Genomic DNA, 72,089 nt, shown 5'->3' on the forward strand with positions numbered 1-72,089 from the left:
TTTGGGTTTTAAGAAAAGAACATGGCTGTATTACTTATAGTTATTTGTATTTGATGTCCAATCTTTTAATTCATCTTGTTTTCCTGTAATACCTGTTAGGTTTTGGAGCACAGCACAGCCTGATAATTTTGACGAAGAGGACTGTGTAGAAATACGGAGTATTGATCACTCCCAAAGCTGGAACGACAGGCCCTGTGAGATCGATCGGCATTGGATCTGTGAGAAAGAAGAATAACATTGGTGTCTGTTTGGATACTAAACCTGCAATCATGCTTTTACAATTGAGTTTAAATCGAGTTATTTAAAACTATTCAAAATGCCTCATTTCATGAATAAGAATTACATTTCATGACTCGATAAATCACAATTTTTTTTTCCTGATTAATATCAGCAATAAATAAATAGTAATTTAATTTGTTTTTGCCAACTTTTATTTGCCTCAATTAAATTAGTATTTGTATTAATCCTTTTACCCATCAACATAAAAACAGCTTCTTAAAAACATCTGCTGATAAGCCCACAGTTCCTGAAAGTGATAATATTGAAGGTGCCTTATTGAGTAGAATATGATAAAAATAAGAAGAATAAAAACTGTCAAACATTATTGAATAAATCAGAAATATACAACAATACTGTAGTCTCAGCATTGGTCTAACTTGTTCAAATATGTAAAATAGCCTGTGTGTTTATACAGTATGTTTCCTAACAATGAGCTCTTGTGGCCATGTGACTACAAATCTATTGCAGGTATTTAACATGCATAGGTACCAGCCACTTTGTACATACTGTAAGAACTAGTGCTGTCAATGAATACAAAAATGTATGTATGTTTATCACAATAATAATCTGGGACTTTAACTGCAGGATTTGCTCATGTTTCATTTAAAAAGTAAACTGCCTTTTATTTGAAGTTAATTACAGTACTTTAGTAAATGGGCAAATTAGATATAGCTAGATCAGGAAATGGCAACTTTCGTTGAGCATGCATACAAAGATAAAAACCGTAAAAATATATTGTGGGTGTATTACATGTTCTCTGACAAGATAAAGCTCTTCCACTTCAACAAACTGCTGTTATCAGATAAAAAGCAGCTTTACCACTTCACCTTTTTTTCTCAAAGTGAACAACTCCTCCCTGAAAGTTATCTTTGAAATTATGTGCACTTTTTATATTTATGATCAGCGGCAGACAGAGTACTTCAGAGGAAAGACATTTGTGTTTATCAGCATTTAAAATTAAGATCCCTGCTTTCACAACAGTGTCATGCTATTCTCTTTTTATTAACCAGTAAAACAGATCTATACAGCATCAATACATTTAGAATATTATTCATCTGTATGGCTTTGTAGGATGATATGTCTCTATTTAACACAATGGACTTGATTATCTCACTTGTTTCAGTCTTAAATCTGTATTGTCAATGTGCTTTGGCAATAGTATGTTTTAAATGTGGGCATGTCAATAAAGCTTATTTGAATTCGTCTTGACTCTCAGCGTGAGAAAAAAACAAACATTTCCTTATATTTTTGAGATAGATATATAGATAATTATCTGGTACAGTTGCTAGGACTACCTTTAGCACTTAAGAGGTGTGACGTATTGATGGTGTTTTGTTTTGTTTCATCCTTTATGCTATTGCCATTTTCCCAGACATCAGGCATCATATTTCAAACTATCTAGATGAAAATATTTTATAGGGCTGTTTTTAAGACCTTGCAGCTCTGGGTCTTAGCAGACCCTAGGATCCATGCTCAATTCCATGCATGGAAAATGTTGGACAGCAACATTGTGTCAAATATAAGCATCTCAGGTGAACATATTAATATTGTGCCTCAGGTTAAGTACCTTGGAATCATTATTGACTCTAATTTAACATTCAAAACACAAGTCAAAAAAGTGACCCAAAGAGTAAAGTTTAGCCTGGCAAATTTTAAATACATAAGAAACACAATGACATTGAATTCTGCCAAGTTATTCATGAATGCCATGATCATGTCACATCTAACATACTGTCTCACAAGCTGGGGGCAAACTAACAGCTCCACACTGAAGCCACTAGCAACCCTGTACAAACAAACCCTCAAAGTACTGGACCAGAAACCTAACCGCTCCCATCACTGTACCATCCTCAACAAGCATGACATCCTGAGTTGGGAAGATTTAATAAAGTATAGGAACATCGTTCTGGTGTACAAAATCCTGCACAATACAGCCCCTCCACCTCTTAACTCATTGGTTACTCAACGTAACAACACCAGACTGACCACTAGAAGCTCCACACGTGGCGACCTATCAGTCCCATTCAGGAAGAGTACTTTTGGTCAGTCATCATTCTCGGTCAGAGCAATACAAAACTGGAACTCTCTACCCACTCAAATCAAAGACATACATACACATACCACCTTCACAGCTCACTTAAAATCATGGTTCACTGAGAACTACACCTGCACACACTAGTCTGTGTTGAGTATGGCGTGAGTGTTACATGTTGTGTTACATGTTGTGTTACATGTTGTGATCATGGATGCTGCCCCTCATTTCTGTTATGTGATTGTGATGTGCTATATGTACTGTATGTAGTAACGCGTGTTGTTTATTGTTCTCTTTTATCCTCTCTTATCCTTTCGCCTGTATCTACTTGTCTTTCAACCTTTTTATTTTATTTTATATTTTTTTATAACTAATGCTGTTGATATATTGTGATTTTAAAGGTGTCTATTACCATCTGGCCGTGGACAACAGCTGGAAATTAGCCATGTCGGCTAAAGCTGCTCCATTTACTGTTTTTGTGACAGTTCATCGATGGGGACTGTCCACGACACTATAAATAAATAAACTAAACTAAACTACCTTAGGTGCTTGGTAACACAAATGAAAGTTGCACTCTTTTTTCTCTTTTTCCTCTTGTCACATGTGTTATTATTATTTTGAGTTTACCCGTGCAAGGTTGAGTATGGATACACTGTTGGAAAATACAAGAAAGGTGATACAAATTATGTACACAGGTTTAGAAGCTCTAAAAGGTTCATTTTTGAGAAGTGATTGGAGAACTATGTGTAAAGGAGAGTTGTTACAACACAGAAAACACCAGAATTTAAACTATGAACATTAATATAATTTCACTAACAGTTAATAGCCTGAACAACCCAATTAAAAAAGTGCTTACACAAATAAAACATCAAGGTGGAGATATTGTATTTATGCAAGAACACATCTGTCAAAAGTACTGTGTGTGTGTGTGTGTGTGTGTGTGTGTGTGTGTGTGTGTGTGTGTGTGTGTGTGTGTGTGTGTGTGTGTGTGTGTGTGTGTGTGCGTGTGTGCGTGTGATTGTTTGAATGCGTTTATTATAATCGATATTCCTTCCCCTATTTACTTTTTTGAACACCACCAAGTTTTTACCAAGTTGTCATAAAAAGTCTGACTTCAATCTCAGAGTTATGAGATTCTAAGGGTCATCTAATTAACACAAGATGTAACATATTCAATCAATACATATAGTTTTGATCATAAACAGCTGAACAAATTAGTCTTTCTCAGGCAACATTCTTCATGTATGTTGAGATATGTAAACCACATATATTTGGGGTAATAGCTAAAGTTCTTCTTTAACAGATACTTATGTGTTGGTTTACCAAGTCAAATGCATGGATTGGTTTGAGTGACAGAGAGGAAGCGACCTGGAAATGGGTGGATGGATCTCCACTGATTCTGAAGTAAGGCTTTACTTTGGTTTAAATACAGACACTGGTTTATGTTGTGACTTTTCTAACTTAATTTACACTGTGAGGGCATAAAAGTCACATGTTTCTGTAATGGGAGTCAACACAACACACATGATGCATTTAATTAAAGTAAATGTTCAAATTTAATATAACTAGATCACGCAATGGCAACTTTTTTTTGACACGCATACCAAGATAAACACCTAAAAAAAATACTGTGGGTGTACTGAATGTGATTTGGCAAGATAAAGCTCTTGCATTTCAACCAATTGGTGTTATCAGATAAAAAAGTGACTCTACCACCTCCTATTTTTTGTTTCAATGTGAATAACTCTAAATGTTGTATGTACATGATCAGCAGCAGACAGAATGCTTCAGAGGAAAGAAATTACAATAAGTGAAATGCACACAACTGTTTTGGACTCTTTCGTTATTGGCTTTATAAAGTTTCAATTGTATTTTGTTAATTTATAGTTTTTTCAAGATTCAAGATTCAAGGCTTTTATTGTCATTCGTACATAGCTACAGTGTAGTTATGACAATGAAAATATTAGGTCCCAGGCTCCTCCTACAGTGCAACACAATACAGCAGATAAAATAGTGCAAGTAAATACAATCAAATAGAATAGAAGTAGTGCCATAAGAGTCTATATAAAGTGATACATAATTTGTGAGTTGATAACTGGTGAATGGATGTTCTTAGTTCAGGTGTTTAACAGTCTTATGGCCTGTGGGATGAAACTGTCCCTGAGTCTGGTGGTTTTAGTCCGGATGCTGCGGTACCGCCTGCCAGACGGCAGCAGACAGAACAGTTGAACCGTCAAACACCCTCCACATCTCAACTGAGAACCCCTGATACGATTCCAAAAGTGGGAACCTACTTCCCCGAAAGGCTGACACCTACTCCAAAGTGCTTCCCAGAGGAGACCCATGACGAAAGCAATCTTAGCCTTATCTGAGGCATATGACTGCTGTCTGGCAAACAAAAGTTCACACTGCATAAGAAAAGACTGACACAATCCCACATCACCGTCATACCGTTCAAGAGCGTGGACCCATGGCTCCCTGACAGGTTGTGAAATCATGGCTTCCTGTACCGGAGTTACCGGAGGGGAACAGACAGACTGTCTTTAATGACTCTGAGGGCTGGTAAGCTGGGCTGAAAGATCCCACAGACTTTCACATTACATTTCCAACCTGGTCTCACCAGAATGCGTGACTCCACCACGACTCCTTAACACCGCAGTGCGTGGTGGAGTCACAAACTTTGCTCCATTTACGTGTCTGCACCACGCAAACAACCCCAATGTAAAGTGATTGAGGCTCCTTTGTCGTGGTGCACACACGCATTTCTACAACGTCCAGCAGTGAGCTTTTATTCTATAAAACGTTTTTAAAATCTACTTTATAGCTTGTAGTAACTCACGGGAGGCTTCTTTTATTGTATTTGTATTCATAATAATTTTTATTTTTCGTCAGAATGTATTATGGTGCATTATTTACCAATTTTTGTTCTCAAAAAACAGTGCATTGTGTGTAATACAACTGTGATTTTTATTAAATTAGTTTTTAAGGAAGGCCAGAGCTTCAGCTGTGTCAAATAGATTGTTCCCTTTAGTTAACGTTATTTAAAAGATAATTATATTCCCATTTGATCATGTCCCCTTTATTGTATTACGGACGCAGAGAGCAATGTGAGCGTCCATTCCCATTGGATAACGGAGGATTTTACACCCGGAAGTAAGTATTCTCCTTACTGTCGTGTGTGTGTGTGTGTGTGTGTGTGTGTGTGTGTGTGTGTGTGTGTGTGTGTGTGTGTGTGTGTGTGTGTGTGTGTAACCTGCATCGCTTTAGACATCTAGTCCCAGCTCCAGGTGTTAAACTGGACCTGTTTTGTTTCAGGGAAAGAAAGCGGAGCTGAAGCGCTTCATCATCGAGTTAAGCAAAGAGTTCTCCATCCTGTCTCAGTTCACCAGCTTTGTGGCCATCGAGGAAAGGGTTTGTTAAATGAAAAACATTATTTATAGAAAAATAAAGCAATTGTTTGTACATTTAAGCATGTAAACATGTGACAGGAGAGGCACAAAACACAAATATGAACCTGAAAATGAGGATAATATGTCCTCTTTAATAAATAACACTTCAATGAGTTGCATTTGTCTCCCTTTGTGCTTTGTATGATAGGGGACTTATTCCCGTAAAATGTTCAGCAACAAATTGCTGCTTCACATTTGCTATTTCAAAGCGACAATAAATGCATCGCTTTCAGATACTGTAGAGCTGTTATTTGTAATGCATTGACTGTTAAAACTAAACAAAAACATACCAATTGGCAGGTTAACAAATCCTTAATGAGTGTCCTCGTGTGGCATCACTCACATGTTATTAGAGAGGCAGGACAATGCAATACTGCTCCATTCATTTTAGTTTGAAAAAAATTCAATGTGTCCAGTTATAATTTGTAAGAAAAAGGTTTTGACTTTTTTGTTGTTTCTGTGTTTTTTAGCATGGGCCCTCTCCCTTAAAACTGAAAAGAAGAAGAAGAGGGGACGTGAACACATGGGCACCTCCAGCATCCCTGTGTGGCATTGAAGTAACACTAGATTCTTTTGAAACGCCTCTAATGGATGAAGAAATGCATTCGGATTCATCAATTCAAATCAAATCAAAGTTTATTTATAAAGCACATTTAAAAGCGATTTTTGGTCGGGCCAAAGTGCTGTACATGAAATAAATACTACAATCATAAAAACACATTACTACAATCACAATAAAAGACAATAAATTACAACAGATATGACTAAAAGGCCAGGGAGAACAGGTGTGTTTTAAGAGTAGATTTAAAAACCCCTAGGGTCGGGCCGACCTCACATGGAGGGGCAGAGTGTTCCAGAGCCTAGGGCCAGCTGCTGCGAAGGCTCGGTGCCCTCTGGTTTTGAGCCTGGTCTTGGGCACTATCAGCCGCAGCTGGTCAGCAGACCTTAAAGCTCTGGCTGGGGTGTAGCGCTGGAGGAGTTCAGCTATATAGGCCGGAGCCAGCCCATTTAGTGCTTTAAAAACAAATAAAAGGAGTTTAAAATCAATTCGGAACCGAATTGGAAGCCAGTGTAGTGAGGCCAGAATTGGGGTGATGTGGTCACGCTTTTTGTGGCCAGTCAGAAGACGTGCAGCTGCGTTCTGCACTAGCTGCAGGCGTTTAATTGACGCCTGGTCCATACCCACGTACAGAGCGTTGCAGTAGTCCAACCTCGAGGTAACAAAGGCGTTAATAACCCTTTCCAGGTATTTAAAAGATAAAAACGACTTGGTCTTGGCCAATAGTCGTATTTAAAAAAAGCAGGTTTTCACTACGCTGCTGACCTGCTTATCGAATTTAAAAGCGCTATTGAAGGTCACTCCAAGGTTCGTGACAGAGGGGGGGATATTATTTTTGAGGGATCCCAGAATATCAACCTGGGAGGCTAGAGGTTGGGGTCCAAAAAAGATAACCTCAGTCTTGCTCTCATTGAGGTTGAGGACATTTTGGCTCAGCCAGGATTTGATCTCTGCTAAGCAGTCCATCAATAGCTGTAATGAGTTTACATTTGAATTGAGTGGCAGATAGATCTGTACATCATCGGCGTAGCAGTGGAAGGGGATGTTGTGTTTTGTGATAATTGAACCTAGGGGCAGTATGTACAGTAGAAAAAGGATGTGGCCCAAAATCGAGCCTTGGGGAACCCCACAGGTAAGAGGGGCTTTGGCAGAGGAGAAGGCACCTAGCTGCACTGAGAAGCTACGGTCTGTCAGGTAGGACCTGAACCATGCAAGGGCAGAGCCTGTGATGCCAGCGGACTGTTCAAGCCGTGACAACAGGATGCTATGGTCCACAGTGTCGAAGGCAGCTGTCAGGTCTAACAGCACCAAGACAGCTGGGCTACCTGAGTCGGCGGCTAGGAGCAGATCATTAAAAACTCTTAAAAGGGCTGTTTCAGTGCTGTGCATGGGTTTGAAGCCAGACTGAAACTTTTCATGGATGCCATGCATGGTTAAAAAAGACTGCAGCTGGGCGTAGACTACTCGCTCCAGGGCTTTAGATAAAAAAGGTAGCTGGGAGATGGGCCTAAAATTTGCGAGAATGGAAGGGTCGAGATTTTTCTTTTAAGTAGTGGCTTGACCACGGCATGTTTGAAGGCAGCTGGGATACATCCTGAGCTAAGAGAGGTATTTATAAGTAATAAAATACTTGCTCCAACTGATTCGAAGACATCTCTGAGAAGTCGAGAGGGAATGCTGTCTGAGGTGCAGTTTGTCGGCCGCAGGTGCATGACTACATCCGAGAGAGAAGAGAGGGATACAGGCTCAAAGTGGTCGAGGACAGCAGGGCACAGAAAAGGAGCAGGATCTGGGGTAGCACTAGTGTGGGCTAGCCTAAGAGCAGATACTTTTTCAATAAAAAATGTAAGAAACTTATCACAGAGAGTAGTCGATGGCACAATTGGAGAAACATCACAGGGATTAATGAACGAGTTGAGGACATTCAAAAGAACTTGAGGTTTATGGCTGTTTTTGGAGATTAATAGAGAAATGTGCTCTGTTTTGGCTGCTTTGACTGCCGTCTGGTAGTCAGAAAGGCAAGCACGAAGGATTTCTAAGGAGACATGGAGTTTATCCTTTTTCCATTTTCTCTCTGCACGCCTGCAAGCGCGTCTGAGAGCACGAGTACAGTCATTTAGCCACGGCTCTGAGAGAACTTTGGTGCGTCTAAGCGTAAAAGGAGCAACAGAATCCAGTATTAGGGTACATGTCGAGTCAAACTTGGAGATAAGCTCATCAGCACTAAAAACACAGTTCACCTCTAATTTACAGATCGGAGAAGCATTAAAATCATCAGAGAACTGTGAGGCAGTCAAGGGGTTAATCGAACGCAGACGACGCGCAGGGGCACGTGATTCGACTCCTGCGGAAGGGATCGAGGTTGTAAACAGTTGTAAATGGTCTGAGATACACGTTGCTGCACATATTTCATCCACAGATACAGACAGTCCAAACGATAATACTAAGTCCAAAGTGTGTCCTTTTTCGTGTGTTGGGCCAGCCACGGACTGAACGAGACCAAAAGAATCAAGGAGATTTAAAAAGTCCCTAACCAGAGGTTTGGACTCGCAACACACATGGACATTGAAGTCTCCGGAGATCAAAACACGATCATATTTCACCATGATCCCGGACAGAAAGTCAGAAAAGTCATTTATGAAATCCTTATTGCACTTTGGCGGACGATACACGACTGCGCAGAGTATAGGCGAGGCCGGGTTCAGTTCAAAAAGCTGCAACTCAAAGCTAGCATAGCTAGTTACAGGGTGAAGCAATCGGCATTGGAGGCTAGCTCTAAACACTGATGCTATGCCCCCACCATGGCCGGTGGCACGGGGGGAGCTGAAGAATGTACAGTCAGGAGGAAGAAGTTCAGAGAACGGTGTATACTCGCCAGCGTGGACCCAGGTCTCCGTCAGAAACATAAAATCCAGTTCACGAGAGGTGAAGAAGTCGTTTAGCAGGAACGTTTTGTTTGCTATCGACGTAGCATTTAGCAAAGCTATGCAAAGTTTTCGCTCCGGGCTTGCCGAAGGTGTAGTGCGTCTCAGCGGACGAAGATGTGCGTGTTGAACGCCGCGCGGGCCGGGAGCAGTCAGTCGGGCAGGAGGAGCTGCCAGCGGGCCCAGCAGAGGCCGCAGCTCCGGAAAAACAGGGCGAATCCACCGATCCCTCACATGGCATGCAGCGGGAGGGCCATGACATCCGAGGCGTGGATAATTCACAGAAGAAGCCGTCAGGTATGCCTTCAGATGGACCAGTGCACCACCACGCTTTCCCCGTCGTCGAAAGCGCTTTCGGCGAGGCAGGATGCAGTGTGACCGGCGTAGGTAAGTGGGGATATCCGACAGTAGAGGGGGGGGGGGCGATTTATGGTTGCCAGATGTAGGTTTGGGCAGCAATATCAACTCCAGTGAGGGTCTGAGGTGGAGGAGAGCTTGGCGATCATAAACGAGCAGAGCAGAGACATTCTGACAAACATAAAACAAAAACAGGACAGCTAAAGGTAGAGAGCTTAGCGAGCGGCGAGCCGACACAGGCGCCATCTTGAATCACGTCACTTGAATCACACTGTTTTAGAGAAACAGTCTTTACGAAAAAATCTAATCAGACAATGTACTTCATTTTCTAGTTTTAAGGTTTTGCATACCTCAAAGTGTGTCTAAAAGTATCTTGGCAAGAGAAAAAAGCAATAATCTGCCTTGTGTCAGTGAATAAGTGTTAAAATCACAAATGTATAGATAAGCTAGAGGCTATTTTAGATTTGTCAATTAGAGTTAAAGGGTTAAATAACATTTTCAAACTGCTGTTCATAGTTACTGGATACATAACGAACCTCATCATTATCTCGATTTTCTACTTCCATTTTTATTTAACAGTGAAACGTCTTATTTTAGTACAGTCTAGTCAGAGGAGTTAATACTATTACTATATATGAAAGCAAAAATAAAACACATTTTCATTTGTTATGGTTGTTTAATTGAAAAACACACCATTCGCCACATCTTCAGAAAGACATATTACATTTGACCAAGTTAATGTCGTAGTGCATACAAGGTAATAGACTTAACGATTTGCACTGCTGCTTCTCTCCGCATTTCATTTACAGTGATCGGTTTATCGTTCAATTCACATTGCCCAAGTAGATGTTTAGGGGTCTCTTGGAAGTAAATGAATGCATTTTTTATATCAGATAAGTGCATTAACATCACTTGCAAATTCTCTATCCTTTCACCCGCAACGATTATAATCTGCTTTGCTTCTTCTTCGGTTTCACCATTATTAGCTCTGAATGTAATCCTTTCTGGGGCTTCTTGTGCTTCTTGTGGTCTGTTGAATACCTGGCATAGGATTTGTTTAGCTGTAAGGACGGGTACCATATAATTGTCTTCAAAAGCTTTGTCTATGTCGTCACACGTTTTGGCATATCCTTCACTGTAATGACAACCGATACTAGAATAGAGATCCTCCAACAGTCTTTTAATACATGTTCTGGCACTGTCGCCAATTTGGGCAATTCCATAGTATCGTGCTTTTTCTCTCATTATATTGAAGCAAAGCTCTGCCATTGCTTTTGGTATTTGTTCAACACATTCGCAGCAGTCGGTTAGCGGTAGATGATATATATATAAGATTATTATGATCCGGTAATGGCTCTACAACACTATCAGCATCCTCTATAGTTAGTTGAAATTTCTTCACTTTGTTCCTTTTTCTTTTCACCTTCCTTCTTTTTGTCTTTTTCCGTCCTATTGTCCCTTTTCTTTTCATTCGCATTCTGCGTTTGCTTTTCATTTTTCTTCTCCTTTTCATTTTTCTTTTTCTTTTTCTTCGGTTTTCTTTACTTTTGCTTTTCTTTTCTGCTAATTGTCGTTTGCGATCTTGGCGAGTTGTATGAGCTATATTGTTTCTATAAAGGTTATCTATAATACCATCTTTTAAAGAAAGATATTCTTCATATGTCATTTTATCATAGTCCTCTTTTGTCCTAAAGACCTTACATGGATATGATATAGAGGAAAGCTCTTCTTCGGGAACATCCTCTCCCTTACTTTGTAACATCCAGTCATTAAGCCCATATCCGTTATCCTGGTGATAATAAGGGTAGGCTACAGCAGACTTGGTTTTTCTCAGATCCATGGCTAGTTTTCAACGGTCGTCTTAGCGGGGTCCTTAGTTTTGGATGATTTGCTGAGTGGGGTGGGACTTATTGCGTTGGGTGGGGGGAGTCATCTGTAGAAATGAGAGTTTCTTTCACCCGTATAATGTCCCTCGCTGTTTGACTCTTTTTAAAAAGTTATTTTTCATCTATCATTTTCAACCAAGCAGCAAGAGGTCAAATTTAAGAATAAGTAATAGTTTGTCATGATTTTACGGGGAAAAAGTCATAGCGCAATGTCACATCTTAAAGACAGCTTGAACTGGATAGATGGTTAGTCTTTTTTCAAACATACCATATGTTCTGCATGTTAGTATATTTGGCCAATCGGGTTAGGCCCTACTGCCCCACTCCCTCAATAGGGAAGTCACGCTTTGGGAAGAGGTGTTTAATTTCACAGATCTGACTTAATTGTTGTTGTGATGGCTGCAGGAAGAGGGACGGGGGAGGAAAATTCAGAGGGTGAAGAAGCAGAAAGATAACTTGTTTGTAAAACGGACAGCACGTCAGTTTCAGGAAAGATGACACCGGTTTTATGCATGACATGCCAAATATCCTGAAGCCCTACAAAAAAGTATATTGTGTTGAAAATATCGCAAAAAGTCGTAATATTGTATAATGTAATAGTTGCATGTTGTATTTTGATAAAAATCACTGTATATTCAAAAATATAATGGAGAGAAAAAAAAAATATATATCACAGTATGTTGAAGAAAAATTCAATTCATTACAAATGAATGAATATTTTACCAAGTTATAAAGTTTTCCATACATAAACGTGTATCTTACTGTTCCTTTGTGAGAGAATTACGCACAAATTGCAGTATTTTATCTGTTTTATGTGCACTGTTGGAGGAGCCTGTGACCTATGTTTTTCATTGACATATCTACACTGTAGCTAATGGGCATATGCCATAAAGCCTTGAAACTTGAAACTTAAAATGATCAGAAACTGCATTGTCTCACTGAAAACAGCTCTAAAGAAAACCCAATTCCATACAAAGTACTTAACTTTCTACCAGTTGTAAAGTGTTGCTCACTTCAAAAGTGTATCTAAAAAGTATCTTAGTAACAAAAACAAAAGCACTCCAGTAGATGTAGCCTCATGTAACTTCATATAGGGATTCTTTAATAGTTGTGTGAAGTAATTAAACAATAAGGGGGTATTATTTTATTAATGGGGTGATGTAATTAAACATCAAAAAAGACAGTACCAGGGGGTCATTAAGATCTTTAAATTATTATTAACCTCTTCAGAGAGACTTCGTTGCAGTTAATACTAGATTACCCCTCCTTTCAATAAGAGAGTCCCTTATAGTTAGTAAAGTAATTAAATATTAGTTCACAATCCATACAGTTTAAGAGAGCATCCTTAGTTATTAGCACAACTCATATTTAAAAAAAAAAAACGGTCTGGGGAGGAGGGGAGTATGTGTATGTGTGTGTGTGTGTGTGTGTGTGTGCATGTGTGGGGGTGGGAGGTAATGTCTGGAGCCATTTTGGATCACACCCCGAAGTCTGTGCATTCTTAAGTGTTTTTTGCAGCTAACCTCTGTGCTGAGCAGCCCCTATGGAGCCATCCCAGAACCCTGAGTGAATAGCAGAACATTTAAAAAAATCTTCTCTTTTCTCCATACCTGCAGCTATTTCTAATATTACCCCCACCCCGCCTCATATAACTTCATATAGGGATTCATTTCATTTCATTTCAAACCTTTATTTATTCAGGTTGTATCCCATTGAGATCATTGACCTCTTTTTCAAGGGAGACCTGCTCAAGTAGGTTCCACATGAAACATTAAAAACATAAACAGAACAACAAAAGGACATCATACAGTAGCATTACAGGGATTACAAATTACATACTATCCACATGCACAGGTACCAACAGCTTCCGATTCAGTAGCATCCAACCGAGGATTATTTTATTAATGGGGTGATGTAATTAAACATCAGAAGACAAGAATAGTCAATTATAATGTCTACACATAATGTGTAGCAAGAGATGTCCTGTATGGGTTGATTGCGCGTTGATCTGTTGGTAATGCCTCGGGGTTCCGGTGGGCATGTAAACAAAATGCATAATGCTGTGCTATACTTTGTGGCCTCACCCCATTGCATAGTGACGCTTATTGTTTAGGTGTCTTTTAATAAGCAGGTAGTCATATCATTAGCTAGAACTAGCTAGATCTGATCGATATGGACATAAACGCTAGTAAAGTCTAATCTGACGGGAGAGACCCGGTGCTGCGGACTATTCGACATGCATCTCTGCATGCGGTGAGCGGAACAAAACACACTCTTCAGGTTATAATATCACACGTAGCTATTTTAATTACCTCTCAAACTACCTAAACTATTTATAGATATGTTTAGTTTTACTGTCGGGTCACTCATTATTGGATCCGCAAGCTGCATGATACTGGCGTGTTGTCAGGAGAGGGGGAGAGCGCTCCGTTTATTATTCCCGTTTTATTGTAAATTACTGTACACGTTTGAATAGTTAATTGTCTTCTATAATTAGTTGGTTTAATATCGAATCATATCAATTTGTTTCAAAGCTCAATAAATAACATAGAATACCTTTGACCGGCACTATTCTAATTTTGTCCGGAAGATTTAAACTGTAACGGACATGTTGACCGGACAGGAGGGGGGAGGAGGAGGGGGGTGGGTTGAGAAGGGTGGGGGCTGAGAGGGGTGGGGGCTGATAGGGGGGTGGGGGGGGGGGGGGGGGGGGGGGGGGGCTACGGGGAGGATGTAACACCTGTATGTGAGGGGGAGGGGGGTGGGCTGAGAGGGGTGGGGGGCTACCGGGAGGATGTGACACCTGTACGCGATAACACCTCGAACAAAGGGCCTCATTAGCATATCAAAGGGGGCTCATTAGCATAATTAGGGGGCGGGACTTAGAAGGTGTGACCTGTCACTTTTTTATGCATACTAATGAGACGAGATGAGCATGTGTTATACTACTCATGTGGAAAAAAAAGAAAGTCAGTATATGTGAGTATTTATGTTTACATTCTTTGATTTATGTGTGTGTTTTTTAGTACACAACTTCCAGTGTTCTCTAAGAGTGTCCTGTTGTGATCATGTCGTTTCAGGAGGAAGTCAGCAGACCCTGAAGCGCTGAAGCTCAGATGGACAGAGATCTTCCAAATGCAGCATTCGGTAAGAAATATTCAAAATGAACGTATGCGGCTGTTCTCGAGTGCATACATGGACCTTTTCTTTTCCTGCTGACAGGATAAAATGACAGCCCTTTGAATGGTTTATCAATTCTGATCTTTTGATAATTTCTTTGTGAAACCCATTTGGGATGATTAGCTGTCAGAAGGCTGCTTTGCACTTCTTGTTAAAGGAGAGGTGTCATGCTTTTCCGGTTATTACCCGTCCCCTTGTGTGTTATGAAGGTTTTTATGCATGTAAACGGTGTGCAGAGTCAAAACCCTCAAAGTACACCCTGTAGCGAGTAAAACTCTAGCACAGAAAATACCTCCCCAAAACGCCAATACGTCATTGTCCATTTGATTCTTCCGGGTACGGCTTGACATCATGCCGTACCCGGAACGAAATGGACCAATCCGCGGAGCCGTTATGTTAAGCCAACGCTTATTGGTCCATATTGACCAATCCATGGACTTCCTCACACACACATCTGTGTGCAGGGAGCAGGCAACTCAGCTAATTTCTCCTCCCTGGCTGCAGGCTGATAACAGACAGTTGGTATTGCGGCGAAATTCTCTCTGCAGACCCATTCTCACAGCGTTTATCTACCTTTTTCTTACTCAATATCAAGCCACACTTATTGTTTTTACTTCGGCTGTGAGTTTGTGTGTGCTCAGGATGAGTTTGGCTGTGTTTCGCTATGTATCCTAAACAAGGAAACAACACCTCCACGGAGTTCAGCGCGATTCACAACGTCCCGACCAATCAGAGCACACTGTGCTCAGAGGGAGGGTGGGGGCTGGAGCTTTGGGAGCTACAACGAGCCGTTAAAGGCAGAGAGTGAAATTCAGTGAATACAAGTAGTTTACAGAGATGCTGTATGAGAAACCAATGTGAGTTTGGAAAAATGCACAGTATAAATCTATTCTAGTATACCTCAACAATGGAATTATGATCAGTGGAAATGGCCATGACACCTCTCCTTTAAAACACTGTAACTATAGCGATACAGCAGTTAGAGATAGGTTTACTGACAGCGGGGCAATTTTGGGTTTCAAAAGCAGTCTTATGCAACTTGGCGATGTACAGTATTATCGTACAAGCATTTTGGAAAAATACTTTAGATGCTTTTAAAAGTACTAATACCTAACTGTGGAAATACTCCACTCCTAATCATGCATTCAAAAGCTTACTGAAGTAAAAGTATGTAAACATTATCAGTTAATTGCATTAATTAATCTGGTGGGAGGGAGAGGAGGAAGAATCAGAAACGGGTTTATCACCAGGTAGGTTGACACGTAAAGTAAAAGGTTGTAATAACTTATATCATCAGTGAGTGTTTTACTATTAAATGGTGTTTTTTGGATGTATTTACTGCTGCAGTAATGCTTATGTTAATGTGTATTTTTTTTAGCTGGCACTTTAACCATGGGGGCGTAATTAATTACCACTTTATGAAGGCAATAAACATTTTATTTTTTTCTTTGTGTTGCAGGAGGGTTACTGGCAGTTCACCGCAGAGCTGGGTGAGCTGATTAATTTGGATGTGGACCTCTTCGCCAACGTGTTCCTGAAAAACAAAGGCATCCAGTCTCTGGGTGAGGACTCTCAGAAACTGATGCAGCCTTTAGAGTGGGAATATATTTGTCATTTCAGATCATTTCCACATCTTTCTGTGGCCAAAAGATTGGATTTACACGTGGAGATAGAAGTATCATTCGCCGAATAGTGCCAACATGTTCTTTAAAGTTTAATATAACCTTCCAAGCAATATAATATTAACCAATCAGACGAGAATGTCCTATTTGTATTTATGAGTTTTTAGTTTTTAAATCATTAAGATGAGTTTAAAAATGACCTGTTAATGACTAAGTCTCTTTCTTTGATTCAAGTCAAACGTATATTAAAAGGTTTTTAGTGAAAAGTTGAATATTGAATGTAAAATCAGTATTCAAAGTAAGTAAGTTGCTAGAGCCATTACCAGTGTTAATACTCAAGAGAAGAAGAGAAGAATAACCTCAAAACTGCCACATTTTATACATTTTAGTGTGTGAAAATATACAGTCTAGGGTCAAATTGCAAACAGTTATCATGCCACGTCTCTGCTTTTTAGAGACTTATATCAAAACCCAACTTTTCGCCACAAGTATATTTCATGATAGTTTGGATTTTATTTGTCCAGGGTTTGAGATTAACATCTGCTTCACAATGGAGATGTACGAGTGGGGGCTCCAAGTGGAAAAATACACTTACAAAAATGCGTCTGTGACATCTCTGTCCACAAAAAATAGCCTGTCTTTCAGTTTTCATTGAGGACTCTCGCATAGTTGCACTGCTTTTTCTTTTTTAAGTCTTACAGATATCTCAGCCATGATGATGAGTTTGTTTCCCACGGATGTTAAAAGCATGTACTGTACTTGTCTGTGTGTGTGTGTAGGTGTGAAGGCCCATGCAGACATCCTGAAGCTGGTGGCGACTCTGCTGGTTCTGCAGCTGATGAGAGAGGAGAAGATAGAGGAGGGCAAACTGCTCCGCACCCTGTTCTGCCTGGACGACTCCCCTCTGCCCAGGTCTGTCCAAAACTTAATCGAACAACATGAAGATCCTAAATAAAAACACCTAAACTGATTCCAAGCTTGAAGGCTTACACTGCAACCAAAGTACAAAGGTGTGAAAAGAGGAAATGAAACAGGAAGAGAAACACATCACAACACAACAAAGCATTTATCTCTCAATTCATAACCTTGAGATGCCCATTGACTTTTAAAACACTCAAATATGTTGTTCTCATTTGCAAAAGATCCAATATGTATTGCAATGTTCTTCTCTGGGTGATTTTTTGAGACTAGCTGTCACTATGTCCAGCGTGGCAACCTGTTTTCATATCGACTTTCTTCTTCTTCTTCCAGGCCTGAGCGTTGGGAGGAGGTGAAGAGGGCGGTGGACTGGGTCTGCTGGGCGGACCGGCAGTACCCGTGTGTCTACAGTCGGCTGGAGTTTGGATTCAGCTGGGAGTCCTCCACCCGCCAGCTGCTTGGCTTGCAGAAGACCGTCCCCCAGGTCCTGGTCCACTGAGCAGGATAGTGAGAGGGAGGTTCATACCCCTTTGCCTTTTTATGGGGATTACATAATCTATTGGATGTATTTGTAGCCCTTTTATTCAGTCAGTGTGTTTACATGTTCTCAAATAGGTAGATACAATTGGCTTACTGCAGACCTGATTTATTAAACTTAAACTGCTTTGGGTCTACATATCGCCTTTTCTGCACGTCAGCATCTTTTTTCAAATGTATTCCAATAAGGCGATAGCTTATACTGTTTTACACCGTGGTCTTCAGAGAAAGAGTTGCACCCCTCGTCTTTCTTCTGACCGTTCCACCTTTTTGGTCAAGTTGAAAATATTTAAACTTTCCAGAAAAACGCTGTTGACGTCACTGAAGGAAATGACTGTCTCACTGTCAGACAGTAACCATCATAACAAAGACCAAAGAGCCTGTTTGTTGGAGCAGATCTGCCAGTGAGTGTGTGGCTTTTATCGTACCGTACACATATCATCCTCCTCACTCTAAGGCTGTCAGACTAAAGCTGTGAGGCTCAATCACACAAAATGTGAGAACAAGCATCCTCCTGTTTGTTCTCATAGACACAATGTCAAACAAATACATAGCACAAATCGATAATAAAATCCAAGGGGTGAGGCTAGTCTGTAATACAACAATGGTGATACAGTGTCAAGATATTGCTGTCATAGAAACAACAAAACAACCCTTGGAGCGTTATGTGGACATGCCCTTATTCGGGGAAAGAGGATTTAAAGGCTAGATTACATTTCATGGCCTGATACTTATCATCTTGTTCACATGCATGCAAGTCCACAACAATGCCTTCAGACAGAGATAGCATCATTGTGACCAGTGATAAAAGGGAAGGTCACGATGAGTAGCAGTCTATTTGCATGTTTGTAATCCTCTCATCAAAAATTAGTCAAAACCAAAACTAATTCCGCAGCTACTACTTTCTCTAAATATTTTACTGGTAAATGTAGTCACAGCTGTCTTCCCACAGTTGAACACACAGTCACATGTTATTATAAAATAAGGAAGCAGTGCCTTTGTGCCCAAAAAGGGTCAGTTTCTTGGGAACATCTTGGACTGACCTGCTGAAGGTGTGTGTTGCTTCTCTGAGTAACCTTGTACATGTGAATCTTTTTTTGTCTAGTGTTTCATTTATAACTGCCTTTTAAGCACCTTTGATTATTTTAGTGTAGGATATAGGATTTTCTTTCACAGTATATGCAGTTATATATCATGGTAGCGGTATAAATCAGGGTACAGTATAGTATTGTTCTGTAAATTCAATAAGAAGTGGATTAAAACAACCAGTTTTTGGATTGTTTTCCTCTTTTATTTGGAACTACAATATTAACAAAATCAACCGACTCACGAGAGACAAAGCAAAAGACTTAAAACCTTTAAAATTCTGAATGTGAAACACGTTTTAAGGTTAAACGGTGCAAATAACTTTGACTTTGAAATAAATATCAGTGTGACCTCAGTCAATGCAATATGAAGCACCATAAACATCCCACAAGTTTTAATTTCAATATATACCAAAAGAAACAAGACTTTAACTGCAGGATTTGCTCATGTTTCATTCAAAAAAGTAAAATCAAACTCCCTTTTATTTGAAGTACATTACAGTACTCGAGTAAATGTGTAGCTAAATCAGGAAATGGCAACTTTTTTTATACAAGATAACACTTATTATACAAATATGGTGGGTGTATTACATGTTCTCGGACAAGATAAAGCTCTTGCACTCAACAACTTGCTGTTATCAGATAAAAAGCAGCTTTACCACTTCCCATTTTTTCTTAAAGGTCCCCGATCATGCAAAATGCACCTTTGTCTTTTATACACACATATGTGTCCCCGGTGTGTAAGGAGACACACAAAGTGTCTGAAAATACAACCCTCTCTCTTTTTCTCCGTACTCAAATCTCTAAAAACGGGGGTACAACGGAGCTGATCCAGATGTGCTGCGGTCATGACGACATTACTAAAATCAGGGCTGGCTTTACACCCACGGCACTATCAGAAACGTCGCTATCAGAAACAATGCCCAACTATTTTGGAAGTAATATGGTCAGTGTTTACATTAGCAAGCATCGCTAACACTCAGAGCTAACGCTGTACTGGAGAGAATATGTGTGAAGAAGCAGGATATAAAAAGGTACTCACCACTATATGTGTTTATGTAATCATGAACAAAAATAAAGTCTTTCAAAAGGTTCCCCAGTTGTCTTCATTTGTTTTCTTGTGTTTATCAGCATTCATTTAAGATCCCTGCTTTCACAACAATGTCAGCTAATACTCTTTTAAACTTGTCAAAGAGAGGTTTACGGGTGTGTTTTAATTTAATTATATTTTAATTTAATTATGGTCATATCAATAAAGCTTATTTGAATTTGTCTTGACTCAGCGCTAGAAAAATATAGCATTTCCTTATATTTGTATTGTTTTTTTTAGATAGATAATTATCTGACACAGCAATGAAACTACTCTTAACACTTGAGAGTTGTGACTTCCTCAAAGACACATTTTTTAGAAATTGAAACCAACCAACACACTTTCCTCAGTCACATACTTCAATGCTTGACATTCCCATGAGCGATGGACGAAATCTATGTCAACCTTGACGATGTCAAACCCCTAAGCTCAAGATCATCAACAATACAAGAAGGTAAGGGTCAGTCAGACAGAGTGAGCTGTGGATTTTGGATTTATTAAACTCCCTGGTCTTCTCTGTGTCCCAGGAGATTTCTCCCAGCGTCTGTTCTCGGTCTGGGGCTGCTGGTTGTTTTCCTGCTGGCTGGACTCATCGGCCTCGCTGTCCACCGTGAGTCTTATTTTTAATATATATATTATATTCGTTTCATAAGTCATTTTGAACGTGTGATTTTAAGGAGCAATATTCTGCTCTGAAAGATGCACATTTGATCAAAACATCTATTGGTTTTCTATTTTTCTCCTTGGGCGAAATTAGATAACATTGACTTTGGTTTGTGTCAGTATGATTGCATCAGGTAATTTAAGAAACATCTATTTTTATTCCAGACCATAACTCAGTAGGTGGTGCAGCTGCAGATCTCTCTGCTGTCAAAGCAAACCTGACTGAGCGTCTCCAGGCCAGAGATCAGCTGCTCTACTCAGTGACTGAAGAGAGAGACGGACTGAAGGCCAACCTCACTGAAAAGACCAGAGAGGTGGACAGGCTTCAGAGTTTGTCCAAACAGAGTGAGTGCTTTTCTGTGACGGTTTTGCACAGGGCTGGGCTATATGGATTATATCAATTGTCATGATATTTTTGAGCAAATACCTCAATATTGCATCGATATTCTAAGGTTGGCAATTGCTGCTTTGATAAAATAACATGAGCGTACCAGAGAATGGCATTGGAAATGTTATAATGTGATTGAACAAAGATATAATGTAAATTTAAAAAGGTCGAAGACAAAAGTGGTGTTTTTTTGGTGTCGAACCCTGGGCCCTTAAACTTAAAACCAATGCTTAGACCTCTAAGCTGCCCAGGCATTTTTTTAAAGTCATGTTATGACCGGCTTGTAGGCCACAACAAAGGAGAGGGAATTCAGCGAGAACAAACTCACATTTATTAAAGTAAATAAAAAAGTCACTGCAGTGGAGTTCGATGAACAATATATTAACTTAAAATGAGCCAGGCTGGGCGAGGGGAAGGGGATCCAGGAGAGAGTCGGAGAGTGGACAGGCAGCCGGGCTTAAGTGCGTTCTGAGGCACTGGCCTACCTATAATGAACACATGAACAAATGTCCTTTCCTGGGTGGGTATCACGGGCACAGCTCTACAATGATGTCTTCATACTAGAATCATAAAAATGTGAAAAGACAACATGCCAACTTACTATATGAGGAAATCCAAAGTCTAACAACTTATCTATTCTTGTTTGACAATATCAATATATTGCCAAACCCTTCTGCATAAAAGTGTAGAACACCAGACTTATTTTAATCTCAGTGCTTTTTTTTTCACATACATTTTTGATGTGTACAGCCCTTTAAAAAAATCGTTGTAACATCGTTTTAAAAGCTAAAAAGCTTCAGTCCCATCACTTCACATAATTATAAGATTGTGAATAACTAAATATCTCTTTATAAGGATGTTTTAAAAATGTTGACACCTTGTATTCTGCACATTTTTAACTGCTCTCTTTTTACAGGTTCTGTCCCTGAAACTGCGCTGGTTCAGCCATTTCTTAAAAAGCCCAACATTTTTAGACATATTTCCAAGCTCCCATTTTTAGATAAAGTTTTAGAAAAAACTGTAGCAGAATAATTGTTAGCTTTTATCAATGACAACAATATTTTAGAGAAATTCTAATCTGGCTTTAGAAAAATCATAGTACTGAAACGGCTCTTCTTCAAGTTTGTAATGACTTGTGTGATTTTATTTTTAAGCTTATTATATTTATTTTCTATGTGTTTTTATGTTTACATGCTGTTGCTTAATTATCTTGCTCACCGTGTATTTTTATGTTATAGCACTTTGTAACTACATTTTGAAAGGTGCTATATAAATAAAGTGTATTATCATTATTATTATTATTTATATGGTGATCTAGAAGATACATTTCCCAGGAATGTTTTTTATATCATCTTCCTTTTTTGATGTCATGTCGGTCAAAATTACCGCCTTTATTGCAGTATTTTTTTATTTTATTTATTAAGCAATTGGACTTATAATACCGTGGAAGGAATATAACAGACTCTTAAAATGATGCAGAGTGAGAGAAGTTTTACCCTTTGTCCCATGCAATGATACCGATCTATCAGAATAGATCTTGGTTATCATCAACAATGCTTATTGAATATGTCTTTTTTAAAATCACACAAGGGACAAGAATGCTCTCAAGAGTTCAATATTTCAGCAAGGAGTCAACTAAATCTTACAACTCAAAAGAAGGTAATAAGGCATGTCTTGTATTTTTTTGCAGAGAAAACTTGTCCTGCAGGATGGAGGATGGTCGGTTGTGTCTGTTATCTCCTCTCTACGGAGAAAGCTTCTTGGGAACAAAGCAGACAAAACTGCAGAGCCAGAGGAACAGATCTGGTGATCGTAGACAACACACTCTCACTCCCTAAGCGTCCAGGAGCGACGCTTGGTCAGGGTCCCGTGGCGTCCAGTTGTGACGCGCCGAGGCTCCTTCAGCTTCATAAACGGACGCAAAGAGCTTTCAACTGATTGCAATGTATTCCCATCGGCGGCAGTATTTGACGCTTAGGGAAGCACGGCATTCGTTTGTGTCGGAGGCTGTTAAAGGCAATGTGAGCGTCCATTCCCATTGGATAATGGAGAATTGTACACCCGGAAGTAAGTATTCCCCTTACTGTCGATTGATTTGAAAGTGATATCTCCACTACTCATCAACTCAAAAACACCATATTACTGTATCCTTGTTAATTAAACGACATTGATAGGTTTTAGTGTGTGTACAATGCTTTTTCCCCTTCAATTCTGAGAAACAAGTCGTTTTCTATGAGTTTTGGATGGCCGAAGACATGACATTACCCACAATCCTCTGTAGCAACCATAGACTGTATAAAACAATTAAATAATACATTATTCCGAGTGTGCTTGCTTTTCTCTTTGAAAGTCATCACATAACGGCATTGTAATACACGTTTCGGCTGCATTAAATATGACATATCTGCCGTAGTTAACTCTATGTATAGAGCCCTGATGACAAGACTTCGAGACAAACAGGAACTGCAGCCAAAACTGAAAACTTGACGTGGATCTTAAATATATAAGCAATTAAACAACATCTTACATTTCTTTTCACACAATACGTCTCCTTGCAGTACTGTATCAACACTAATTCGGCTGACTTTTATATTTGATCCAATTGGTAGATAGGCTGTATTTACGCCATAACGGTGCACAGCTGATAGAAAGGGACACCTAGTGGTTAAAGCACGTTATTGCATTTTATAATTTTATTATTAGATATTAATAGGAGGATGTGCAAAACAGACAAACTAATAAGGCTTTATTTAAACATTAAAGAATACTTTAGGTTAAGGTCTTCTTTTGAATAAGAAAAAAGCTTTGGGGGTATAGAAGATGAATATGGAGGGATGAAATCCTCTTTGATGGTCACACATGCAGAGCACACAGCACACACAGTGAAATTTGTATCTACAGATAAATATTAAGCCTGACAAAGTACTTAACATCTAATATATTGCTTTCCTGCAATGTTAACTATGTTTAAGCACTTATTTTAACTTAACATTATACATATGTATTATACTCTTATAAGATGTATGTAGATAGTATAAGAAATGTGCAGAATATGACAATGTAATGGTGGAGGTACACACATATTGATAGATGTCTTGTAATGCACTATTGAGGAACCTGCGACCCAAGTTTTTCATTCATTGCATAACTACACCGTAGTTGTGTATAATATGATATGCCAATAAACCTTAGAAAATCTTGAAATCTTGAAAGGGATGTGCAAAATAGTCATTATATACAGTCTTTAATTAACTATTAGTAGAGAATAACGACGAGTAAAGAATATACTTTATAGGGATCCTATTAATATCTAATAATAAAATTATAAAATGCAATAACGTGCTTTAACCAGTAGGTGTCCCTTTCTATCAGCTGTGCACCGTTATGGCGTAAATACAGCCTATCTACCAATTGGATCAAATATAAAAGTCAGCCGAATTAGTGTTGATACTGCAAGGAGACGTATTGTGTGAAAAGAAATGTAAGATGTTGTTTAATTGCTTATATATTTAAGATCCACGTCAAGTTTTCAGCTTTGGCGGCAGTTCCTGTTTGTCTAGAAGTCTTGTCATCAGGGCTCTATACAGTACATAGAGTTAACTACGGCAGATATGTCATATTTAATGCAGCCGAAACGTGTATTACAATGCCGTTATGTGATGACTTTCAAAGAGAAAAGCAAGCACACTCGGAATAATGTATTATTTAATTGTTTTATACAGTCTATGGTTGCTACAGAGGATTGTGGGTAATGTCATGTCTTCGGCCATCCAAAACTCGTAGAAAACGACTTGTTTCTCAGAATTGAAAGGGAAAAAGCATTGGACACGCACTAAAACCTATCAATGTCGTTTAATTAACAAGGATACAGTAATCTGGTGTTTTTGAGTTGATGAGTAGTGGAGATATCACTGTCAAATCAATCGACAGTAAGGGGAATACTTACTTCCGGGTGTACAGTTCTCCGTTATCCAATGGGAATGGACGCTCACATTGCCTTTAACAGCCTCCGACACAAACGAATGCCGTGCTTCCCTAAGCGTCAAATACCGACGCCGATGGGAATACATTGCAATCAGTTGAAAGCTCTTTGCGTCCGTTTATGAAGCTGAAGGAGTCTCCGCGCGTCACAACTGGACGCCACGGGACCCTGACCAAGCGTCGCTCCTGGACGCTTAGGGAGTGAGAGTGTGTTGTCGTAGACCAGGGGTACTCAAACTTTTTTATTAAAGGTCCAGTTGTGAACTTTATACAAGGTCACTGGTCCGGATCAATGCCAGTAAAGTGTCCGTCCCCCCCCCCCCCCCGAGCGGAGAAACGAAACTGAAATTAAGAAGCAGTTACTTGGCGCTCTATGCATGGAGTTTCCCGACATGTCGTTGCAGTAAATTAAAGGGTGTTTCATGTTGTCGTTGCTGTGGACCTTCTTAATCTACCTTCTTTGGAAGCCCCCTTCTGGTCCAAGCACTTGCCTGCCTTGCCTGCCTTGCCTGTCGGTAAACGGCGCCCCTGTATACACACACACATTCAATACATACATACAGTATGTCAAGGTAAACTTGCGGTTAACTTGCGGTCTGCTATGCATGTCATGCTCGCGCACACAAGTAAATATATATGCACGTTCATTCTCACAACGCGTCAGACACAAGACGCGCGTACATGATGATGTACATTACAGTGGCGAGCCGTGAGCTTTATACCTAGGCCCTCTGACCCCCACCAATTCCCTCGAAAAAAAGAAAAAAAAAAGTTATTACGTCACAGCGTATACTTCAGCGGAATATCAAAACAACGGCCCAGGGTGCAAAACGCATCAATGACAGCGACCCTCTACCACACAAAACAACACCTGGGAACCCCATTTGTGTTCTTTGACATTGAAAAGGATATTGCATTGTGTTTGTTACTTTCGTTGCAGTTGTATGTCTTAAGTGTAATTTGGCATGCTTTTATTTTGAAGGCGAGTTCACGCTGTTGACAGGAAGTTGTTGTTGCTATGGAAACAAGAAAAGTTTCACAGCGGGCGGAACTTGTCATAAAGTCCGCGATAATAAAACCCACCCATTTAGAGGGAAGATATGATTGGTCAATTGTACTGTCATTTGACATTACTCTCTCGTTCAGTTACTATAGCGGGCCCTCACAGAGAGGGCCAGACGAGCTTCTTTCATGTAACCCTTCACATTCAAACAGAGACTGAACAGGCAGATTCGAAGGATTTATTTATTTGGAAATGTTATTTTAAATACAATTAAATCAAGTTTTTTTTCGGTAAAACTAATGAAAAATATAACAAAAATAATATTTAAAAAATATATATTTAAAAAATATATATTTAAAAAATATATATATATTTTTTAAATGTTTTTAAATATTATTTTTTAGAATATCTTAGGCCCTCACAGAGGGCCTAGAGGGCCCTGACGGCTCGCCACTGGTACATTAATTTATCAGAATCATAATTTTTTATTTTTTTATTTTATAATTTTTTTTTATTTTTAATAATGGGACACAGGGTTCGGTCCGGATTGATTTGCAGTTCGGTCCGGATCCGGACCTTGGTCCGGAGTTTGAGAAGCCCTGTCGTAGACAGTAATGAAGAACAGGTAATGTGTGCTGCTTTATCCATTTATTGTTTTACTTATCTGAATCAGAATCAAAATATAAAGGTTGTTTAATAGGTGCCAATGTACATATTAAATAATTAAAATTAACAAAACTTTGATTTTATATTTTTTATATGGTGGTTTTATCATTATCATTTTGCCTATTTATTACTTATCTACTTCACAGCTGTGTGTTATCGTTACTGGCTTTTATGCACAATGAGTTATTTTACTTTTGATACTTCAAGTTTATTTTTATGCTAATACTTTAGTGTTTAAGTACAAATGTTCCCAAATATGACCACACCCCTTTGTACTACAATGCGTTCAATTGTGTTTTTATTGCATGCTTTTATGTGTATCTTTCATACGTATCATTTAGATTAGATTACAAAAATTAAATGTATGATTTATGTGTAACGACTGAATGAACACCAGTAGAGGACTCAATAGTGTTTTGTTCAAAATTCCAGGAAAGACAGACAACTTCTAAGTTTAACTAAGAGAGCAAAAGATATATATTCACTTGGCCAAGGACTTCGTCACGTCATAGAAATCACAGGCAGCAACAACACACTCTCACTCCATAAACGTCCAGGAGCGACGCTTGGTCAGGGTCCCGAGGCGTGCAGTTGGGACGCTCCTAGGCTCCTTCAGCTTCATAAACAGACGCAAATAGCTTTCAACTGATTGCAATGTATTCCCATCTGCGGCGGGATTTGACGCTCATGGAAGCACGGCATTAGTTTGTGTCGGCGTCTGTTAAAGGCAATGTGAGCGTCCATTCCCATTGGATAACGGATAATTGTACACCCGGAAGTAAGTATTCCCCTTACTGTCGATTGATTTGACAGTGATATCTCCACTACTCATCAACTCAAAAACACCAGATTATCCTTGTTAATTAAACGACATTGATAGATTTTTAGTGTGTGTACAATGCTTTTGTCACGTTTTCCCCTTCAATTCTGAGAAACAAGTAGTTTTCTATGAGTTTTGGATGGCCGAAGACATTACATTACCCACAATCCTCTCTAGCAACCATAGACAGTACAGATGTAGCAGCTAATTTAGGACAGTTTGAAACGCGAGGGTCGTGGTCGGCCCGTGAACGGCCCGTGAATGGCCCGGGAAAGGCCTGTGATGAAGAGCCTGCCCCCAGTCTGACTTGAGACCGCCCCCGTGATAAATAAATGTAATTATTGTGAAGCCAGCTGCAATGGATCATTGATCCACCAGGGGGTGCAGTGGGGTTCCACACTGGAGCTCATGTGAAATCAACTTCGATACAGTAAACTGGATGTACAGTATGTCTGGTACTACTGTATAGCGGATCTTTGTTAAGATCCATATGTCACGGATAGGATCATAGTCTGTGCTAAATAAGAGACATGTAATCATTTACAAAACATCACCATGTTGTTATTTAACAAAATAATGTTGTTTAGTCGGAAAAAACGAACGAGAGGAAATGCAGCCGGCTCTCGATTTTTAATCCTAATTTAATCATCATCTTCACCACGATCATTTATGTTTATGTTCGCTGAATTGACATGAAATCACTGACAAATATGAATATTCTGTATTCAACTTCATTAAAACGTTATTAACGTGCCTAAACTCAGTAATTCACTAAAAATATTTATATTTTAATGGAGCCTTGTCCGGCAGATCAGGATCTTGATCCCTGGGTGTTATTTTTCCCCACAATGACCAAGTCGCTGCAAATGATCCCGCTTATTACATGGCCACATTCTCAACAAAGTAACGACATGACTCCCAATATTAATTGCAATGCTTATGGATTTAGAAAATGTTTTTATTGATTTAAAAAATAGTTGTATGTATTGATTTAAATTGACATGGATCCGCTAAGAAAAATAGTCCGTTGTTACCGTTTTTTAAACAGTCTGAATGCTGTGTGTTTACACACCTATTGGCCCATCAGCCACAGCTCTCTCTCTCCTCTTAGTAGCGCACACTCCTTTCCTGTAAATTACAGGTCCAGCCAGGCAAAACAGTGCACTTCTATTTCCCGCACTACTGTGACAGACCATGGGGCTGGGTCAGTGTTAGAAATTAAAATCAATATTCAATGACGTAATTTAGTTTAAACGCACAGTAAGCTTTGTCGTAGCAGCTTTAAAATCAGCTGGGGTCTAGAGAGAATAATCAGTTAGGTGACAAACGTACAGCAACACAATGTTCATATTGAAAGCAATAAGGATCTTTATATGTGCTGCTCCTTTAGATAACTTGTTACTTATTGTTCCTTATAGCTTTGTGAAGCACCTTGAGATGACGTTGTTTTTAAAGTGTGCTATATAAATCAAATGTATTATTATTATTATTATTATTATTATATTTGCAAGTATGACGTCTCCTCCAAAGGAGGGTGTACTGTTCTGAGTGAAACAGGCTCTCTTTATGGGAGGACATCAAAGAAGATTTGCATTACAACAACATTCTGGGAGGCCAGCTGATACCCCCTCTGGCACTGTATGCAAAACCATCTCACCCTACAAGACAGTGAGATATACACAGACACAGTATGCAAAACCTCACCCCCTAAACGTGTCTGTTGATCACACATACATTTAAGGTTCACTCTCAGAGAGATGACCTAATCAGAGAAACTAAGACAATGAGAAAGAGGAGGGAAGTTCCCTCCTTACGTCACCACCCGCCATTGATGAGGAGGAGTCACCACTGAGATATAGAGAGAGGTGACGGAGCTCTAAAGACACTTATTTTTCTTCACCACAAGACTTGACCCCTTCACCCCGGCGAGGCAACAGCTGCTCTGTCTCTCCTCTTACCCTCTGCTTGTTGTATCACCGTGCCATTTCATTAAACTCAACCAATTTGAACCTTTCCGGAGACTCCATTAGTCTCTTCATTCTAAGCTTCTCTCCTGGACGCGAGAACAACGAATACTTCTAACATCAGCCACTAACATATTCATATTGCTCTTCTCAAAAAGATAAATATGAACGTTCACCAGCCCCCACCCCCCGATACTGTAGGCCTATGTTGAGTATACTCTTTGTTTAAAACTAATTGGCCATCGGAATGTGTGTATCCCAACCCCCCTGTGATATCTCTTCTCCAGCAGTCTGTAGGTTTGTGTTCGCATATTTATGCTGTCGCAGTTCCTAAATGACACGTTTACACCTTAAAACGATGTTTAAAACGAAAAGTAAACGTTCAGGGTTTTTATTAATGGTAATTTTCAGACTGTGAGTTGTCTAGTGGTAGCTCATATAGTCTTGATTCTTGTGGTTAAACTTTTCGGTGACAATGGTGTTTTTATTTATTTATTCATTTAGTTAACAGGGACAGTGCACATTAATGAACATTTCTGTAAATGTGCCAGAGTTAGCCAAGAGGCTATTTTTCATCTGTAGTCCCTGGACAGATTTTAAAAGTCAATCTAAAACACATTTAATTTTAAACAAGTAAATACAATACATTTAAAACATGCAACATACATTACTGGGATACTTAAATAAAACAATTTAAAATACAGAACATTAAAACAAAACAAATAAAACAAAACAAAAGAACATGTTAAAACATGTTAAAACACAGGCAGTGGGTTGTAAGGAGCAGAAGATTGGGTCAGTGTTGGCAGAGCTGATTCCTCACTAACCATATTTTGAGTTTTGATTTAAATAAAGTGAATGTGGACTGGTCTCTGATTGGAGATGGGATTGAGTTCCATTGCTGAGCAGCTTTAACAGAAAATGAAGACTGACTGAAAGAACTTTTTCTGAGTGGAATAATGCAATCTCCTCTCTCTGCGCCTCTTGTTACCCTAGTTGCAGTTGTGCGTATGTTAATAAACTGTCTAAGAGGAGGTGAGGTAAGGCCGTTGACAATCTTGTAAAAAAGGCAAGCATTTGCATGTTTACTGAGGTTTTTGAAAATAAATACATGTAGTACCTACCCCCCTCTGAGTGAATACCTGTTGACTTCACATCTTGCACTGTGATCTGCATGCACTTATCAAAACATTTAATTAGGAGCAAAACACACACTTCAAGTCAGATCATCACCCTTAGCTATTTTAATTACCTCTCAAACAACCTAAACTAGTTATAAATGTTTATTTTTACTGTCGGCCGGGTCACTCATTACTGGATCAGCTGCTGCATGAGACAGACACTGAAAAGTATTATCATCTGAAATTAATCATTATGTTATTAGTATTAAATACATATCAGTATTTTTACAGCTTGTATTTAGACATACTCTGTTGTAATTATTGATGCATACATGTGTTCATCCATTCAATGTGGCATCTGCTATAATGGGGTTCATGAATGATATTACTTAATAATACAATACACTATATCATATATGATATGATAATTACATTTTAATTTGATTCATTTCTTATTTCATAGTTTCTCATCATTATTATAACAGTTCTGTTTCATATGAGTGTTGAGAGCTGTATCCATAAATCTCTTAATTTTGCCCTCAAAGTGCACCAGATTGATGCATTTAACTTCAATTTAAAGAAAAACATCTTCTGTTGCCAAAGTGCTGTACATATAATAAAAATACCCTACAGTAAAGACACTTTACAGCAAATACAACAGCACAGTTTGTTCAGAATATCAGTATGAGTATGAGCACCCTCTGTCGTTAGACCCTCACATCGTACAAGGGAAAACTTCCAGAGAAAAACCCACATTTCAAAGGGAAAAATGGGAGAAACCTCGGGGAGAGCAACAGAGGAGGGATCCCTCTCCCAGGATGGACAGAAGTGCAATAGATGCCGTGTGTAAATCGAAGAGATAATACATTTTACAGCGTATGTAGACCGCATGACAAATAAAGAAGTGTAATGTAAACATTTACATTATTATTATGATTATTTAATATATAAAGACTATATATTATTGAATTACAAGATTAGATATACTTTATTTGATCTAAAATATTGTGTTCAAATGCTCTTCTAAACAAAACTGAAAGTCCATGAAAAGTTGTCTTTCTGTATTTGTGAATGAAGCGCCATCTCCTGGTTAAATCCTGAAATTGAAAATCTGGCAACGCCCTCTTGGAAAATAGTGGGAGGGCGTAACATTCCCAGATACTGGTCTTTGGCAGGTCTTAGGCAGGTAGCTGGCAGGTAGCAGGCAGGAAGCTGTAAGCTGGAGTCTGAAATAAGCTGCTACATCTGTATATTGCAACAGGCAACAGCTTTGGTTCATGTTAATTTACAAACTCTTCAACTACAACCGTAGTTATATTTAAAAACATGTTAGAAGGCCTCACAAAATACTTTAATGTAAATTTAAATTTAAATGTGAAGGAATGTGTGTATATTAACTGTGGGTTTTTCTCTGGAAGTTTTTCCTTGTACGATGTGAGGGTCAAAGGACAGATGATGCCGTTTTTCTCATACTGATATTCCGCTATGCACGCTGGGATTTGGTGTTTATGCGATGTGAAATCCGAAAACATTTAAAAATGTGTGCTTGCTTTTCTCTTTGAAAGTCATCACATAACGGCATTGTAATACACGTTTCGGCTGCATTAAATATTACATATCTGCCGTAGTTAACTCTATTTATAGAGCCCTGATGACAAGACTTCTAGACAAACAGGAACTGCCGCCAAAACTGAAAACTTGACGTGGATCTTAAATATATAAGCAATTAAACAACATCTTACATTTCTTTTCACACAATACTTCTCCTTGTAGTATCAACACTAATTCGGCTATCTTTTATATTTGATCCAATTGGTAGATAGGCTGTATTTACGCCATAACGGTGCACAGCTGATAGAAAGGGACACCTACTGGTTAAAGCACGTTATTGCATTTTATAATTTTATTATTAGATATTAATAGGATAGAACGTGAAAGGGGCGGGGTTAGCAACATTTGACCAATCACAAACAGGGACAAGCGTACTGACAGCGCAGCGGCATACTTCATGAATGAAAAGTAAACTATAATATTAGACAAATATGAAGAAGTTAAACTTTAAACATCCATGACTTAAACACTTAATCTAGGAGCAGGGGCGGACTGGCCATCTGTGTGTTCTGGATTTAAATGGCATCATGTAAATTGCGCTGACAGGCGACAGAGGTCCACAGTTTCCCCGCAGCGAAGCTCCCCCCGCCCTCCTGTTGACAGTTCACGAGTGTCGAGCTCTCCGCTCTTCCCCCCCCCCGTTGACAGTTCACAAGTTGTGCTCTACCAATTTGTCTGGGCTGGGCTGGGTCAGAGTCCAGGGCTGATTTTCGGTCCCAGTCCGCCCTTGGATACAAGCCACATAGTTTCACCTGCAAGGTGAATACAGAACAGCTGGAACAAACAAAAAAAAACGACTGAGTGTTTGAATGCGTACAATAACAGTTTTATGATATCACTGACACAAGTGGATTTGACTTTAATTACATTTGACTCAAGTGTTTCGTCAACTTAAAGGGGACCTATCATGCAAAATGCACTTTTGTATGTCTTTTATACATGAATATGTGTCCCCGGTGTTCCAGGGAACTCACCAAGTGTCAGAAAACACAACCCTCTCTATTTTCCTCCATACCCAAATCTCTAAAAAAGGGGCTGCAATGGATCTGATAAAAACTGATCCAGATTTGAACACGTTACTGACGTCAGGACGGTGGCGCTACGGCTATTGGGCCAACTCTCCACCTATCGGGGAATGTGGGGTTGGGCCAAGGCCGGCCATTGCCGCTCGAAAGCGCTGGAGACGCTGTAGTACATATGCCAGGCCTGTAAGTGGCGCTGTAGTCTGCCACAAAAGCAGCAAAGAAGACTTCCTGCGCATGGTTGCCATGGTTACCCTTCTGTTTATTCTCCGCTGTGGCTTTTTTTCTCCCTCCCCGAGGCAAGCGTTTGCTCCCGCTGCTGTAATTCAATGCAATCCCTCCCCGTCGAGGCAAGCACTGTAATTCTCTCCGGTTAGTCCACCAGCAGATGACAAAAACCCACCTCTCCGCCTCTTCCAAGGAACGAGGGGACCGTGCGGCAGAGTTTCAGTTCGATTTTTTTTTCGCCGGTCAACATGTCCGTTAAAGTTTAAATCTTCCGGACAAAATTAGAAAAGTGCCGGTCAAAGGTCTTCTTTGTTATTTATTGAGCTTTAAAACAAATGAATAATGACTCTATATAATCATATAAGAATAAAACACGGAGGGCGGAGATCTTTTTTTCTCCCCCCCTTCTGACTTGATCAGAGCGGCTCCCCTCTCCTGCAGGGGGGCGTGGTCAGCTGCAGCTCACAGAACCTGCAAAAACAGGGCTGGAGAACAGCAAATAGAGCGAAATGAGGCATGGCTAAAATGCATGATCTGTTTGGTATTTTGAAAACAGAAACGTATGAATATACCTTATATAGGTATGGCACTACAATATATCATTTAAATATAGCATGATAGGTCCACTTTAATGTTTAAAATAACACTTCGGCATATAGTATGTGTCAATGTAAGTGTTGCACGGCCAGATACGGCTCGAGAAGCTGACTCAGATGAATGAGGCGAGTAAACACAGCTGACAGCCACCGTGAAACTCGAGCGATTATTCGCATCGCGTCCATCGTGAACGCACCACTATTACAAGTAGGCTATTATATAATTATATAATTACAAAATAAAATCGCCACTCTCAGTACAGCGCCACTTTCCGAACAGGAAATGCACGCAAATACAATTTTTTATATTATTATTATTATTATTATTATTATTAATAATATATATAAATAAAGACATCTTGTATTTTAGTTACACCTGCTATTGATTAATGTTGTCAACATTGGACCTTGACACTGTCCACATAGCTATAGTGAAATAATATAATAGAAAACATTAAGCCTCTTTGATTTAATAATCGGAGCTGAATCCTCTCTGCCATCTCATATAACACACACTTCCTTATTTATCTTTGAATAATAATAACATAAAAATAAAGACGACTATAATACGGTCCTTCAGTCCTGAGATTAGCGCCTGCAGGCAGGCTCCATGGACCTGTCAGCTCTGGACAGCGCAAAATGCGTATATGAGGTGCTACGTCATGAACGCAATAAATCATACCCTCGTGGGGGCGCGCTCATGTGATTAGAATGGGGAGGCTGTGGCGCAGTGGACTAGTGCGTTGGTGTTCGGATCAGGGGAGCACAAGATTCAAACCCCACTGCAGTCAGCATGTCGTTGTGTTCCTGGGCAAGACACTTCACCCCAAATTGTGGGGATTGTCCACAGTATTGAGTATGTAAGTCGCTTTGGATAAAAGCGTCTAACATGTAATATGTAATGTAATGTAATGGAGGAGACATCTGATTGGCTATAGATAGAACAAATTACAAGTACGAATCGGGTCACCAAACCCACACACGAATGCACAGCGATCCATGCACAGAAAGCGGGTTGTTCCAAAATACTTATGCAAATTTTTTTTCTGTATTTGGATTTAATTTACATGTATATGAAACGAAACACATGCGACACAACCCTCTGAACAACACAACCCACTGATGCGTGTGTTGGTAGCTTGGCACGCTAGTCCCTGGAACCTTTGCTGCTTCCAGTGTTTCCTCTTGAAGTCTTTGATCGCTACCACTAAAGCGCTATATAAGTACAGTCCATTTACCATTTACCCAGTCACCGGGCTTGAAGTGGTGTTGTGGCGCATCAGCTGGCGTCGGCAGTACGGCTTTCACCTGAGAGTGGATAGCTGAGAGGGAGACTGAAAGACTTATACAGTAGTTCAACAAAAGGTAACTTAAATTGTCTCAACTTTCAGAAACTAACATTACATTAACAGAATAATATTCTTTAAATATGTACCAGTTCGTCTTGTGCCTTGGGCCATCAAGAGAGCCAGCTTTTCACGGCAAAAAATATTTGTAGCTGCTTTCACAATGATGACATGCTATTCTCTTTTATTAACCAGTAAAATAGATCTTTACAGGAATATTTTGAATATTATTAATCTTTATGGCTTTGTAAGATTATATGTCTCTATTTAGCACAATGGACATGATTAACACACTTGTTTCAGTCTTAAATCTGTATTGTCAATGTGCTTTGGCAATAGTATATGTTTTTAATATGGTCATATCAAAATAATTAGTATTTCCTGATATTCTAATTTTTTTTATATATAAAATGATCTGTGACTTCCTCAAATTATCTGTGACTTCCTCAAAAATATAAAGCATTTAGAAATTCAAACCAGCAACCACACTTTCCCCAGTCACATACTTCAGGATACTTGCTGCAGAGCTGACCTTCTAGGAAAGAGTTGGCATTCCCATGAGCAATGGAGGAAGTCTATGACGATGTTGACGATGTCAAAACCCTAAGCTCAAGATCATCAACAATACAAGAAGGTAAGAGTGTCTGTTAGAGTGCACTGTGGATTTTGGATGTACTGTATTACTCCCTGGTCTTCTCTGTGTTCAGGTCCCAGGAGACTTCTCAGAGCGTCTGTTCTCGGTCTGGGGCTGCTGAGTGTTTTCCTGCTGGCTGGACTCATCGGCCTCGCTGTCCACTGTGAGTCTTTCTTTTAATACGTTTAATAATGTCATTTTGAACGTGTGATTTTAAGGAGCAATATTCTGCTCTGAAAGATGCACATTTGACCAAAACATCTATAGTTTTTCTACTTTTCTCCTAGGGCCAAATTAGGAAAACATTGACTTTGGTTTGTGTCAGTATGATTGCATCAGGTAATAAGAAACATCTATTTTCTTTCCAAACCATAAATCAGATGGTGATGCAGCTGCAGATCTCTCCGCTGTCAAAGCAGACCTGTCCTCAGTGACTGAAGAGAGAGACACACTGAAAAGACCAGAGAGGTGGAGTGTTTGAGTGAGTGCTTCATGTGGGGGTTTGCATAGGGCTCGGTATGTGTGTGTAAGATATCAATTATCATAATATATTTTACAAAATACCTCAATATTGATATTCTAAGGCTGACTATTGATCCTTTCCTAAAATAGTTACACAATGACACTTTTCATTAATGATAATCAAGAATTAGTTTGTAATGACTTAGTTGTGAGTGATTTAATTTATAGTTTGTTTTATTTTTCTTCACCCACCATATTTATATTTCTCTGTAAACTATACTTATGGCCAGTTTCCTTGTCTAAATTACTTTTAATATAAGCAATAGGAAGAAGAACTTAATGGTAGTTTGTTCCAGATATTTGCTGCATAATAATAATAATAATAATAATAATAATAATAATAATAATAATAATAATAATAATAATAATAATAATAATAATTATAATTATAATTATAATAATAATAATAATAATAATAATAATAATAATAATTTCCAGTCGGTCTAGTAACTAACACAGAGATTTTGCCACTGTCTGTGTTTAAGTGGATGTCTTTGAAGACTTTAACAAGATCAGTCTCAGTGCTGTGGTGCCTGACTAGATCACATAGAAACAGTTATTTAAATCCCAAAAAGAGAAGTAGTTGTTCTGCAATGAAATGTGTGATCTCTTTTCATCCCTCTAAAAATGCTTAATAAATATGTGTTTTCATTATTATTACAAAAGTGACATATAATGCACTCAAGGGTTCCATATTTCAGCAGTTAAAGCAGTAAATCAATAAGATCTTAAAACGTTTACAGAGAAATCGTGTCCTGAAGGATGGAGGATGTTCGGTTGTTCCTGTTATCTCTTCCTCTCTACTGAGGAAGCTACTTGGGAACAAAGCAGAGACAACTGCACAGCCGAAGGAGCACATCTGGTGATCGTAGACAGTGAGGAAGAACAGGTAATGTGTGCTGCTTTAACACTTGTGATTGTATAACCCCCTGCTTTTATCAATCAATAATGTTTTTATTGTACATATACTAGCAAATGTGTCTATCAGCTATAATGATTATGTTACAACAATGGTGTTGATTACATATTTCTGAGCTAGTAAAAAGGGAAAAGTTATTTGAATGTTGATGTCCATCCCAGTAAACTGCATTTTTAATATGTGAACAGGAATTCATCACTCGCATGATCAAGGAACACACGTGGATTGGTTTGAATGACAGAGAAGAGGAGGGGACCTGGAAATGGGTGGATGGATCTCCACTGAATCTGAATCTGACGTAAGGCTTTACTTTGATTTTAAATACAGATGCTGGTTTATGTTGTGACCTTTCTAAATGTTCCACATGTTTCTGTAATGGGAGTTAACACAACACACAGGATGCATTTAAACGTAGGGTGTCTGCCCCTTTCACCAGAAGATTCATTTGGGTGTTAAGAAAAGAACATGGCTGTATTACTTATAGTTATTTGTATTTGATGTCCAATCTTTTAATTCATCTTCTTTTCCTGTAATACCTGTTAGGTTTTGGAGCCCAGCACAGCCTGATAATTTTGACGAAGAGGACTGTGCAGAAATACGGAGTATTGTTCACTCCCAAAGCTGGAACGACCAGACCTGTAAGATCGATATGCATTGGATCTGTGAGAAAGAAGCTTAACATTGGTGTCTGTTTGGATACTAAACATGCAATCATGCTTTTACAATTTATTTTAAATTGAGTTATTTAAAACTATTCAAAATGCCTCATTTCATGAATAAGAATTACGTTTCATGACTCGATAAATCACAATTTTTTTTTTCTGATTAATATCAGCAATAAATAAATAGTAATTTAATTAGTTTTTGCCAACTTTTGTTTGCCTCAATTAAATTAGTATTTGTATTAATCCTTTTACAACTTCAACATAAAAACAGCTTCTTAAAAACATCTGCTGATAAGCCCACAGTTCCTGAAAGTGATAATATTGAAGGTGCCTTATTGAGCAGAATATGATAAAAATAAGAAGAATAAAAACTGTCAAACATTATTGAATAAATCAGAAATATACAACAATACTGTAGTCTCAGCATTGGTCTAACTCGTTCAAATGTGTAAAATAGCCTGTGTGTTTATACAGTATGTTTCCTAACAATGACCTCTTGTGGCCATGTGAGTACAGATCTATTGCAGGTATTTAACATTCATAGGTACCAGCTAGGGATGCTCCGATCGCCAATTTTGGGGCCGATCGCCGATCGCCGATCGCCGGAATCAGTATCGGCCGATACCGATCGCCGATCCGATCGAGTGGGCGGGGCCTAAATGGAAGATTTAAACATCACTTTAAATCTTCCATTTAAAGTGATGTTTAAAACTCAGTTAATGGGGCTCATTCACTGGAGCTTCAACAAACAACAATCAACTTAATTATTACATTCAAATGATGTATATTATTCAAGTTTACATTCACTTTGGATAATACCACGGGAGAAATGAGCGGAAGCGCTCTCTCCCTCTCTCTCTCCCCCTCTCTCTCCCCCTCTCTTCCTCTCCTGACAGCCCGTCAGTATCGTCTCATGCAGCTCGCTGATCCAGTAATGTGTGAGGCCGACAGTGAAGAATAAACATATTTATAACTAGTTTAGCTTGTTCCAGAGGTAGATCAAATAGCTAAGTGTGTTAGGTGTAACTCTTGTGTGTTTCGCTCCGCTCACCGGTCCGTCACAGCGGGTGGAGCTGCAGGATTTCTGCTTCACACACACGTTGCATACCGCTATTTTACTGTCTTTTTCGGACACCTTAAAATAATGCCAGACCGGTGAAGCCATTTTGGCGAGCTTGTTTTGCCGCGTACAGAGAAAAGTGTCATGTATTTTACGTCATGCGATCGGCCCTCGTGATCGGCATGTTTAGAGAGCACCGATCGATCGGTAGAGAGTGAGTATCGGCAGATCTCGATCGGTGACCGATCGATCGGAGCATCCCTAGTACTAGCCACTGTGTACATACTGTAAGAACTAGTGCTGTCAATTAATACAAAAATGTATGTATGTTTATCACAATAATAATCTGGGCCTTTAACTGCAGGATTTGCTCATGTTTCATTAAAAAAGTAAACTGCCTTTTATTTGAAGTTAATTACAGTACTTTAGTAAATGGACAAATTAGATATAGCTAGATCAGGAAATGGCAACTTTCTTTGAGCATGCATACAAAGATAAAAACCGTAAAAATATATTGTGGGTGTATTACATGTTCTCTGACAAGATAAAGCTCTTCCACTTCAACAAACTGCTGTTATCAGATAAAAAGCAGCTTTACCACTTCACCTTTTTTTCTCAAAGTGAACAACTCCTCCCTGAAAGTTATCTTTGAAATGATGTGCACTTTTTATAATTATGATCAGCGGCAGACAGAGTACTTCAGAGGAAAGACATTTGTGTTTATCAGCATTTAAAATTAAGATCCCTGCTTTCACAACAGTGTCATGCTATTCTCTTTTTATTAACCAGTAAAACAGATCTATACAGGATCAATACATTTAGAATATTATTCATCTGTATGGCTTTGTAGGATGATATGTCTCTATTTAACACAATGGACTTGATTATCTCACTTGTTTCAGTCTTAAATCTGTATTGTCAATGTGCTTTGGCAATAGTATGTTTTAAATGTGGGCATGTCAATAAAGCTTATTTGAATTCGTCTTGACTCTCTGCGTGAGAAAAAAACAAACATTTCCTTATATCTTTGAGATAGATATATAGATAATTATCTGGTACAGTTGCTAGGACTACCTTTAGCACTTAAGAGGTGTGACGTATTGATGGTGTTTTGTTTTGTTTTATCCTTTACGCTATTGCCATTTTCCCAGACATCAGACATCATATTTCAAACTATCTAGATGAAAATATTTTATAGGGCTGTTTTTAAGACCTTGCAGCTCTGGGTCTTAGCAGACCCTAGGATCCATGCTCAGTTCCATGCATGGAAAATGTTGGACAGCAACATTGTGTCAAATATAAGCATCTCAGGTAAACATATTAATATTGTGCCTCAGGTTAAGTACCTTGGAATCATTATTGACTCTAATTTAACATTCAAAACACAAGTCAAAAAAGTGACCCAAAGAGTAAAGTTTAGCCTAGCAAATTTTAAATACATAAGAAACACAATGACATTGAATTCTGCCAAGTTATACATGAATGCCATGATCATGTCACATCTAACATACTGTCTCACAAGCTGGGGGCAAACTAACAGCTCCACACTGAAGCCACTAGCAACCCTGTACAAACAAACCCTCAAAGTACTGGACCAGAAACCTAACCGCTCCCATCACTGTTCCATCCTCAACAAGCATAATATCCTGAGTTGGGAAGATTTAATAAAGTATAGGAACATCGTTCTGGTGTACAAAATCCTGCACAATACAGCCCCTCCACCTCTTAACTCATTGGTTACTCAATGTAACAACACCAGACTGACCACTAGAAGCTCCACACGTGGCGACCTATCAGTCCCATTCAGGAAGAGTACTTTTGGTCAGTCATCATTCTCGGTCAGAGCAATACAAAACTGGAACTCTCTACCCACTCAAATCAAAGACATACATACACATACCACCTTCACAGCTCACTTAAAATCATGGTTCACTGAGAACTACACCTGCACACACTAGTCTGTGTTGAGTATGGCGTGAGTGTTACATGTTGTGTTACATGTTGTGATCATGGATGCTGCCCCTCATTTCTGTTATGTGATTGTGATGTGCTATATGTACAGTATGTAGTAACGCGTGTTGTTTATTGTTCTCTTTTATCCTCTCTTATCCTTTCGCCTGTATCTACTTGTCTTTCAACCTTTTTATTTTATTTTATATTTTTTTATAACTAATGCTGTTGATATATTGTGATTTTAAGGGTGTCTATTACCAGCTGTCCGGGGACAACAGCTGGAAATTAGCCATGTCGGCTAAAGCTGCTCCATTTACTGTTTTTGTGACAGTTCATCGATGAGGACTGTCCACGACACTATAAATAAATAAACTAAACTAAACTACCTTAGGTGCTTGGTAACACAAATGAAAGTTGCACTCTTTTTTCTCTTTTTCCTCTTGTCACATGTGTTATTATTATTTTGAGTTTACCCGTGCAGGGTTGAGTATGGATACACTGTTGGAAAATACAAGAAAGGTGATAGAAATTATGTACACAGGTTTAGAAGCTCTAAAAGGTGAATTTTTGAGAAGTGATTGGAGAACTATGTGTAAAGGAGAGTTGTTACAACACAGAAAACACCAGAATTTAAACTATGAACATTAATATAATTTCACTAATAGTTAATGGCCTAAACAACCCAATTAAAAAAGTGCTTATACAACTGAAACATCAAGGTGGAGATATTGTATGGGCTCAGAACAGTCTCATAATACACACATGCACACAGAAGAATTCACACTTGTATTTCATGATCCGCAAAAGGATTCACACTTGTATTTCCGGATCCACACTTGTGTTTTTCAATGCACACACAAATGTGTTCAGTTTCATATACATGTAAATAAAATCCAAATACAGAAAAAAGTTTTACATATGTATTTTTGATCCTCACATATTTGTTTTCCTTTTAAAACCGCTGCACCTGCAAACACAACCCGCTTTCTGTGCATGGATCGCTGTGCATTCGTGTGTGGGTTTTTTGAGACTCCCCTGACGGTCACCCGATTCGTACTTGTAATTGTTTCTATCTATAGCCAATCAGATGTCTCCTCAATTCTAAGCCAATCACATGAGCGCGCCCCCACGAGGGTAGATTTCTTGCGTTCATGACGTAGCGCTTCATGTACGCATTTTGCGCTGTCCGGAGCTGACAGGTCCATGGAGCCTGCCTGCAAGCGCTAATCTCAGGACACTTCCACTCTCAGTACATTGCCACTTTCCGAGCAGGAAATGCACGCAAATACAAGCCTTTATATTATTAAGGTACAGTGCCACTTTCCGAACCATTAATGAATGCTTGTGTACATAAAAACGGCAGGCAAAACCGTTTTAAATGTGTGTGTTTCCTGTATGGCGAATACAGCTGCTTTATTTATGTCTGTATGAAGTTGTTGTGAGTGTGGAGGGAGCAGCTACAGGTTAGCTTAGCCTAATCGATCAGTGCACTATGAAGCCAGTGGTAGACAGTGAACTGTCAACGGGGGGGAGCCCCGCCGGTCATTATCGGCCGATATTCACTCTTAATAGTTTGATCGGTGCTCTCTATAAAGGCCGATCAGGAGAGCTGGATCTGATCGATATGGACATAAATGCGAGTGAAGTTTTAGCGAGCTGCATGAGAAACTGACGGGCTGTCAGGAGAGAGGGAGGGAGAGAGGAAAAGAGATGATCCTTACTCCCGTGTTATTAGCCATATCCGGTCATAGTCCGGTAATTACCTGCTAACGGTAACTCTGCTACACAATTCTTCTTCTTCTTCTTCTTCTTCTTCTTCTTATTGAAACATGACCGGTAAGTTTCAAATTTGTCCGGTAAAATAAATTCTGTCCGCGGAAACCCTGCTCCGGACAGCGCAAAATGCGTATATGAAGTGTCATGAACGCAATAAATCATACCCTCGTGGGGACGCGCTCATGTGATTGGCTTAGAACGAAGGAGACATCTGATTGGCTATAGATAGAAAAAATTACAAGTACGAATCGGGTGACCGTCAGGGGAGTCTCAAAAAACCCACACACGAATGCACAGCGATCCATGCACAGAAAGCGGTTTGTGTTTGTAGGTGCAGCGGTTTTAAAAGGAAAACAAATATGTGAGGATCAAAAATACATATGTAAAACTTTTTTCTGTATTTGGATTTTATTTACATGTATATGAAACGGAACCCATTTGTGTGTGCATTGAAAAACACAAGTGTGGATCCGGAAATACAAGTGTGAATCCTTTTGCGGATCATGAAATACAAGTGTGAATCCTTCTGTGTGCATGTGTGTATTATGAGACTGTTCTGAGCCCATAATATTGTATTTATGCAAGAACACATCTGTCAAAAGTACTGTGTGTGTGTGTGTGTGTGTGTGTGTGTGTGTGCGTGCGTGTGTGCGTGCGTGTGTGTGTGTGTGTGTGTGTGTGTGTTCAAAAGAAACCTGCATCGCTTTAGACGTCTAGTCCCAGCTCCAGGTGTTAAACTGGACCTTTTTTGTTTCAGGGAAAGAAAGCGGAGCTGAAGCGCTTCATCATCGAGTTAAGCAAAGAGTTCTCCATCCTGTCTCAGTTCACCAGCTTTGTGGCCATCGAGGAAAGGGTTTGTTAAATGAAAAACATTATTTATTTATATTTGTCCACCTTTCCACCCCAGATTTGAAGGTTTTGTAGCACCCAACCATCCCCTCTACCTTGTTTTAGGACTTAGAACAACCAGAGGAAAGCTTTACAGACATCCCAAAGCTACTCGCCGAGGAAGATGTGGACTTCCTCCCCTACATGGGCTGGATTTCTCCTCAGGACACTGAAGAGGAGGACTCTGAGGATTATTCTGAAATGATGTCCGAATGCTTAAGGGTAAAGTCACATTGTGTAATCAGGGGACAAGAAAAAAGTATCTTTACTTGTTATGATTTACTAATTGACAATATCCTTTCTGCCTTCGTCTCTCCGTTGTAGGAGTGTGGTGATGATAAGGTGTTAGGGTTCCAAGGGACCTCTGAGGATGAGTCTGAGGATGAGTCTGAGACTCTGGTTGGGTCTGTGTTTCAAAGTGGTCCAATAATCGAAATGAAGGTAATGTCACATTGCATTATAATAATGAGGAAACAAAAGAGTTTTCTTTTTGTAATTTAAAGATGCCCTAAAATCCCAAACTTCCCTCCTGAGAAAAATAAAGCAATTGTTTGTACATTTAAGCATGTAAACATGTGACAGGAGAGGCACAAAATACAAATATGAACCTGAAAATGAGGATAATATGTCCTCTTTAATAAATAACACTTCAATGAGTTGCATTTGTCTCCCTTTGTGCTTTGTATGATAGGGGACTTATTCCCGTAAAATGTTCAGCAACAAATTGCTGCTTCACATTTGCTATTTCAAAGCGACAATAAATGCATCGCTTTCAGATAGAGCTGTTATTTGTAATGCATTGACTGTTAAAACTAAACAAAAACATACCAATTGGCAGGTTAACAAATCCTTAATGAGTGTCCTCGTGTGGCGTCACTCACATGTTATTAGAGAGGCAGGACAATGCAATACTGCTCCATTCATTTTAGTTTGAAAACAATTCAATGTGTCCAGTTATAATTTGTAAGAAAAAGGTTTTGACTTTTTTGTTGTTTCTGTGTTTTTTAGCATGGGGCCTCTCCCTTAAAACTGAAAAAAAGAAGAAGAGGGGACGTGAACACATGGGCACCAGCATCCCTGTGTGGCATTGAAGTAACACAAGATTCTTTTGAAACGCCTCTAGTGGATGAAGAAATGCATTTTGATTCATTATGCTCATTTCTTCCTCCACCACCTCCTCCTTTCCACATGAAGGAACTCGGCCATAAATCTCCTTTCCGTGCGCCTCTCCCTCAGATCAGTGGTCTTCAAAGCGGCTCATTTCATCGTCATGGACTAATGGGAGCAGAAGTTCCCCGACACCACGGCATCATGTTCGGTGCACCGCAAGCTGCAACTCACTCAGATGTGTTGATGAAGATGAGCGATGATGGGCCTGAACCTCCTGTCACAGGGAAAGCATTTTCATTCTTAACACAGAGAAATTCACTGTCCTATTCTGCTCATTCACTTCAACGCCAGTCCACCTCTCGAGACCCTCCAGCTCCCCCTCCTCCTACTCTTGGTCCAGCTCCTCCGCTAGCTGAAATTTTACTTGGCTCTAATGCCATGTCGGATCAGCGCAGTGGGTCACTGGTAGGACGCGCTTTCGGGAACAGAGCGCTATCACGTTCCAATCAAACAGGAACCTCCTCTGGTCTCTGGGATGCAGGGAGGTTTGCACCCCAGGAATGCAGCTTGAGTGTTTCCACCTCAACAACTGAAACAACTGAATGTGCGACTGGATCTCCTGTGAAAGGTCAGTCAGGATGGTTTTCCAGTAGTGCAGAATCTTTATTCTCCAGACAAAGAGCAAACTTATTTTCTGATGAACAAGAAATGTCAGGCTTTGGTCTCAGGGGTTGTGCGCTTGAAGAAGAACCCGTTAGACAAGATCAGCCAATGAAAGATGCCCCTCCTGCTCCACTTGATGAAGCATCAGATGTCCATGTAGAGCGACGTATGCACAAATCCAGAGGTAGACCATTAGCAAAGCCTGAAGAAGATGGTCCCTTATATGGAAGTTCTTGGGGAGGACAGGTCCACATGAAGGAACTCGCCCAAAAATCTCCTCTCCGTGCGCCTCTCTCTCAGATTAGTGGTCTTCAAAGGATCACTCTCCGTATGCCTCCCCCTCCTCTCTCATTTCATCCTCGAGAACAAATAGCAGCAGAAGTTCCCCAACGCCAAAGCGCCATGTACGGTACAACGCGAGCTGCAACTGATTCAGATGTGATGATGATGATGATGAACAACCGTGCGACTGAGCCTCCTGTCACAGGGAAAGCATTTTCATTCGGAAATGCACTGTCCGATTCTGCACATTCACTTCAACGCCAGTCCACCTCTCGAGACCCTCCAGCTCCCCCTCCTCCTACTCTTGGTCCAGCTCCTCCGCTAGCTGAAAGGTTTTCTAGTAGTGCAGCATCTTTATTCTCCACAGCTCAGCTCTTATTTTCTGATGAACAAGAAATGGAAGGCTTTGGTCTCGGGGGTTGTGCGCTTGAAGAACAAGATCAGCCAATGAAAGATGCCCCTCCTGTTTCACTTGATGAAGCATCAGATGTCGATGTAGAGCGACGGAGGCACAAATCCAGAGATAGATCATCAGCAATGCTTGAAGAAGATGAGCCCTTATGTGGAAGTTCTTGGGGAGGACGGGTCCGGAGTAAAGGTCTTTTTAAGTCTTCCAGGATGCGTCAATCAGCTGATCAACCATTCGAGTGAGTCCCTAAACGTTTTTTGTTTGAATAGATAAGCTCCTACTAAGAAAACTGTGATAACTTTTGAATAACAGTCGTTGACAAAAAATGCTCTACTTATTTTTAAAGGCTTTGGTTGACAAAATGAACATAGATGAATTCATCTGCATGTTAACTGAAAAGTATTGTTGTAAATCCTCTGATTATGTACATGTATGCATGTGGAAAAAAAAGAAAGTCAGTATATGTGAGTATTTATGTTTACATTCTTTGATTCATGTGTGTGTTTTTTAGTACACAACTTCCAGTGTTCTCTAAGAGTGTCCTGTTGTGATCATGTCGTTTCAGGAGGAAGTCAGCAGACCCTGAAGCGCTGAAGCTCAGATGGACAGAGATCTTCCAAATGCAGCATTCGGTAAGAAATATTCAAAATGAACGTATGCGGCTGTTCTCGAGTGCAGACATGGACCTTTTATTTTCCTGCTGACAGGATAAAATGACAGCCCTTTGAATGGTTTATCAATTCTGATCTTTTGATAATTTCTTTGTGAAACCCATTTGGGATGATTAGCTGTCAGAAGGCTGCTTTGCACTTCTTGTTAAAGGAGAGGTGTCATGCTTTTCCGGTTATTACCCGTCCCCTTGTGTGTTATGAAGGTTTTTATGCATGTAAACGGTATGCAGAGTCAAAACCCTCAAAGTACACCCTGGAGCGAGTAAAACTCTAGCACAGAAAATACCTCCCCAAAACGCCTCGTTGGAGATACGTCATTGTCCATTTGATTCTTCCGGGTACGGCTTGACATCATGCCGTACCCGGAACGAAATGGACCAATCCGTGGAGCCGTTACGTTACGTCCACGGAGCCGTTAAGTTAAGCCCCCGCTTATTGTTCCATATTGACCAATCCACGGACTTCCTCACACACACATCTGTGTGCAGGGAGCAGGCAACTCAGCTGATTTCTCCTCCCTGGCTGCAGGCTGATAACAGACAGTTGGGATGGCGGCGAAATTCTCTCTGCAGACCCATTCTCACAGCGTTTATCAACCTTTTTCTTACTCAATATCAAGCCACACTTATTGTTTTTACTTCGGCTGTGACTTTGTGTGTGCTCAGGATGAGTTTGGCTGTGTTTCGCTATGTATCGCTAACAAGGAAACAACACCTCCACGGAGCTCAGCGCGATTCACAACGTCCCGACCAATCAGAGCACACTGTGCTCACAGGGAGGGTGGGGGCTGGAGCTTTGGGAGCTACAACGAGCCGTTAAAGGCAGAGAGTGAAATTCAGTGAATACAAGTAGTTTACAGAGATGCTGTATGAGAAACCAATGTGAGTTTGGAAAAATGCACAGTATAAATCTATTTTAGTAGACCTCAACAATGGAATTATGATCAGTGGAAATGGCCATGACACCTCTCCTTTAAAACACTGTAACTATAGCGATCCAGCAGTTAGAGATATGTTTACTGACAGCGGGGCAAATTTGGGTTTCAAAAGCAGTCTTATGCAACTTGGCGATGTTCAGTATTATCGTACAAGCATTTTGGAAAAATACTTTAGATGCTTTTAAAAGTACTAATACCTAACTGGAAATACTCCACTCCTAATCATGCATTCAAAAGCTTACTGAAGTAAAAGTATGTAAACATTATCAGTTAATTGCATTAATTAATCTGGTGGGAGGGAGAGGAGGAAGAATCAGAAACGGGTTTATCACCAGGTAGGTTGACACGTAAAGTAAAAGGTTGTAATAACATATATCTTCAGTGAGTGTTTTACTATTAAATGGTGTTTTTTGGATGTATTTACTGCTGCAGTAATGCTTATGTTAATGTGTATTTTTTTTAGCTGGCACTTTAACCATGGGGGCGTAATTAATTACCACTTTATGAAGGCAATGAACATTTTATTTGTTTCTTTGTGTTGCAGGAGGGTTACTGGCAGTTCACCGCAGAGCTGGGTGAGCTGATTAATTTGGATGTGGACCTCTTCGCCAACGTGTTCCTGAAAAACAAAGGCATCCAGTCTCTGGGTGAGGACTCTCAGAAACTGATGCAGCCTTTAGAGTGGAAATATATTTGTCATTTCAGATCATTTCCACATCTTTCTGTGGCCAAAAGATTGGGTTTACACGTGGAGATAGAAGTATCATTCGCCGAATAGTGCCAACATGTTCTTTAAAGTTTAATATAACCTTCCAAGCAATATAATATTAACCAATCAGACGAGAATGTCATATTTGTATTTATGAGTTTTTAGTTTTTAAATCATTAAGATGAGTTTAAAAATGACCTGTTAATGACTAAGTCTCTTTCTTTGATTCAAGTCAAACGTATATTAAAAGGTTTTTGGTGAAAAGTTGAATATTGAATGTAAAATCAGTATTCAAAGTAAGTAAGTTGCTAGAGCCATTACCAGTGTTAATACTCAAGAGAAGAAGAGAAGAATAACCTCAAAACTGCCACATTTTATACATTTTAGTGTGTGAAAATATACAGTCTAGGGTCAAATTGCAAACAGTTATCATGCCACGTCTCTGCTTTTTAGAGACTTATATCAAAACCCAACTTTTCGCCACAAGTATATTTCATGATAGTTTGGATTTTATTTGTCCAGGGTTTGAGATTAACATCTGCTTCACAATGGAGATGTAAGAGTGGGGGCTCCAAGTGGAAAAATACACTTACAAAAATGCGTCTGTGACATCTCTGTCCACAAAAAATGTGCCTGTCTTTCAGTTTTCATTGAGGACTCTCATAGTTGCACTGCTTTTCGTTTTAAGTTTTACAGATATCTCAGCCAGCATGATGAGTTTGTTTCCCACGGATGTTAAAAGCATGTACTGTACTGTGTGTGTTGTGTAGGTGTGAAGGCCCATGCAGACATCCTGAAGCTGGTGGCGACTCTGCTGGTTCTGCAGCTGATGAGAGAGGAGAAGATAGAGGAGGGCAAACTGCTCCGCACCCTGTTCTGCCTGGACGACTCCCCTCTGCCCAGGTCTGTCCAAAACTTAATCGAACAACATGAAGATCCTAAATAAAAACACCTAAACTGATTCCAAGCTTGAAGGCTTACACTGCAACCAAAGTACAAAGGTGTGAAAAGAGGAAATGAAACAGGAAGAGAAACACTTCACAACACAACAAAGCATTTATCTCTCAATTCATAACCTTGAGATGCCCATTGACTTTTAAAACACTCAAATATGTTGTTCTCGTTTGCAAAAGATCCAATATGTATTGCAATGTTCTTCTCTGGGTGATTTTTTGAGACTAGCTGTCACTATCTCCAGCGTGGCAACCTGTTTTCATATCGACTTTCTTCTTCTTCTTCCAGGCCTGAGCGTTGGGAGGAGGTGAAGAGGGCGGTGGACTGGGTCTGCTGGGCGGACCGGCAGTACCCGTGTGTCTACAGCCGGCTGGAGTTTGGATTCAGCTGGGAGTCCTCCACCCGCCAGCTGCTTGGCTTCGAAGGCCTCCCTCCCTTCTCCGCTCTCAGGGGGCTGAACCTGCAGAAGACCGTCCCCCAGGTTCTGGTCCACTGAGCAGGATAGTGAGAGGGAGGTTCATACCCCTTTTGCTTTTTATGGGGATTACATAATCTATTAGATGTATTTGTAGCCCTTTTATTCAGTCAGTGTGTTTACATGTTCTTAGGTAGATACAATTGGCTTACTGCAGACCTGATTTATTAAACTTAAACTGCTTTGGGTCTACATATCGCCTTTTCTGCACGTCAGCATCTTTTTTCAAATGTATTCCAATAAGGCGAGAGCTTATACTGTTTTACACCGTGGTCTTCAGAGAAAGAGTTGCACCCCTCGTCTTTCTTCTGACCGTTCCACCGTTTTGGTCAAGTTGAAAATATTTAAACTTTCCAGAAAAACGCTGTTGACGTCACTGAAGGAAATGACTGTCTCACTTTCAGACAGTAACCATCATAACAAAGACCAAAGAGCCTGTTTGTTGGAGCAGATCTGCCAGTGAGTGTGTGGCTTTTATCGTACCGTATACATATCATCCTCCTCACTTTAAGGCTGTCACACTGAAGCTGTGAGGCTCAATCACACAAAATGTGAGAACAAGCATCCTCCTGTTTGTTCTCATAGACACAATGTCAAACAAATACATAGCACAAATCGATAATAAAAACCAAGGGGTGAGGCTAGTCTGTAATACAACAATGGTGATACAGTGTCAAGATGCTGTCATAGGAACAACAAAACAACCCTTGGAGCGTTATGTGGACACGCCCTTATTCGGGGAAAGAGGATTTAAAGGCTAGATTACATTTCATGGCCTGATACTTATCATCTTGTTCACATGCATGCAAGTCCACAACAATGCCTTCAGACAGAGATAGCATCATTGTGACCAGTGATAAAAGGGAAGGTCACGATGAGTAGCAGTCTATTTGCATGTTTGTAATCATCCCATCAAAAATTAGTCAAAACCAAAACTAATTCCGCAGCTACTACTTCCTCTAAATATTTTACTGGTAAATGTAGTCACAGCTGTCTTCCCACAGTTGAACACACAGTCACATGTTATTATAAAATAAGGAAGCAGTGCCTCTGTGCCCAAAAAGGGTCAGTTTCTTGGGAACATCTTGGACTGACCTGCTGAAGGTGTGTGTTGCTTCTCTGAGTAACCTTGTACATGTGAATCTTTTTTTGTCTTGTGTTTCATTTATAACTGCCTTTTAAGCACCTTTGATTATTTTAGTGTAGGATATAGGATTTTCTTTCACAGTATATGCAGTTTTATATCATGGTAGCAGTATAAATCAGGGTAGAGTATAGTATTCTGTAAATTCAATAAGAAGTGGATTAAAACAACCTGTCTTTGGATTGTTTTCCTCTTTTATTTGGAACTATAATATTAACAAAATCAACCGACTCACGAGAGACAAAGCCAAAGACTTAAAACCTTTAAAATTCTGAATGTGAAACACGTTTTAAGGTTAAACGATGCAAATAACTTTGACTTTGAAATAAATATCAGTGTGACCTCAGTCAATGCAATATGAAGCACCATAAACATCCCGCAAGTTTTCATTTCAATATATACCAAAATAAACAAGACTTTTACTGCAGGATTTGCTCATGTTTCATTCAAAAAAGTAAAGTAAAACTCCCTTTTATTTGAAGTACATTACAGTACTCGAGTAAATGTGTAGCTAAATCAGGAAATGGCAACTTTTTTATACAAGATAACACTTATTATAAAAATATGGTGGGTGTATTACATGTTCTCGGACAAGATAAAGCTCTTGCACTCAACAACTTGCTGTTATCAGATAAAAAGCAGCTTTACCACTTCCCATTTTTTCTTAAAGGTCCCCGATCATGCAAAATGCACCTTTGATGTCTTTTATACACACATATGTGTCCCTGGTGTGTAAGGAGACTCACAAAGTGTCCGAATACAACCCTCTCTCTTTTCCTCCGTACCCAAATCTCTAAAAACGGGGGTACACGGAGCTGATCCAGATGTGCTGCGGTCATGACGACATTACTAAAATCAGGGCTGGCTTTACACCCACGGCACTATCAGAAACGTCGCTATCAGAAACAATGCCCAACTATTTTGGAAGTAATATGGTCAGTGTTTACATTAGCAAGCATCGCTAACACTCAGAGCTAACGCTGTACTGGAGAGAATATGTGTAAAGAAGCAGGATATAAAAAGGTACTCACCACTATATGTGTTTATGTAATCATGAACAAAAATAAAATCTTTCAAAAGGTTCCCCAGTTGTCTTCATTTGTTTTCTTGTGTTTATCAGCATTCATTTAAGATCCCTGCTTTCACAACAATGTCAGCTAATACTCTTTTAAACTTGTCAAAGAGAGCTTTACGGGTGTGTTTTAATTTAATCATGTTTTAATTTAATTATGGTCATATCAATAAAGCTTATTTGAGTTTGTCTTGACTCAGCGTTAGAAAAATATAGCATTTCCTTATATTTGTATTGTTTTTTTTAGATAGATAATTATCTGACACAGCAATGAAACTACTCTTAACACTTGAGAGTTGTGACTTCCTCAAAAAGACAACATTTTTAGAAATTGAAACCAACCAACACACTTTCCTCAGTTACATACTTCAATGCTTGACATTCCCATGAGCGATGGAGGAAATCTATGTCAACCTTGACGATGTCAAACCCCTAAGCTCAAGATCATCAACAATACAAGAAGGTAAGGGTCAGTTAGACAGAGTGAGCTGTGGATTTTGGATTTATTAATCTCCCTGGTTTTCTCTGTGTTCAGGTCCCAGGAGATTTCCCCCAGCGTCTGTTCTCGGTCTGGGGCTGCTGGTTGTTTTCCTGCTGGCTGGACTCATCGGCCTCGCTGTCCACCGTGAGTCTTATTTTTAATATATATATTATATTCGTTTCATAAGTCATTTTGAACGTGTGATTTTAAGGAGCAATATTCTGCTCTGAAAGATGCACATTTGATCAAAACATCTATTGGTTTTCTATTTTTCTCCTTGGGCGAAATTAGATAACATTGACTTTGGTTTGTGTTAGTATGATTGCATCAGGTAATTTAAGAAACATCTATTTTCATTCCAGACCATAACTCAGTAGGTGGTGCAGCTGCAGATCTCTCCGCTGTCAAAGCAAACCTGACTGAGCGTCTCCAGGCCAGAGATCAGCTGCTCTACTCAGTGACTGAAGAGAGAGACACACTGAAGGCCAACCTCACTGAAAAGACCAGAGAGGTGGACAGGCTTCAGAGTTTGTCCAAACAGAGTGAGTGCTTTTCTGTGACGGTTTTGCACAGGGCTGGGCTATATGGATTATATCAATTGTCATGATATTTTTGAGCAAATACCTCAATATTGCATCGATATTCTAAGGTTGGCAATTGCTGCTTTGATAAAATAACATGAGCGTACCAGAGAATGGCATTGGAAATGTTATAATGTGATTGAACAAAGATATAATGTAAATTTAAAAAGGTCGAAGACAAAAGTGGTGTTTTTTTGGTGTCGAACCCTGGGCCCTTAAACTTAAAACCAATGCTTAGACCTCTAAGCTGCCCAGGCATTTTTTTAAAGTCATGTTATGACCGGCTCGTAGGCCACAACAAAGGAGAGGGAATTCAGCTAGAACAAACTCACATTTATTAAAGTAAATAAAAAAGTCACTGCAGTGGAGTTCGATGAACAATATATTAACTTAAAATGAGCCAGGCTGGGCGAGGGGAAGGGGATCCAGGAGAGAGTCGGAGAGTGGACAGGCAGCCGGGCTTAAGTGCGTTCTGAGGCACTGGCCTACCCATAATGAACACATGAACAAATGTCCTTTCCTGGTGGGTATCACGGGCACAGCTCTACAATGATGTCTTCATACTAGAATCATAAAAATGTGAAAAGACAACATGCCAACTTACTATATGAGGAAATCCAAAGTCTAACAACTTATCTATTCTTGTTTGACAATATCAATATATTGCCAAACCCTTCTGCATAAAAGTGTAGAACACCAAACTTATTTTAATCTCAGTGCTTTTTTTTTCACATACATTTTTTATGTGTACAGCCCTTTAAAAAATCGTTGTAACATCGTTTTAAAAGCTAAAAAGCTTCAGTCCCATCACTTCACATAATTATAAGATTGTGAATAACTAAATATCTCTTTATAAGGATGTTTTAAAAATGTTGACACCTTGTATTCTGCACATTTTTAACTGCTCTCTTTTTACAGGTTCTGTCCCTGAAACTGCGCTGGTTCAGCCATTTCTTAAAAAGCCCAACATTTTTAGACATATTTCCAAGCTCCCATTTTTAGATAAAGTTTTAGAAAAAACTGTAGCAGAATAATTGTTAGCTTTTATCAATGACAACAATATTTTAGAAAAATTCTAATCTGGCTTTAGAAAAATCATAGTACTGAAACGGCTCTTCTTCAAGTTTGTAATGACTTGTGTGATTTTATTTTTAAGCTTATTATATTTATTTTCTATGTGTTTTACTGTTTACTGTTTTTATGTTTACATGCTGTTGTTTAATTATCTTGCTCACCATGTATTTTTATGTTATAGCACTTTGTAACTACGTTTTGAAAGGTGCTATATAAATAAAGTGTATTATCATTATTATTATTATTTATATGGTGATTTAGAAGATACATTTCTTCATCTTCATCTTCTGATGTCATGTCGGTCAAAATTACCGCCTTTATTGCAGAATTCTTTTATTTGATTTAATAAGCAAATGGACTTATAGTACCGTGTAAGGAATCATAACAGACTCTTAAAATGATGCAGAGTGAGAGAAGTTTTACCCTTTGTCCCATGCAATGATACCGATCTATCAGAATAGATCTTGGTTATCATCAACAATGCTTATTGAATATGTATTTTTTTAAAGCACACAAGGGACAAGAATGCTCTCAAGAGTTGAATATTTCAGCAAGGAGTCAACTAAATCTTACAACTCAAAAGAAGGTAATAAGGCATGTCTTGTCTTTTTTTGCAGAGAAAACTTGTCCTGCAGGATGGAGGATGGTCGGTTGTGTCTGTTATCTCCTCTCTACGGAGAAAGCTTCTTGGGAACAAAGCAGACAAAACTGCAGAGCCAGAGGAGCAGATCTGGTGATCGTAGACAGTAATGAAGAACAGGTAATGTGTAATGCTTTATCAATTTATTGTTTTACTTATCTGAATCAGAATCAAAATATAAAGGTTGTTTAATAGGTGCTGTGACGGCCCCAGAGCCTGTGTGCAGGTGTATTACAGGTCTTACCTGGAGCTGAAGAGGCCAATCAGCGCGATCGTGGACACCTGGCCGGAGCCGAGGTGCTATTAAGCCCAGCTGCCCGGAGTCACGTGGCGGTCCTGACTCTCTCCAAGCCGGCTGCAGAAGGACTCTCGCTCTGGTCCTTTCCCCTCGTCCGTCTTCTCCTGTTCTTGGTGTTTGCTCTTTGATGATGATCAATAAAGTGCCGTGGTTTTTGGAACCTTTGAACACCTCTCTTTGTTTTCCTGTTGTGGCCAACGGGCCGGTCATAACAGTGCCAATGTACATATTAAATAATTAAAATTAACAAAACTTTGATTTTATATTTGTTATATGGTGGTTTTATCTATCATTTTGCCTATTTATTACTTATCTACTTCACAGCTGTGTGTTATCGTTACTGGCTTTTATGCACAATGAGTTATTTTACTTTTGATACTTCAAGTTTATTTTTATGCTAATGCCAGAGATATGTACCATGAATTAATGCTTTGACAAGTCTGCAGACAAGACGGCAGGCGAAAAGCTTTTAAAATGCGTGTTTTCTGAATGGAATCGGATCCATCAGGCTAAACTAACCTGTAGCTGCTCCGTCCACACTCACAACAGCATCATACAGACATAAATAAAGCAGCGACTGTATTCGCCATGACATAGACAGTCTGTGGTTTGTACTTGTTTAACTTTTGTCCAGTTTCTGAACAGATATAAGGAGCTGTGAGCTCTGAGTGTGTGCTAACAGCTAACGGTTGATGTGTTGGGACATGTTGCGCTGTCAGGTGCTGATCAATCACGAAGCGTCATTTCTTGACTGGCAGCAAAAACAACCAATCACAGCAGTGCTTCTCTGGCTGGCTCTGTCCAATCACAAACAAGAAATGTTCTCCCTAAAGGAATACCCTTTCCGTCCAATGTGAAATGCTGTGGTGTTTTCTGAAATGCTGTTGTGTTTTGTGAAATGCTGTTGTGTTTTGTGAAATGCTGTTGTGTTTTGTGAAATGCTGTTGTGTTTTGTGACATGCTGTTGTGTTTTGTGAAATGCTGTTGTGTTTTCTGAAATGCTGCGGCGTTTTGTGAAATGCTGTTGTGTTTTCTGAAATGCTGTAGCGTTTTTTGAAATGCTGCGGCGTTTTCTGAAATGCTGTTGTGTTTTCTGAAATGCTGTAGTGTTTTCTGAAATGCTGTGGTGTTTTCTGAAATGCTGTAGTGTTTTCTGAAATGCTGTGGTGTTTTCTGAAATGCTGTTGTGTTTTCTGAAATGCTGTTGTGTTTTCTGAAATGCTGTGGTGTCTTGCACTTCCGGGCCACCGTATAAAATAACAAAAATGTGGTTATTTACATAAACTATTGATATTGCAAATACATTTTTTAAAGGGAAGACGGACATGGATATGACCCATGTGATTTGCAATATCCCAATATATCGTATCGCAATACTTAGCATATCGTAGAATCGCAATACTATCGTATTGTGGCTTAAAGGTGGGGTAGGTAATTCACTTCAGAAACACTCTTTGTTATATTCCATAGAATGCTCTTAACATCCCGATAGCAATGAATACATGAAATGCTTTGACAATAAATACATAAAAAAATGTCATCCGTGGAAGCCGTGGCGTTGTAAAAAGCACGACCAATTATTTTAGCCGGCCGGGCTAAAATAACGTTGGGTTACGTATTAGGGATGTGAACAATTAATCGAATATTCGAATATTCGAAATTATTCAGGTGTTCGAATAATTATTCAGGTATTCGAATGAGTTATGAATATTTTTATTAATCTTTTTTTTTTTTTTTTTTTTTTGGGAGGGATGCCTAAATTGATTACATATTATCAAATTGAATAATTCAATGTATACGACAGTGCCATAGCTAAATGTGTTGGGTGACGTCTAAAGGTGTGTCCGCTCACCGGTCCCTCACAGCGGGCAGAGCTGCAGGTGCTGATCTCTCTCTCTCGCGTCCGGTACTTCACTCGCGTTTATGTCCAAATCCATCAGATCTAGCTAGTTCTAGCTAATGATATGGCTGCTGCCCCTCCCTACACGCAAATCACGCAGACTCAAACCTCATCTTATGCCCAAATGCGGCGCAAATGCGCTCCGCAGCCGTTGCGAGGACAGTTCATGAGCGTGCTCCCCCGCCCCCTGTCAACACTCGCGACACATGAGTGGCCAGCCTAAACAACAATAAGCGCTGCTTGGCTTGGCAACCGTGTGTGGCGGCAAAGTACATTTTGACAGGAGAGATTTAGTTTTGCCGGTATTCAACATATTTTACCAGTCATAGTCCGGTAATTATTTACACTCTAAGAAGAGTCCTACACAACAGACATGGCGTCAAAAAGGAGTAATGTGTGGAAATATTTCGACCAGGTTAGTGAGTGCGGTGTAGAGTGCAAACTATGCCAAATTAAACTTATATATATACATATACCTTGCTATACCTGCAACCTCCGTTCCAGCTGAGAGGGTCTTCTCTACAGCTGGCCTGATTGTGAATCACCTCCGCACATGAAAGCTGTAGGCCTATAGCTGTCAAACTGTGATCACCAGTTCAATACATTTGACAAATTCGACTTGGTTTCTATACTTATTTGAACATGTATTTATTTATTTCCAAAAGTTATTGAAAAAAAAGTTTACTAAAAAATGTTTTTGCATTTTCTTTTTTTACCCAATTTTTTTTTATAGGATATGTACATTTCGGTTAACCGGTTAACCGTTTTTTGGGTGGTCGAATATTCGATTATACATTTGCTTTCAAATTCCCATCCCTATTACGTATTGTAACCCTTGTTATATTAGCACAGGCGGAGCCCTCCACTGGACTCTATCAAATCAAATCAAATCAGGTTTTATTTATATAGCACATTTAAAAGCGATTTTTGGTCGAGCCAAAGTGCTGTACATGTAATAAAAACACAATTACTACAAACACAGTAAACGACAATAAATTACAACAGATATATCTTAAAAACAAAATAAAAATAAAACACACAAAAGTCAGGAGTCGTGCTCCGCTCTAACTAGAAAGCCAGAGAGAAGAAGTGTGTTTTTAGTTTAGATTTAAAAACCCCTAGGGTCTGGGCCGACCTCACATGGAGGGGCAGAGTGTTCCAGAGCCTAGGGCCAGCTGCTGCGAAGGCTCGGTGCCCTCTGGTTTTTAGCCTGGTCTTGGGCACTACCAGCAGCAGCTGGTCAGCAGACCTTAAAGCTCTGGCTGGGGTGTAGCGCTGGAGCAGTTCAGCTATATAGGCCGGAGCCAGCCCATTTAGTGCTTTAAAAACAAATAAAAGGATTTTAAAATCAATTCTGAACCGAACTGGAAGCCAGTGTAGTGAGGCCAGAATAGGGGTGATGTGGTCGCGCTTTTTGTGGCCAGTCAGCAAACGTGCAGCAGCGTTTTGGACTAGTTGTAGGCGTTTAATTGAGGCCTGGTCCATACCCACATACAGAGCGTTACAATAGTCCAGTCTCGAGGTTACAAAGGCGTTAATAACCCTTTCTAAGTCATTAAAAGATAAATACGACTTGGTTTTGGCCAATAGTCTTATTTTAAAAAAGCAGGATTTTACTACGGTGCTGACCTGCTTGTCGAATTTAAAAGTGTCAGTGAAGGTCACTCCAAGGTTCATGACCGAGGGGAGGATGTTTTTTTTTATAGAGCCCAGAATATCAACCGGAGAGGCTGGAGGTTGCGGTCCAAAAAAGATGACCTCAGTCTTGCTCTCGTTGAGGTTGAGAAAGTCTTTGCTCAGCCAGGATTTTATCTCTGCTAAGCAGTCCATCAACTGTAGTGAGTGTTTGCCATTTGCTTTGAGAGGCAGATAGATCTGTACATCGTCGGCGTAGCAGTGGAAGGGAATGTTATGTTTTGTGAGAATTGAACCTAGGGGCAGTATGTACAGTAGAAAAAGGATGGGGCCCAGAATCGAGCCTTGGGGAACCCCACAGGTAAGAGGGGCTTTGGCAGAGGAGAAGGCACCTAGCTGCACTGAGAAGCTACGGTCTGTCAGGTAGGACCTGAACCATGCAAGGGCAGAGCCTGTGATGCCAGCGGACTGTTCAAGCCGTGACAGCAGGATGCTATGGTCCACAGTGTCAAAGGCGGCTGTCAGGTCTAACAGCACCAAGACAGCTGGGCTACCTGAGTCGGCGGCTAGGAGCAGATCATTAAAACTCTTAAAAGGGCTGTTTCAGTGCTGTGCATGGGTTTGAAGCCAGACTGAAACTTTTCATGGATTCCATGGATGGTTAAAAAAGACTGCAGCTGGGCGTAGACTACTCGCTCCAGGGCTTTTGATAAAAAAGGTAGCTGGGAGATGGGCCTAAAATTTGCGAGAATGGAGGGGTCGAGATTTTTCTTTTTAAGGAGTGGCTTAACCACGGCATGTTTGAAGGCAGCTGGGACACATCCTGAGGTAAGAGAGGTGTTTAAAAGTAATAAAATACTTGCTCCAACTGAATCAAAAACATCTCTGAGAAGGCGAGAGGGAATGCTGTCTGAGGTGCAGTTTGTCGGCCGCAGGTGCTTGACCACATCCGAGAGAGCAGAGAGGGATACAGGCTCAAAGTGGTCGAGGACAGCAGGGCACAGAAAAGGAGCAGGATCTGGGGTAGCACTAGTGTGGGCTAGCCTAAGAGCAGATACCTTTTCAATAAAAAATGTAAGAAACTTATCACAGAGAGTAGTCGATGGGACAATAGAAGAAACATCACAGGGATTAATGATCGAGTTGAGGACATTAAAAAGAACCTGAGGTTTATGGCTGTTTTTGGAGAATAACAGAGAAATGTGCTCTGTTTTGGCTGCTTTGACTGCCGTCTGGTAGTCAGAAAGGCAAGCACAAAGGATTTCTAGGGAGACATGGAGTTTATCCTTTTTCCATTTTCTCTCTGCACACCTGCAAGCGCCTCTGAGAGCACGAGTACAGTCATTGAGCCACGGCTCTGATATAACTTTGGTGCGTCTAAACGTAAAAGGAGCAACAGAATCCAGTATTAGTGTGCATGTCGAGTCAAACATGGAGATAAGCTCATCAGCATTAAAAGCACAGTTCACATCTAATTTACAGATCGGAGAAGCATTAAAAACATCAGAGAACTGTGAGGCAGTCAAGGGGTTAATCGAACGCAGACGACGCGCCGGGGCACGTGATTCGACTCCTGCGGAAGGGATCAAGGTTGTAAACAGAACCGGTAAATGGTCTGAGATACGCGTTGCTGCACATATTTCATCCACAGATACAGACAGTCCAAACGATAATACTAAGTCCAAAGTGTGTCCTTTTTCGTGTGTTGGGCCAGCCACGGACTGAACGAGACCAAAAGAATCAAGGAGATTTAAAAAGTCCCTAACCAGAGGTTTGGACTCGCAACACACATGGACATTGAAGTCTCCGGAGATCAAAACACGATCATATTTCACCATGATCCCGGACAGAAAGTCAGAAAAGTCATTTATGAAATCCTTATTACACTTTGGCGGACGATACACGACTGCGCAGAGTATAGGCGAGGCCGGGTTCAGTTCAAAAAGCTGCAACTCAAAGCTGGCATAGCTAGTTACAGGGTGAAGCAATCGGCATTGGAGGCTAGCTCTAAACACTGATGCTATGCCCCCACCATGGCCAGTGGCACGGGGGGAGCTGAAGAATGTACAGTCAGGAGGAAGAAGTTCAGAGAACGGTGTATACTCGCCAGCGTGGACCCAGGTCTCCGTCAGGAACATAAAATCCAGTTCACGAGAGGTGAAGAAGTCGTTTAGCAGGAACGTTTTGTTTGCTATCGACCTAGCATTTAGCAAAGCCATGCAACGTTTTCGCTCCAGGCTTGCCGAAGGTGTAGTGCGTCTCAGCTGACGAAGATGTGCGTGTTGAACGCCGCGCGGGCCGGGAGCAGTCAGTCGGGCAGGAGGAGCTGCCAGCGGGCCCATCAGAGTACGGAGCTCCGGAAAAAACGGGGCGAATCCACCGATCCCTCACATGGCGTGCAGCGGGAGGGCCATGACATCCGAGGCGTGGATAATTCACAGAAGAAGCCGTCAGGTATGCCTTAAGATGGACCAGTGCACCACCACGCTTTCCCCGTCGTCGAAAGCGCTTTCGGCGAGGCAGGATGCAGGGCGATCTGCGCAGGTGGGTGGGGATATCCGACAGTAGAGGGGGGGGGGACGATTTATGGTTGCCAGATGTAGGTTTGGGCAGCAATATCAACTCCAGTGAGGGTCTGAGGTGGAGGAGAGCTTGGCGATCATAAACGAGCAGAGCAGAGACATTCTGACAAACATAAAACAAAAACAGGATAGCTAAAGGTAGAGAGCTGAGCGAGCGGCGAGCCGACACAGGCGCCATCTTGAATCTATGGGTACTACCTTATCCCTCTTAGGTGCCTTACAAACAATGGACGTCCGCTCTCGGGAGCGTCGGAGTGGTGCGGTCACCCTAAGTGACAGACCTAAAGTATCCGGGATTCAGGCATCTTCCCTGGCTTGTACATTTTTGGTGATGCGCCCTGGAGGTATCAGACTATTTTAAACAACTTTTCCCCGCCTTTCAAACACTTATTCCGAGGTTTTAGCCAGTCATTTTGCACGAAATCATTTAACATTGACGGTCTCCTGAAAAAGCACATATTCTGTGCATTTTCAGGAGAGCGTCTATGTTAAATGATTTCGTGCAAAATGACTGTCTAAAACTCTCTTCCAGACATTTAAAAATACTTTCCCCGACCATTTAAACATTATTTCTGGCTTGTAAAGTGCAGTTATGCGCCCTGGAGATATTGCACTATTTACAAAATGTAGCACTCTGTTTATTTCACACCTCCAGGAGAGACCAGGGGGAAATCACCTCTCTCTGCCCGCTCACAGAGCCCCGAAGGACGGACTAGAGACCTCCAGCACCAGTCCCTAACAGTGGGACTCTGTTTATTTCACACCTCCAGGGCGGAGACCGGGAAAATCACCTCTCATTGCCCGCTCACAGAGCCCCGAAGGACGGACTAATTACCTCCAGCATGGGCCCCTAACAGTGGGACTCTGCACCTCCAGCAGAGACCAGGGGGAAATCACCTCTCTCTGCCCGCTCACAGAGCCCCAAGGACGGACTAATTACCTCCAGCATGGGCCCCTAACAGTGGGACTCTGTTTCTTTCACAGCTCCAGCAGAGACCAGGGGAAAATCACCTCTCTCTGCCCGCTCACAGAGCACCGAAGGACGGACTAGAGACCTCCAGCACCAGTCCCTAACAGGGGGACTCTGTTTATTTCACACCTCCAGGGCGGAGACCGGGAAAATCACCTCTCATTGCCCGCTCACAGAGCCCCGAAGGACGGACTAATTACCTCCAGCATGGGCCCCTAACAGTGGGACTCTGCACCTCCAGCAGAGACCAGGGGGAAATCACCTCTCTCTGCCCGCTCACAGAGCCCCAAGGACGGACTAATTACCTCCAGCATGGGCCCCTAACAGTGGGACTCTGCACCTCCAGCAGAGACCAGGGGGAAATCACCTCTCTCTGCCCCCTCACAGAGCCCCAAGGACGGACTAATTACCTCCAGCATGTCCCCATAACAGTGGGACTCTGTTTCTTTCACAGCTCCAGCAGAGACCAGGGGAAAATCACCTCTCTCTGCCCGCTCACAGAGCACCGAAGGACGGACTCGAGACCTCCAGCATGTCCCCATAACAGTGGGACTCTGTTTCTTTCACAGCTCCAGCAGAGACCAGGGGAAAATCACCTCTCTCTGCCCGCTCACAGAGCCCCAAGGACGGACTAATTACCTCCAGCATGGGCCCCTAACAGTGGGACTCTGCACCTCCAGCAGAGACCAGGGGAAAATCACCTCTCTCTGCCCGCTCACAGAGCACCGAAGGACGGACTAGAGACCTCCAGCACCAGTCCCTAACAGGGGGACTCTGTTTATTTCACACCTCCAGGGCGGAGACCGGGAAAATCACCTCTCATTGCCCGCTCACAGAGCCCCGAAGGACGGACTAATTACCTCCAGCATGGGCCCCTAACAGTGGGACTCTGCACCTCCAGCAGAGACCAGGGGGAAATCACTTCTCTCTGCCCGCTCACAGAGCCCCAAGGACGGACTAATTACCTCCAGCATGGGCCCCTAACAGTGGGACTCTGCACCTCCAGCAGAGACCAGGGGGAAATCACCTCTCTCTGCCCCCTCACAGAGCCCCAAGGACGGACTAATTACCTCCAGCATGGGCCCCTAACAGTGGGACTCTGCACCTCCAGCAGAGACCAGGGGGAAATCACTTCTCTCTGCCCGCTCACAGAGCCCCAAGGACGGACTAATTACCTCCAGCATGGGCCCCTAACAGTGGGACTCTGCACCTCCAGCAGAGACCAGGGGGAAATCACCTCTCTCTGCCCGCTCACAGAGCCCCGAAGGACGGACTAGAGACCTCCAGCACCAGTCCCTAACAGTGGGACTCTGTTTATTTCACACCTCCAGGGCGGAGACCGGGAAAATCACCTCTCATTGCCCGCTCACAGAGCCCCGAAGGACGGACTAATTACCTCCAGCATGGGCCCCTAACAGTGGGACTCTGCACCTCCAGCAGAGACCAGGGGGAAATCACCTCTCTCTGCCCGCTCACAGAGCCCCAAGGACGGACTAATTACCTCCAGCATGGGCCCCTAACAGTGGGACTCTGTTTCTTTCACAGCTCCAGCAGAGACCAGGGGAAAATCACCTCTCTCTGCCCGCTCACAGAGCACCGAAGGACGGACTAGAGACCTCCAGCACCAGTCCCTAACAGGGGGACTCTGTTTATTTCACACCTCCAGGGCGGAGACCGGGAAAATCACCTCTCATTGCCCGCTCACAGAGCCCCGAAGGACGGACTAATTACCTCCAGCATGGGCCCCTAACAGTGGGACTCTGCACCTCCAGCAGAGACCAGGGGGAAATCACCTCTCTCTGCCCGCTCACAGAGCCCCAAGGACGGACTAATTACCTCCAGCATGGGCCCCTAACAGTGGGACTCTGCACCTCCAGCAGAGACCAGGGGGAAATCACCTCTCTCTGCCCCCTCACAGAGCCCCAAGGACGGACTAATTACCTCCAGCATGTCCCCATAACAGTGGGACTCTGTTTCTTTCACAGCTCCAGCAGAGACCAGGGGAAAATCACCTCTCTCTGCCCGCTCACAGAGCACCGAAGGACGGACTCGAGACCTCCAGCATGTCCCCATAACAGTGGGACTCTGTTTCTTTCACAGCTCCAGCAGAGACCAGGGGAAAATCACCTCTCTCTGCCCGCTCACAGAGCCCCAAGGACGGACTAATTACCTCCAGCATGGGCCCCTAACAGTGGGACTCTGCACCTCCAGCAGAGACCAGGGGAAAATCACCTCTCTCTGCCCGCTCACAGAGCACCGAAGGACGGACTAGAGACCTCCAGCACCAGTCCCTAACAGGGGGACTCTGTTTATTTCACACCTCCAGGGCGGAGACCGGGAAAATCACCTCTCATTGCCCGCTCACAGAGCCCCGAAGGACGGACTAATTACCTCCAGCATGGGCCCCTAACAGTGGGACTCTGCACCTCCAGCAGAGACCAGGGGGAAATCACTTCTCTCTGCCCGCTCACAGAGCCCCAAGGACGGACTAATTACCTCCAGCATGGGCCCCTAACAGTGGGACTCTGCACCTCCAGCAGAGACCAGGGGGAAATCACCTCTCTCTGCCCCCTCACAGAGCCCCAAGGACGGACTAATTACCTCCAGCATGGGCCCCTAACAGTGGGACTCTGCACCTCCAGCAGAGACCAGGGGGAAATCACCTCTTTTTGCCCGCTCACAGAGCCCCAAGGACGGACTAATTACCTCCAGCATGGGCCCCTAACAGTGGGACCTCCATAACCTTGCACACCCTGAGTCCCCGGGCCCCCACAGTTAAGCACTCCCCCACGGACTAAACACAGGTATTCACACCCACCAGAACCTCGTGCCCCTGGTGACCTTACAAGGGGGTGGTTTTATGGTGCTTCTGTGTCCGCCCATCAGCATCCATATTCGGCCTTCTTCACGGCATCACCCCCCCTTCTGTGGAGGGTATTCTCGTGCCCCTGGTGACCTTACAAGGGGGTGGTTTTATGGTGCTTCTGTGTCCGCCCATCAGCATCCATATTCGGCCTTCTTCACGGCATCACCCCCCCTTCTGGGCTGGAGGGTATTCTCGTGCCCCTGGTGACCTTACAAGGGGGTGGTTTTATGGTGCTTCTGTGTCCGCCCATCAGCATCCATATTCGGCCTTCTTCACGGCATCACCCCCCCTTCTGGGCTGGAGGGTATTCTCGTGCCCCTGGTGACCTTACAAGGGGGTGGTTTTATGGTGCTTCTGTGTCCGCCCATCAGCATCCATATTCGGCCTTCTTCACGGCATCACCCCCCCTTCTGTGGAGGGTATTCTCGTGCCCCTGGTGGTCTTACAAGGGGGTGGTTTTATGGTGCTTCTGTGTCCGCCCATCAGCATCCATATTCGGCCTTCTTCACGGCATCACCCCCCCTTCTGGGCTGGAGGTTCAAACACTTTAACTTTTGTTCACCCTCCTCTGGCTTACACCTCCTCCGCCAACACTTGAGCGCTCATCACAGGGTTCAGCACCAAGGAGAGTGCCTCCCCGGTGCTGATGGAAAGTGGCACTTTTTCTGCCCCTGGTAACCATCAAGGTTATTGTTTTTTTTTTATTTTTTATTTTATTTGAACAAAAAACACAGTACACAGTACAGAGAGGCTAAAACATAAACTATTTACACGTACTACTGCTGCTATAACAGTACTACTAAATTTCTTAACCTACGTTTTAAAGTGCAGTTATGCGCCCTGGAGGTGTTGCACTATTAACAAAATGTATGCCCAGGATTCTGGCACCTTTCCTGGCTTGTAAAGTGCAGTTATGCGCCCTGGAGATATTGTACTATTTACAAAATGTATACACAGGATTATAATAATAATTATATACACGGTATACATATTCACAATGTTTAGCGGGATTCAGGGGACCAAATTAGGCGTCTAATTCTTACGGTGCACCAGGGCAAACAGGTTGAGTCCACGGCCCCTGCCCCATCATCAGGAGTGTCAACCAGCCCCGGTCCCGACTTCATTGGCCTCTTTCCCTCCCGCTTCCGCTTCCGCTGCTGCTGCCGCTCCAATGACCCATCAGGTGAAGATGATAGAGCTGTACTGTTATAGCAGCCCTCTTCGGAGGTCTCCCCATCTGACAGCGGTAGACATCCTTCTGATGATGATGCAGCTGCTGCCGCATCTGATGACGCCCTGAACATGGAGCGGATTCTCAATGCCTCCTTTATACCTGGCGCATTCGCGTAGAACCGGTCCGCCGTGGTTACGTCGTGACACATAAACCTGGCGAGAATCGACCGGCTTTCTGGATCTTGGTGATGCTTGATATTGTCAGCCAGGGCAGTGCGCAGGATTGTGAAGGTGACGGCTGTTTCTAGCCCAGCATCAGCCCATGCCCTCTTCAAGTGAGCGTTCAGGTTCTTGGAGGCCCGATTCCCCCTTGTGAAAAGGAAGAATTCATTCTGAGGACCCAGCAATGCCTCTTTAATCCCCATCCACCGCATGACCCAGCTAAACTCCTCTACTGTAAGCGCCAGCTGTGCTTCGCCATATGTCTTGGCCGTCTTGTGATCCTGCACATGGATGATGTAGCCCTCAGCAGTTCCCCTTATGGCTGCCTCTAAGACCTCACTGTTTTTCATGTTTGCGTACACGCCCGTACGGTGGCCATACAGGAGGCTCCAATGGAGGGTGAGATAGCCATAGAGAAGCTTCTGGGTGGTTGAGGTCGGCGTGCCGGCCATCAGGTCGAGGAGCTCCGGGATGCGCTTCTCAGCGGCCGCCATGGCGGCGAGAAGCTCCGCCTGGCTCGGCAGACGATCCAGTTTGTTCCTCTTCACCTTAAACTGATGTAGAGTGACTGCCTTATTCAAGTGTTTCATGTTGGCTTTCACCTCTCTCATTATGTGGGTCATATCAGACTGGGTGAGCTTGCACCCCCGGGGCTTTGACTCAGACATGTACCCCATGAACTGGTGCACATTCTTCAGGAAGAACTCTGATGTTGTGACTGCCCGGCCCGGCTTTACAATATACTCGCTCCAGCCACGGATCATCTTCATGTTTCTTAGGAACAGCCAGTCTGACAGGCGGTTAACACCATGGGCCATGTATACTATGAAGTTCTTTATCCGGCTGATCTTCGACACAACATTGTCTTTCTGTTTTACTGTCGGAGCGACACCCAAACAGTGATCCAAGTATGTCTGAAGGTACGCCTCCATGCTTCTAGGCAACGTGATTTCACGCATGGTATTCCCCCGTCCACACCCAGTGGACCAGTAATTTGAGGGAGAGGGCAAGTCATTAGCCAGCTTAGAGGCACGGGTCTTCCGGCATACAGGGGTCTCGCTACCGGAGGCTACTGCAAACATGACAGTTTCCACCGGGGTCTTCACAGGGGTCTCGCTACCGGAGGCTACTGCAAACATGACAGTTTCCACCGGGGTCTTCACAGGGGTCTCGCTACCGGAGGCTACTGCAAACATGACAGTTTCCACCGGGGTCTTCACAGGGGTCTCGCTACCGGAGGCTACTGCAAACATGACAGTTTCCACCGGGGTCTTCACAGGGGTCTCGCTACCGGAGGCTACTGCAAACATGACAGTTTCCACCGGGGTCTTCACAGGGGTCTCGCTACCGGAGGCTACTGCAAACATGACAGTTTCCACCGGGGTCTTCACAGGGGTCTCGCTACCGGAGGCTACTGCAAACATGACAGTCTTCACCGGGGTCTTCACAGGGGTCTCGCTACCGGAAGCTACTGCAAACATGACAGTCTTCACCGGGCTCTTCTCAGGGGTCTCGCTACCGGAGGAAACTGGTAATATGTGTTAGGATTATGTTTTAAACAGGACCCAGGCGCAGGCAATGACTGGAGATGTTTAAAAGGTTTATTGTTCTGAGACTCAGGCGGGTTTGGAGACTATGGAGGTCCGGAGTGGAGGTAGGCAGTTCAGGCTGGACTGAGAACAGGGCAGGCAGGTATGGTGAAGGAAGAAGCAGGCAGGTTGGCTGGAAGCTCTGGTGGCCGATGGCTGAGGGATCGTACACTGGTGTAGAAAACAATCTGGCGGTGAGTTGCTGGGAGACTGGAGTAGATATGCTGTGTCTTGATTGGATTGATGAGGGACAGCTGAGCCGGTCGGCCAGGTGAGTGCAATCAGGCTGCTGCCTGCAAGGGAAACCACACCCCCTCCACACACACACAGGGGAACAAACAGGGACACACAGGGACACAGTTTGGGCCGTGACAGTACCCCCCCCTCAACGGGAGCCTCCAGGCGAACCACCAGGCTTGTCTGGGTGGTCTCTGTGAAAGTCCCGAATGAGAGAGGGACCTAGAATGAGCTTGCGGGACACCCAGCTCCTCTCCTCAGGACCATAACCCTCCCAATCGACCAGATACTGGTACCCACGGCCCCGGCGGCGAATGTCCAACAGCCGCCGGACCGTGTAGGCCGGGTGGTCATCAATAACAAGGGTGGGTGGAGGGGAGATGGCTGGAGGGCACAAAGGGCTGGAAAACACTGGTTTCAACTGGGACACATGAAAGGTAGGGTGAATTCTCATGGAGGGAGGCAGCTTGAGTCTAACAGCAGATGGATTGATTATGCGCTCGATCACATAGGGACCAATGAAGCGTGGTTTCAACTTCTTAGACTCAGCTTGTAAAGAAATATTTTTAGATGAAAGCCAAACTTTCTGACCTGGTTGGAACTGGGGAGCTGCGGTCCGGTAGCGGTTTGCAATATGCCGATTGCGTTCAGCGGAGCGGAGAAGGGCAGAGCGGGCATCCTTCCAGATCCTCCGACAACGACGGAGATGGGCTTGGACAGAGGGAACTGCGATCTCGTCCTCTTGGGCTGGGAACAAAGGGGGTTGATATCCAAGAGAACATTCAAATGGGGACATACCGGTGGCAGCACTAGACAGTGAGTTATGAGCGTATTCAATCCAGGGCAGATGTAAACTCCAGGAGGTGGGATTCCGGGAGGTGACACAGCGAAGTGCAGCTCCAAGGTCCTGATTGGCTCTTTCGGCCTGCCCGTTAGTCTGCGGATGATAGCCTGAGGAGAGACTGACAGATGCTCCAAGTGCTCGACAGAATGCTTTCCATACCTGAGATATGAACTGTGGCCCTCGGTCGGAAACAATGTCTGTTGGAATGCCATGAAGCCGGACCACATGATTGACTAGGAGGTCAGCAGTTCCAGAGGCTGTGGGGAGTTTAGGAAGAGGCACAAAATGAACCGCTTTGGAAAAGCGATCGACAATAGTGAGAATGGTTGAGTTACCCTGTGAAACCGGGAGGCCGGTAACAAAGTCTAGGCCGATGTGACTCCAGGGACGACTAGGGACTGGGAGAGGCTGGAGTAGACCGATAGGAGCCTGGTGTGAAGACTTGCTACGGGCGCAGACAGTGCAGGCCAGCACAAAGGCTCGAGAGTCCGCTTCCATGGAAGGCCACCAGAAGTGTCGTCTCAGGAGGGACAGGGTCCGATTCACACCCGGGTGGCAGGCAAAGCGGGAAGCATGGGTCCATAGGAGAACCTGTGAGCAGACAGAGTCAGGTACAAACAAACGGTTATCTGGACCATTTCCTGGATCTGGCTGGTCTCTCTGTGCATTCCTCACTGAGTTCTCAATCTCCCATGTCACAGCGCCCACCACTCTGGTAGCAGGGATTATGGTGTCAGGAACTATGGGGTCCTGATCCACTGCAAACTGCCGGGACAATGCGTCAGGTTTAAGGTTTTTAGAACCAGGTCGGTAGGTAAGGGTGAAGTTGAACCTGCCAAAAAACAATGTCCAGCGTGCCTGACGGGAGTTTAGTCGTTTGGCAGTTTGTATGTAGACCAGGTTCCTGTGGTCTGTCCACACAATGAATGGATGTTCACAGCCTTCCAGCCAGTGCCTCCATTCTTCCAGCGCAAGCTTTACAGCAAGCAGCTCCCTGTTGCCAACATCATAGTTGCGCTCAGAGGTTGTCAGTCGTCGGGAAAAAAAAGCACAAGGGTGAAGCTTTTGATCGGAGACTGAGCGTTGTGATAGAACAGCCCCCACACCGGTGTTGGATGCATCAACCTCAACAATAAACTGAAGAGATGGGTCAGGATTCATAAGAATAGGAGCCGAGGTGAAACGTCTCTTCAGCTCAGAGAAGGCAGCCTCAGCCTGAGTAGTCCATGAGAAGGGGATTGCTGGGGAGGTGAGTTGGTTGAGAGGACCGGCAACACGACTGTAGTCTCTGATGAACCGGCGATAGAAATTTGCAAAGCCCAAAAAACGTTGGAGCTGCTTCCTGGTGGAAGGTTTGGGCCATTGTGCCACTGCTTGTACCTTCTCTGGGTCTGTTCTCACCTGACCTTGCTCAATGATGTAGCCCAGGAAGTCCACTGAATCCACGTGAAATTTGCATTTCTCTACTTTGACAAACAGCTTGTTCTCGAGGAGCCTTTGTAGAACCTGCTGCACATGTTGGGTGTGTTCCTCCATGGTCTGTGAGAATATCAGAATATCATCCAGATACACAAATACTGAACGGTTCAGGAAGTCACGGAGGACATCGTTCACAAGAGCCTGGAAGACAGCTGGGGCATTAGTGAGTCCAAAGGGCATCACTAGATACTCGAAATGGCCTAGTGGGGTGTTGAATGCGGTCTTCCACTCGTCTCCTTGACGTATGCGGACCAGGTGGTAAGCATTCCTGAGGTCGAGTTTCGAGAAAATGGTGGCCTTCTGTAGGGGTTCGAAGGCTGAATTGATGAGGGGCAGTGGATACTTGTTCTTGATGGTGATGTTGTTAAGGCCCCGGTAGTCAATGCAGGGGCGCAGGGAGCGGTCTTTCTTGGATACAAAGAAGAAGCCTGCTCCGACGGGGGAAGAAGAGGGTCTTATGATGCCAGCAGCGAGTGAGTCTTTGATGTATGTCTCCATGGCCTCACGCTCAGTTCGGGACAAGTTAAACAGGCGACTGGATGGGAGAGATGCCCCAGGAAGAAGATCTATTGTGCAGTCGTAAGGGCGATGAGGGGGCAGAAAAAGGGCTCGCTGCTTGCTGAAAACCTCTCCCAGGCTATGATAAACCGGAGGGACAGCGGACAAGTTGAGTGGCTCCTGCTGAACTGGGGGAATACCGACCTCTGCTGGGGGAATTGCAGACCGCAGGCATGAAGAGTGACAAAAGGTACTCCAACTCCTTACTTGATTCTCCGACCAGTCTATGTGGGGGTTATGCAGTCTTAACCATGGCTGGCCCAGAACTAGGGGTGTGTGAGGGGAGGACATGACGTGGAACTGAATCATTTCATGGTGATTACCGGACAGGACGAGATGTAGGGGTTCGGTGACATGGGTAACGTGTGCCAGGAGCTTCCCATTCAGACCTCGAGCATTGAGAGGAGCTGTCAGAGGTTGAGTTGAGATGCCGGCTGAGGCAACCAGTTGGGCATCCAAAAAGCTCTCATCAGCCCCAGAGTCCAGTAGGACAGGCAGAGAGAGAGACTGTTGGTTTAACAACAGTGTGGCTTCAAGTGGCTTGCGGGTCTGGGGGGTTGAGGAAGAAACAGCCTTGCTCACCAGTATCCCCACCTTTACTGGCGAGCACCCTCTTTTGGGCGCTGGGGGCATGTGTCCACGAAATGACCGGAGTGACCCAGGAGATCGGCTGGCTCTTTCCCTACGGCGCTCCCTAAGGCGATTATCCAGTCTTATGGCTAGAGAGACCAACTCATCCAAGTTAGCTGATTCGTCCCTCACTGCTAACTCATCCTTAACCGAATCAGTT

General features: G+C 42.0%; 3 protein-coding genes across 7 annotated transcripts; all 3 read left to right on the top strand.

Annotated features, from left to right (window-relative positions):
- Nucleotides 1-14,526: 14,526 nt before the first annotated feature.
- On the top strand, nt 14,527-17,705 carry LOC117481307 (protein mono-ADP-ribosyltransferase PARP4-like). The gene is made up of 4 exons (XM_034128943.1): nt 14,527-14,633; nt 16,126-16,228; nt 17,068-17,200; nt 17,540-17,705. Exons 1-4 carry the CDS (start codon nt 14,622-14,624, stop codon nt 17,703-17,705), a joined length of 414 nt encoding a protein of 137 aa, XP_033984834.1. The 5' UTR covers nt 14,527-14,621.
- A 2,580-nt stretch (nt 17,706-20,285) lies between these two features.
- Nucleotides 20,286-55,728, top strand: LOC117481323 (C-type lectin domain family 6 member A-like). 5 transcript variants are annotated; one of them, XM_034128969.1, is made up of 9 exons: nt 20,286-20,372; nt 20,446-20,528; nt 20,747-20,926; nt 35,231-35,346; nt 35,788-35,961; nt 36,035-36,124; nt 53,014-53,193; nt 54,924-55,066; nt 55,160-55,728. In XM_034128969.1, exons 5-9 carry the CDS (start codon nt 35,892-35,894, stop codon nt 55,370-55,372), a joined length of 696 nt encoding a protein of 231 aa, XP_033984860.1. In that variant the 5' UTR covers nt 20,286-20,372; nt 20,446-20,528; nt 20,747-20,926; nt 35,231-35,346; nt 35,788-35,891; the 3' UTR covers nt 55,373-55,728. The 5 variants fall into 5 exon arrangements, with proteins under 5 accessions (XP_033984860.1, XP_033984859.1, XP_033984862.1 ...); XM_034128968.1 differs by having other exon boundaries at nt 35,826-35,961; XM_034128971.1 differs by having other exon boundaries at nt 35,826-35,961; nt 55,184-55,728.
- Nucleotides 44,928-50,469, top strand: LOC117481322. The gene is made up of 6 exons (XM_034128967.1): nt 44,928-45,272; nt 45,495-46,446; nt 46,774-46,840; nt 48,361-48,463; nt 49,296-49,428; nt 49,768-50,469. The coding sequence occupies exons 1-6, from the start codon at nt 44,933-44,935 to the stop codon at nt 49,973-49,975; spliced, it is 1,803 nt and encodes a 600-aa protein (XP_033984858.1). The 5' UTR covers nt 44,928-44,932; the 3' UTR covers nt 49,976-50,469.
- Nucleotides 55,729-72,089: the final 16,361 nt, after the last annotated feature.

This window comes from Trematomus bernacchii, unplaced genomic scaffold (genome assembly GCF_902827165.1).
Source record: "Trematomus bernacchii unplaced genomic scaffold, fTreBer1.1, whole genome shotgun sequence".
NCBI lineage: Eukaryota > Metazoa > Chordata > Actinopteri > Perciformes > Nototheniidae > Trematomus > Trematomus bernacchii.

Coding starts and splice junctions, on each gene's coding strand:
- LOC117481307 (XM_034128943.1), top strand. Junction 16,229..17,067: donor CAAAGGCATCCAGTCTCTGG/GTGAGGACTCTC, acceptor GTGTGTGTGTAG/GTGTGAAGGCCCATGCAGAC. Junction 17,201..17,539: donor GACGACTCCCCTCTGCCCAG/GTCTGTCCAAAA, acceptor TTCTTCTTCCAG/GCCTGAGCGTTGGGAGGAGG.
- LOC117481323 (XM_034128969.1), top strand. CDS start 35,892: ATGGAGGAAGTCTATGACGATGTTGACGATGTCAAAACCCTAAGCTCA. Junction 35,962..36,034: donor ATCATCAACAATACAAGAAG/GTAAGAGTGTCT, acceptor CTCTGTGTTCAG/GTCCCAGGAGACTTCTCAGA. Junction 36,125..53,013: donor CATCGGCCTCGCTGTCCACT/GTGAGTCTTTCT, acceptor TTTTCATTCCAG/ACCATAACTCAGTAGGTGGT.
- LOC117481322 (XM_034128967.1), top strand. CDS start 44,933: ATGAAGGAACTCGGCCATAAATCTCCTTTCCGTGCGCCTCTCCCTCAG. Junction 48,464..49,295: donor CAAAGGCATCCAGTCTCTGG/GTGAGGACTCTC, acceptor TGTGTTGTGTAG/GTGTGAAGGCCCATGCAGAC. Junction 49,429..49,767: donor GACGACTCCCCTCTGCCCAG/GTCTGTCCAAAA, acceptor TTCTTCTTCCAG/GCCTGAGCGTTGGGAGGAGG.